We start from the raw sequence: 62,513 nt of genomic DNA, 5'->3' as shown, positions 1-62,513 counted from the left end.
CTGGCGTCTTGACACGATTCGCATTTTCGAACCTTGTTCGTGCAGTCTGACCTTAAGGTCGGCCATTAGTAGCCTGCATGCAAGATTTTTGCTGTCAGGCTTCTGCCTCCGATGTGGTGTCCACAGATACCTTCATGGACTTCGTCGACTGCTGCTCTTGCGCCATCCCCTGCGAGGCATTTAAGAAGTGGTCGGGAGAAACCACGTGTGTATAGATCATCTCCAATTAGGGTGTAATTGGTTGCTTTCCTTTTGATAGATCTCGAATCACCTTCTGGCACTACTCCTGTCTTTAGGTAATGTATTATGGGGGTTCGCCAATCTCCTTCCTGTGACACATATAAAACATATTGCATATCTAGGCTAGATTTCGTTAGTGTGAGGTGTACCATATTTTCGGAGTGTTGATCATCTCTATATGTTGCTAGCTTTGATAGTATATCTGCCCTGCTGTTTTGTTCTCGGGGTATATGTGTTATTTCAAATGTTTGAAAACTTCTTATCATGTTTTTAGTAATATGTAAGTATTTTTCTAAAAAGGGGATCTTTGGTTTGAAAGTTACCGGTTACCTGTTGTACTACGAGTAAGGAATCACAGTATACTTGCAAGCTCGACACTTGAATTTCTTTTGTGAGTCTTAGTCCTGCTAACAACGCCTCATACTCGGCTTGGTTGTTTGTTTCCTGGAATAGAAATTTGATTGATTGTTCAGCAAATACCACTGCTTTGTCTTTTAGCAGTATTCCTGCTCCGCATTCGTTGTCATTGGATGCTCCATCTACATATAATTCCCATGGCTCGGCTTCCTCTACTTCATTGGTGAATTCGGAGATAAAATCGGCCAGGGCTTGGGCCCTGGGGGATCCCCTGGACTGATAAGTAATGTCGAATTCTGAGAGTTCGACCGACTATTTTGTGAGTCTTCATGCTAGGTCAGGTTTTGCTAGGATTTGTCGAAGCGGTTGATTGGTCCGAACTATAATTCGGTATCATTGAAAATAATGTCGTAGCCTCCAAGCTGTGGTAATTAGTCCGAATGCTAATTTCTCTATCATTGAGTATCTCGTTTCAGCACCCTGTAGGAATTCACTTACAAAGTATACTGGGTGTTGTTCTTTTTCGTTATCTGTTACAAGTACCGAACTGATTGTGTTAGTTGAAATTGAAAGGAATAGATGTAATGGCTTACCTTGTTCTGGCTTTTTCAATATAGGTGGCAACCCTAAGGCATTTTTGAATTTTGTGAAAGCTTCTTCACATTCCTCTGTCCAAATGAATTGATCCGACTTTTTTAAGGTGTTGAAGAAGTGATATGATTTTTCTGCTGCTGCTTGCAAGAAGCGGGAAAGAGCTGCTAACCGACCTGTTAGCTGTTGGACTTCTTTCTTATTCCGAGAAGATTGCATGTTGATTACTGCGAGACATTTGTCTGGGTTTGCCTCTATCTCCCTGTTGGTTAATAGGAAGCTGAGGAATTTTCCTCCTTGTACTCCGAAGGCGCACTTTTCTGGGTTCAATCTCATATTATGTTTTCTGAGCTGTTCAAATACCTTGGTTAGGTCGTGCTTGTGCTGTTCCTCCGAGGTTGACTTTACTACCATGTCGTCAACGTATATTTCAATGTTTCTTCCGATCTGTTCTTTGAACACTTTGTCCATTAGCCGTTGATACGTTGCCCCCGCATTTTTTAGCCCAAAGGACATGACCTTGTAACAGAAGTTCCCTTGATCGGTGATGAATGCTGTTTTTTCTTTGTCTCCCGGATGCATGAGAATTTGATTATAACCTGAGTAGGCATCTATGAAGCTAAGTACTGGGAAACCTGAGGTGTTGTCTACCAGCTTGTCTATGTTGGGCAGTGGGTAACCGTCTTTGGAGCATGCTTTGTTTAAGTCGGTAAAGTCTACACACATGCGCCACTTTTCCGAGCTTTTTCGCACCATTACGACGTTTGATAGCCATGCAGCCCATGCTGAAAATCGTAGTTCCCGAATAAATCCTGCTTCCAAGATCTTTTTCGTTTCTGCCTCGGCTGCCTTTCTCCTTTTTTCTCCCAAGTTTCTTTCCTTTTGTCGTATAGGTCGGGCATTGGGGTTGACTGCCAACCTATGGCAAATAAAATTGGGGTCAATACCAGGCATGTCCGCCGGTGTCCATACAAAAAGGTCAGCATTTGTCTTTAGTATTGTGATAATGTCATCCTTCTGTCCTGCAATGAACGCGGATCCTATGTTAGTGAATCGTTCTCCCTGACCTAATTGTACCTTTTCAAGATCATCCGTTGGCTTGGAATGACTGTCGTCACTTCTAGGGTTCAGTTCAGCCAAAGTTGGTATATTTTCCGAGTTGTACACCGTGTGTATCCGAGGTGTTTCTTCCTTCTTGATGCTTTGAGGCTTGCATTGTAGCATTGTCTCACCTCCTTGTGGTCGGCGTATACCGTCCCACTACATTATCCTGCAAAGGAAATTTCACACAAAGATGAATTGTTGAAACAATGGCCCCAAAGGCGTTCAGTGATGGACGCCCTAGGATGATATTATAAGGGCTGGGGCAATCAATCACTAGGAATTGAATGTCTAGTGTTTTATTGTTTGGAGATTCTCCAATTGTTGTTCTCAGCCAAATATACCCTGATACCGATACCTTTTTCCTGGAGAACCCTACCAATTCTCTGGGTGACGGTTGTAGTGCGTTGTCGCTAAAGTACATCTTTTTGAAGGTTGAGTAGAACAAGACATCGGCGCTGCTTTCTGGATCGAGCAAGACCTTTTTATTGTTAACTCTCCCATGTGGACTGAGATGACGACAGGATCGTCTAAGTTCGTACAGGTTGTTTTGAAATTGGCCGCGCTGAAGTCGATGCGGGAGGTCGGAACCGACGTTTGTCGTACCGGACGAGATCCTTCAATCGTCATCATTGCTCGATAGCTTCTTTTCCTTGCTGAAGTGGTATTCCCGCCGCCAGCGAAGCCTCCTGAAATGTAATTTATTATCCCCTTGGATGGGGGTGTTATGACTTGTTTTTGCTTGCTTTCTCTTTCTACTTCTCTTTCTGTGTCGCGTTGCTTTCTTGACGAGATATATTTGTCTAAAAGTTCTTGTCTCGCCAATCTTTCCAGCAGATCTTTTGCCACCACACACTCGTCTGTTGTATGGCCGAACTTTTGGTGGAAAGCACAGTGCTTGCTTCTATCCACATACTTTTGATCTTGGTATGACTCTGCTCTGATAGGTGGTTTGATCAGTTTATTGTGCAGAATTTTCTTGATTATGTCCTCCCTTTTTGTGTTGAATTTTGTGTACGAGTCAAACTTCGGCGCTAGTTTGAATGGTTTTCTGGGGTCTTTACTTATAGGCCGGTGCGGCCTTTCCTCTTCTCTCTTGGTCGGCCTTTCGCTTCTTCTGGCCTCCCTAAGCTCTTCAATTTCAATTTAGCTCTGGGCTTTTTTTGGAACTCCTCCAACGTTTTCGGTTTTGCCACTGCTATTGCTTCCGGAAATTTTCCGGGGCGGAGTCCGCTTTTGATGGCGTGCAGCTGCACTTCGGAGTTAAGATCGTGGATTTGCATAGCTGCTTCTGTGAACCGTGTCATGTACTCCTTTAAGCTTTCATGTTGTCCCTATTTGATCGTGCTGAGATAGTCTGAGTCTCGCACATAGATTTTGGATGCTGCAAAATGATTTATAAATAATTTGGCAAACTCTTCAAAACTTGATATAGATCCTGCAGGTAAGTTAGAAAACCATAATAAAGCAGCTCCATCTAAGAATGTTGGAAAAGATCGGGACAAGATGGGATTGGAGTCACTATTGAGAAACATCATTGATTCAAATTTTGTAACATGGATTTTAGGATCTTCGATCACCTCACTACAAGAAAAAAGGCTTGTCGGCACCCTTTTTTCTTGCCACGCTTTTAAAGCGTGCCCAAAAGTGGTCTATGGGCACGCTTTTGCGAGGGTGGCCACTGATTTGTGATTTGGCCATGCTTGAAAAGCGTGGCCATAGAGAGAAATCGGCACGCTTTTATGAGGGTGGCCACTTATTTAAAATTTGGCCACGCTTTTTTATCGCCACCCTTAAAAAGCGTGACCATAGAGGGAAATTGGCACGCTTTTGAAACGTGGCAAAATGATTTCGTTATCGTTACATTTTAAAGCGTGGCCGTTTCCTCTAAATCTTTTGGCACGCTTTATAAGCGTGGCCACAAAGTTCAAAAAAAAAAAAAAGATTCCACCCCTCTTAGTTCGAAACAAATAGTTTACACAACAAACCCCCTAAGGCCCTGACAACACTTCTTCCTTTCTTCGAAACACACCCTCCTCTTCTTTGAAACAATGCCTTAAAAGCGAAAACCTTAACACAGAGCTCATCACCCTAACGGCGGCGGCGCTCTTCACCTAACATAGAGCTCATCGCCGGTGCTCTCACTCTCTCCCCTAATAACACTCGTTGGTCAACCTCGTTCCAACCCTCTCTAGCAATCCCTCCGTAGGTGCCACCTCTGCCGGTGTTCCCTGCATCGGCGCTCCTTCCGTCTCTCCTGTAAACACCTATCCCTCCTGCGGCGGTGACTCACTCTGGTAAGGCCTCCCTCGGCGCTCACTCTCTGTCGCAAACCCTCCGTCGACGCTCTCTCTCGCAAACCCTCAATCGTCACTCCTCCCTCCATGGTTTGGCACCCGCCGCGTTGCCGTCTCCCTCTCTGAAGTCGTCGCACCGCCGTCTCCACCTCCGTCACTCGTCGCACCTCCGTCAGCCACGTTCAGCGTTCGCAGCACCGTGGTAAATTATCTGTTCAAGATTTTTCTTGATCTGATTATTTGTTTTTGAACTTGATTTTTTGTTTTGATTTTCTTGGTTCTTCATTTTTTTCTGATTTTTCTAAATTTATATTTTTTGCTCTAATCTGATACTTGGTTTAGGGTTTTTTTTCTTCTAAACTTCTTGACATTTGGTTCTGTTCTGGAAGGCTAAAAGATATCAATTATTTCTTCAGGAATTGAAACAACAAGGAATACAAGAAGAAAGGCTGCAGCTGCTTGTTAATGTTATTGGGGCTTTTAGGCCTGGAGTGTTGACAGGATTGGTTGGAGTAAGCAGGGCTGGAAAAACCACGCTAATGGATGTCTTGGCTGGAAGAAAAACTGGAGGTGTTGTAAAGGTAAAGATTTTCTCCCTTCATTTTTTGTTATCGTTATTATTTTAAAAAAAATTGAATGTGGAATATGCTAGAAAAATCGGCATGTTATCTTGATGAATATGCAATGTTTTGCAAGAATTAACATCTTTTTGTTTGAAGTCTAACCCCTGCTATTTTGATTTTTTTTTACTAGGTTCTTCTACAGCTAGATTCGTGATTTTTAAAATTCTGCAGCTTCTAATTTTGTAATTTCTAGTGTTTTTATTTTGGAGAATTTGTTTTTTTAACTATATTCATGTGATTTTTTAACTACCATGGAGAACTGAGACAGTAGCAAAATGCATGTATATATGGATTTTCAATTAGTTCTGTGAATTTTTGGGGGTTCGGGGATTTTATTTTTGGGTTTTCTAATTTTTTGGGTTTCTGTTTCTTGCTTTAGTATGTTTTTTGATTTTACAATTTGTCTATGATTTTGTTTCATTATAATCTTGCTTAGCTATATGAGTAATCATTATGTCATACTAGTATATAAGTCTTGTACTCAATTATTTCACATTTTTAAACTTTTCAATTCTCATCTCTTTTCTCAATTGCAATAAATTTCTCCTTTTGTGTTGTATACTGATCTTATCAATAATACTTTAAACTTGAATTGATGCGTTGCTACTCTTCAAAATTATCTTCTCTTCCAGTTTATTTTTCTGTGAATATAATGTGCCTATATCAGTAAGTAGAATGTTTATCTGAGATATCGAATCGGCTAATTTAGAGAATCATTTTTTTCTGTTACTTTTAGTTTGTTCTTCGATATCTCTTTTCTGGATTTGCTGTGATTCTAATTCTAGTGCAAGTTTCCTACCTTTTTTCACACTACTTTGGGTTACTTTTAGTTTGTTCTTCGATCTAAACCAATTCAATTGTATATTTTTTTTGCAACAATATAAATTGCTTCTGTTATTTAAATAAGTGCAGCTGCTCTGCTGGCCGTGCTGGGAAACCTACTGTTAGATGGACTAAGGTTCACACATTTTCTTAGCTGATGAATTTTTGTTTCTGATATCGTTTCTTTCTTTATTAATCCTTTATTTTTGGGGAGATTTTAGATACAAATCTGGTTTGAGGATAGGCTCGAAGACTTACCAGATGACCCTAATAATGAATTGATGATTCCTGAAGACCCTGAATGTAATAAGGAAGGTGAGCTCTCTTGAATGCCTAAGGTTATTAGCGTAGCTTGTGCTTGTGCTTTGCTCGAGCAGTGCCTATCACTGCTTCTTAAGTATGCTGTAGCCAATGTAGTTTCTGTTAAGATATTTTTTTCACTATTTTATTGCTTTAAAATGTCTCATAAAAACTGAAATTTGGTTAGTTGCAGTGGAAATGGATTGTGACTTAAAGCAAGCTTTAACTAAAATGTTAGTGATTTGAACACTGGATTTATTTGCTTTAGGGAAGACTTTGTCTGATAATTATGGCTATTCAGTTCTGTTCCGTTATGTTCTGTTCTAACATTTGTTGCTTAAGTTTGAAGATATTTTTTGTTTGTTTCTTGATCCTCACTTCTGTTTCCCTTCTTTTTTTGGTTTAATTTAATGTATTTAGTTGCTTTCCTTTGCATACTTTGTCTTTTGAATATATTCTCTGCTCTCTCTTTAACTGAATGGTTCTATTTTAAGTTTTTTGAAACCACAAATTGCTTTGTCATTCTTTGTTATTTTGTGTTCTTTCTAATTGGAATTTAGTTAACTAACTAAGCACCTTTTTCTCTTGTTTAGTTCAAAATGTTCTCTCTTCTATTGTTCAGTTAATCATTACTTTTACTATGCCTTGTTAATCATTACTTTTTCTAGGGTGGTAATTCAATTTGAAGATAAATGTTCTGTTTAAAACAGTAGAGACCAGATTAAAAGCTTTTAAATTGCTAATGCTAACATTATGGGATTGCTAATGCTAATGCTAACATTATGGGATTGCATGTCCCATTTTGTTTCATATCTGGTTCTCCCCTTGGTCTCTTCGTCTCTGTTTCTCTGTCCCTTTTTTTCTTTTTTCTTTTCTGCTTTGCAGCTCTAATTTTCTACAATTGTTGCTTCACATATTCTTGTTTATTGTGGCATTAATGAAAGAAGTTCTCCATCTAATACCTTGCTCTCAATAATACGGGATTTCCTGTTTGACAAAACAAATTTATTCTTTTAATGCACTGTGGTTTTTAGTTTCTAGTTTTTTCTGTTTAGTCAATCTTATTTGTAACTAAAGAGGTTGACCTTTCTGTTCTTCTTTGCAATTCTTATGGCTTGACTTCCTGGATCTTGCATGTCTTCTTTTGGTTGTCTAATCTTTCTTGGTTATTCTTAAGATTCCATATATAAAATTTATCATGTTTTGAACAAAGTGAGCATATCATGGCTGATGTATGTTGCTGGTTATTATGCTCACAAATTATGAAAGTCTCAGTCTTGAAATTGATTACATCTTTTTTATGTTTTGCCCCTTTAAAACCTTTTTTAAAGAGTTGAAAGTAATTTACAAGTTTTAATTATGCAATGTAGGATTCAATCGCAAATGGAATCCCTTTGGAAGATTTTGGACATGGTCATCCTGATCCTAATCTGAGGTGAGTTTAGCTCTTTATTTTATAAAATTGTCTTTTCACCCGAGATAAATATATTTGATGGATTGTTCATTGGATAGATATGCAAAGGATCTTGTCAACATTTTGTATGCTGAAAATGGTCCTGATTTTGGAGCTCCATTACTATAAATATATCTTGAAATTATTAGAATTCTGAAAAACAATGTTGACCATTTAGAATGGTAACATCTATGTGTTCTCCAAGAAAAGAAAAATTATTGTGTATCTTTTGTTTACAGGACTGTTTTAGCTTGGCTTTCTATTATTGCGCACCGCAACAAAGACAAGAAGGCAGGGGAGAAACTGATCTCTTTGGCTGATGTTGTGAAGGAACACTGGGCAACTTATGGATTCTTTTCTAGATATGACTGAGGTAGGTGTCATCATGGTTGCAATTGAAGTTTCATTTGTAACATGATCTTGGCATTTCAGTTTTATCTTTTGATTTTCTTTGTAAAATGAGCATGGTTAAGTGTAATGGTTTATTTTACACATCCATCTCCTTCATGTAGGAATGTGAATCTGAAGGTGCCAATAAAATGGTAGCATATCTACGAGAGACTGCATCAAAGAGCAAGATTGACGATAAGTTCTAATGATAATTTTGATAGTTCTAATGATCTCCTAAGTTCTAACGGTGAACTTATTTTGTCCTAATTCAATTATTAGTTTTGTTAAAGTATTGTAATTTTTTAATTACAATTTTAGCATGTAAATAATTCATGTAAATCAATAAAAAATCAATTTTTTATACATTCTAATTTTCTCTTTTTTATTTAATTTGACAAAGGAATAGGCCACGCTTTGAAAACGTGGCAAAAGATTTTAGCTGGCAAGCCACGCTTTTGAGGTGTGTTATGGGCACCCTTCAAAAGCGTGGTGATATGTACATTTTTTGGTACGCTTTTAAAGCGTAGCTATAGGTTAATAGATATGGCCATGCTTTTTAAGCGTGCCAACAGATGAAAGCGTGCCAATAGAAAAAACGTGCCGATAGATCCATAAAAGCGTGGCGATAGAGCAACCGGCACGCTGGCGGACGTGACCCTTTTAAAAGCGTGCCGATAGCTCAAAAAGCGTGGCGAAAAGCTATCAGCACGCTTTTTTACACTTTTCGGTACGCTTTTAAAGCGTGGCAGAAAGCTTATTTTCTTGTAGTGCCTTGTACGGTATTAGGGTCATTGGAAGTGTAAAATTTTTAGGTATTTTAAAGCTCATTATTTCTTCCGAAAAGGGATTAGTCCATCGTCTTGCTGTTTTGGGGTTAGTTTCCCCGTCTTTGCATTTGATTCCGACTGATGCTCCTCAAGCTTATCAGTATTTGCTTTCTTGTTGGTCTTCTGTTCGTCATTGTTCTGCATTGCCGCCAATAGTTCGGCCATTTGCTGGTTTTCCACGAGCAAGGCGGCATTCGCGGCTAACAGATCAACGTTGGTCGGATTGGTCGAGGGAGTTATTGAATGGTCCGTCATGGTTCAGTTCCTGAAAGGAAAGAAAACACAAGGCCAATGTAATATTGTTAGCTCGAAAAAACTAGAAGGTGAGGCTTTTGGGCCCCACGGTGGGCGCCAGATGTTCGTGCAAGGATACTCGTTTCCGTGCTATACGTCGGGCTCCAGGTGTTACTGGTGAGATAACCGGGTCTGCAACGGGGAACACCTTGCTTGAATACGGACCGAGCGGGGTACCTACAAAAAGCACTCCGACGCTCAAGTTAGTAAAGAATATTTTTCAATATACAAGTTTGGGAATGAAGTGCTAGTGTGTGTAGTCTAGATGCCCTTGGTGATTTCAGCAGTTGCCGTTTTATAGACTTTTTGGTTGAATCCGTTTAATGATTTATTAGAGTAAATCTCGGTTTGAGCCGAGATTCTTGGGTGGTTATTGTTATCGTGTTTATCCGCTGCTTACCTGCTTCTTTAACGTAGCTGACGTGGCCGAGATATAGATATAGGGTGTAGGTTCCGATTTTGTAGAGTGCAGTACATATTCTATATCCAATTAAATTGGTTCATTGGTTGTATCGATTGGCAAAGTGACCAATTTATGAGAAGTTGTTCCGTTATCTTTTTCTTCAAATTATAGTTGCCTAGTTCAACAAAGAAAAAGTAGAGGGCCAATTCTATGGTACTTATCAATTATTGTTTAACTTTTATTTAATTTATTTTTTGTGGTAAGTTTTAATTTGTTTAAAAAAATTATTTTTATATCTTTTAAATTAAATATTAAATTTTAACTTTTTTTTGTAGTAAATAAGCACCACTCTTTATACACCATAACATTTACCAAAATAAAAACTATCTAACATTTAAAATCAGATTATCCTAAGCATCATTCAGAATTTCAGACTCACTTATTATTCTTTAATTTAGTTATTTTAAGGTGAATTCTATAATATTTTTATTATGTTGCTTAAATTGTTTAGTTTCTTTTTTAAAATAAAAAATTAAAATAAAAAATAAATTATATAAAATTTATTAAATATTATTTATTTATTTTTTTAATAACTTAAGTATAAAATAATAGATATCATAACATTTAGCTTATAAAGGTGAGTCAGAAAATTACATCCTTATCAGGTGAGCTCCATTTCAAAATTTACCTTTATTTTAATCTCTTCTTGGTATAACTGATTTTAGGTATTTCAGTTCGCTAATTATATTCGTATAATAAAATTAACTATCAAAATATTTATATGTAAATATATATAATTTAATTTATTTTTATTATATATTTATATTTTAATATTTATTTTATATTAATAACTAATTTTAATGTAGATGTGCTATAATTTCTAACTATATAATACTTATTACTTAGCTAGTAACATGCATATCTCAGCTTACGGAGATAAAAACGAAAAGGATTTAATATTTTTCGTTCACATTTTTCTTTATTTATTCCCAAATGCAAATCGTAGGTAGGAAAAACAGAAGAAAAAAAAAAGAAAAGAAAAAGAAAATCCTAAGTTGAATAGAAAACTTCAAGCATCAACAATGTCTTCAGTATCAGCAGAGGCCAAAACAAATTGGGGTTCTTCAATTTCAAGTCCACAAGTCCCATCGATGGCATTGCTCTTTCCCAATGCTTTCAACGCCAAATGAGCTGCCTTCTGCCCTGATATCATCATTGCTCCGAATGTTGGACCCTGCAAAAGAAATTCATATTCATATTCCATGCATGCATTCTCATTTCTCAATAATAATAATAATAATAATAATAATAATAATAATAATAATAATAATAGTGAAATTACCATTCTGGGGGCACCATCAATCTCAGCAACTTCCATGCCGGTGACAATCATGCCAGGCACAATCTCCCTGGTGAGCCTAACAATGGCATCCTCCGCGGTGTTCATGTCAAGGGCCTTCATTCCGGGCACGCTGTCAATCATGCCGATGCTCTTCAGCCTCTTAACCCCGGTGGCGCCGAAAGGCCCGTCGTGCCCGCACGAGCTCACCACAACCTTGGCCTCCATCACGTTCGGGTCCATGCACGACTGTGTGTCATGGTTCATCGACACCAGAGCCCAGTTTGTGACAACTCCACCAACTCTCCCTCCTTTCACAATCAGATCCTCCGCCGCCACGGCGTTGAACAGCTTCACGTTGGGCCTCGCCAGCAGCTTGCTCATGATGGTGGAAGTGAACAGCGCCGCGTGCTTTATGACAACGTAGTCCTCTTGCTCGTCGTATGCCACCTCCAACTCGTCCAGGAAGCGGTGGGCGGGCTTGCGAACCACCATGGCGGAGAAGAGCTGGCCGCCGAGCCAGGCCCCACCGCCGGGGCTGACGGATTGCTCGATGATGGCGACGCGGATGGAGGGGTTCTTGCTGAGCTCATACGCACAGGAGAGGCCAGCGGAGCCGGCACCAACCACGATGACGTCGGTGTCTGCGTAGGTGATCATGTCGGTCATGTAGCGGCGGGTCATCTCGCGTGCGACGATGGACTCCTTGATGGGTTGGAACTTGAAGGATTGGAGGTCGTAAGGGGGTGTGGCCATGGACATGGAGATTGTTTGGCTCTGCTGCTGTTGGGATTTGATGGGAGTGACTCTGGAAGTGGCGACCGGTGTGCCGTGGAAGGCGGAGGCCTTGATGAGGTTTGAGGAGAGGGCGGTGGTGGTGGCCATGGCTGCCATTGGAAGGGAATTAATTAATTAAGAATAGTGGTAAGAAGAAGACGACGATGGACACTGAGACGAAGGAGTGTTGGGAGCTGGTGGGGTTTATATGGAGAAATGGGAGTGGCGGTGGGGTCAGTGAATGAGTGAAATATCAAATATCTGAATGGAAAAATCTAGCAAGCAGTCTATGCTTTTTGATTTTTGAGTGATCAAGATAGAATTTGAACGGTTGGAAAGCTTCTATGTTTCCGTATCTGCTCTCCCTCTCTACTTTTTTCGGATATTTTCTTATGTTTTTCAAATCAAATTTCATCACTCTTAATTTCGATATTATGTTTCCTGTCTTGCGGATTTTCTTTTTATTTTTTTTTTTGTGACAGGATTTTCTTTTTATTTGTGGAGTGTAAAATTATTTTGTATACTTGATTTTTAAAAAACTTTGTTGTTTGTAGGATTTTTTATTTTAATAAATAAAATAAATATAAAAATCACTGAAATAAATAATTTTAAAAATATTTACCAAAATAAATATCATTCTCTTATTTCGTTTAGACGATAAATGAGATAATTTTGTCCATTAAATAATACGGTTATTTAAATTATATTTTAAATTTTTTATTTATTCTCATGCAACAAATAAAATTTTTATGTATTCTCATATAACAAACAAAATTTCAAATTTTTAAACGAAATAATTAAATATAATTTTTGAAATTTTAAATTTATAAAATTTTGTTTGTTATATAGGAGTAAATAAAAATTTATTTGTTACTTAAAATTGCAGTACATAAAAATTTGAAATATAATTTAAAAAAAATTTAATGGAGATGGATTGATTGGTTTAATGATTCTATTAATAGTTAATATAAAATAACCGTATTAATAGAATACTGAACAGTTTAAAAGTTTAACGGTGCACTTATAAATATGTTAACTTATAAATATATTAATGTATTTTCAAAGTAAACTTGTTAACATAATAAATAGATCGTCCATCTTCTCTCTTATTTAAAATAAATGGTTTATCTTTTTTATTATTTGAAATATTCTATTTTTAAGAATTTAATTAAATTAAAAATATTAATATTTTTATTATTTTTAAAAATTATATTAAATTATTTATAAATATATATATCTTATTTACACAATAACATCTGTATCGTTTACACTATAAACATACATGCAAAATTCATATCTGTGCAGCAATAAGGTTCCCACATAATAAAATCATTATTTATATCTTTATGCAGGGCAAGCTCCAAGCTATAGTGCATGTATACATCTGTATACTTAGTGATTAATTATAATTTTAATTAAGTTTAGTAACTAATTAGTAAGGCTCCTTATATTTATAAAATTCGAATATTCCACACACAATCCCTCTGCTTCCCCTTTGTTTTTTTTTTTTTTCTAATTTTTGGCCGAATGGTTAAAGAACTGTATAGCTCCTTTTGGTATATTCTTAACTGTATATACTTTTCCATTCTTTTATTTTGGTGTTTTTTTCCACTCTTTGTTTGGAGACCCTGGCCCAACATGTGAAGCTAGTAGCCCATAAATATTATTACAAAAATGGATATCAACTATTAAAATCTCATGACAGCTGTGGGATTTGAACCCACGCCCTTTCGGACCAGAGCCTAAATCTGGCGCCTTAGACCACTCGGCCAAACTGTCAGATGACATAAAGTTTCCTACTTAAAAGATTTACCAAAATTTTTATCCTTTTAACCCACTTGGCAATACTCTTGTCCTTGCTTCTCATTTACACGCTTTGAATAACAAAGCCTTTCCACGGGAATCTCATATTCAAAATCAAACAATTAATACAAACTCACTATGAAAGGAAAGCATTGTAATTGCCTGGGTATTGGGTAATTGACAGTTGCATTACAGAGACTAGTACCTTATAGGCTTACACATGCTCGAGTAATTTTTATAGAAAGCATTCTCGTCAAGAGATCCTGCTTTATTATTAGTTTGTGAAAGATACCTAGCATGTTGTCACATGCATCCTCTCGTTTTGAACAAATGCTTATTCCCCATGCCATTTTCTGCATTTTTTTTTTATCGGGCCAGGTGTGTAGGCTGGTAGCATGTTGGTCATCCTTATTTTCGTTGATCAATAATCATTATCATAAACTAAAGTAGGTTTTGTTTCTCACTGCTTTAATTTCCCGTAATAACCGTTGTTTGATGGATTAATTATGCACCGGTTTGGGAAACAATATCCATTTAAAGTTAGTAGCAAATAGCGATTATAGATACGCAATATCTCTTTTGCTTTTGACTCCTATCAATAAAGCATATTGTTATTAACCAAGGCTTAAATATCGCAAAAGTAGATTGAGCGGGACTTTAATTTATAATGTTAGATAAAAACAAAATTTATTTGTATTTAACTTGTGAGTTGTGAATGCAAGAGTTATATTTTGAAGTGTTCTTAGATGATCATTGAAACGATGTTTCAGAATTCAAATGATATCTTATTAACTGCAACACGTTAGAATGGGTATTCTAATTCTAGTAGCAAGGTTAAGTTTGCAAGTAATAACTTTAGACTTACTTAGGACATCACGTTTCATTAGTGTTTGCGTGATCCATTTATAAATTAATTTTCCCTCTGCACCAATTTGCTATTACCTATTAGTATTTAGTATTAGTATATAACATGTTGAAGACCAAAGAAAGTGTGGTCACGTTCTTCCTCGTAATGAAAGGACCCACCTCTACATCCATGGTGGTGCTAGCCTAGAAAAACCACTGCAATGCAGCCTGGCCACTGGTCCCACATTCATTTTAAATTAGCTATTATTCCAGGTTGCATTATTGTATTTTCCACTGACCAATATGCCCTTGTCGGTTATCAATCTCCAGTTACTTAGTTACTCATATTGAGTAACATCAGTTTCTAAAAATTTTGTTTCTAATAATTCAGAGACTAATTGGTTCAGAATTAAAATTTGTTAGGAGATTAGGGTTTCAGTTTCAAACCTTGTTTTTAAATTATAAATAAATTCTCTTCAAATTACCCAAAGAAGGACATGGTATAGTGATAGAGAAGTTCTAGTTTTAACATATGGCATGGTAACGGTATGGGCAGTGGAGGGGTGAGGAAAATGCATGGAGGGGCAGTTTGGTACATTGAGCCCTGGGTCCAAAAAGAGGTGAGGAAGCATATGAGAATACATAATACATAATACATAATACATAATAATACAACTGGATGTGGCCGAAATCATGTTCATATTCTGATCATTAAATGAACATCCCCATCTCGGTTTGAGGGATCAAGCAAGCACGAACCTAAGCTCCATTCATTCTCCTGTGCGTCCAAAATACATGGTGAGAATGGAAGCAAAAGCTTCATCATCATTGGGCGTGATCCTTCTTCTCGTAGTCATAGCTGAAGCAGCTGTGTCCAAAGGATCCTTTGAAGATAATTTCAGCATAATGTGGTCTGAAGACCATTTTAGTACCTCCAAGGATGGGCAGATCTGGTATCTCTCACTTGACAAAGACACAGGTAATACCAAATGCTAATACTATTCAATGCTCTTATTCATTATTATTGTAACTTTGAAGCATTGGGTTTGAATTGGTAGGATGTGGATTTCAAACAAAGCAGCGATACAGATTCGGGTGGTTCAGTATGAAGCTGAAATTGGTGGCAGGTGACTCTGCTGGAGTTGTCACAGCTTACTATGTAAGTGTATGATGAAAGGAGGATAGATAATGTGTTATATTTATTATATGGTATGATATAATATGATTGGTGGCAGATGTGCTCGGAGAACGGGGCAGGGCCAGAAAGAGATGAGCTGGACTTTGAGTTCTTGGGGAACAGAACAGGGCAGCCGTTCTTGATTCAGACAAATGTATACAAGAATGGAACTGGAGGCCGTGAGATGAGGCACATGCTTTGGTTCGATCCAACTGAGGACTACCACACCTATTCGATTCTCTGGAACAACCACCAAATTGTGTAAGTTCATTCTTTGAGTATACAATACAAATTTCAATTGAGAAGAGGTCACTGAGGTTCAAAACGAATTGCAAAACAGGTTTTTCGTGGATAGAGTGCCCATAAGGGTGTTCAAGAACAATGGGAAGGAAAACAATTTCTTCCCGAATGAGAAGCCCATGTACTTGTTCTCGAGCATATGGAACGCAGATGACTGGGCCACAAGAGGAGGACTGGAGAAGACGAACTGGAAACTAGCACCCTTTGTGTCATCATACAAGGACTTCAGCGTCGACGGCTGCCAATGGAAAGATCCATATCCTGCATGTGTATCAACCACCACCGACAATTGGTGGGATCAATACTCTGCCTGGCACCTCTCCGATGATCAGAAGAAGGATTATGCTTGGGTTCGGAGGAACCTCGTCATCTATGACTACTGCAACGATTCTGAACGCTATCCAACCCTTCCAGAAGAGTGTTCTTTGAGCCCCTGGGATTAATTCCTTTTACACTTCCTTTTTTTGCGCGTAATGTATGTGCACCCACTTCGTATGCCATCGGCATTTAAGAGATTATATTCATTCATTCAGTTCGTTATCATAGCTGAATAAGAAAAATGCTAAATCTCTTTTCATCAGCTGGCTCCATAGTTAGAAATAAAGATTAGTCGCTAAATAAACAATTTCAACCCATTTCATTTGCTCAAGTCTGGAAACTAGAACCCGCTTTTTCACCTCTGAAACTAACATGCACCAGAGCACTGTTTGCACATGCAATACTGATTCATAACGCCTATTTTCTTAACATCAATTCTCTAACCCAATCATTGAGCATTGAGAAATGGTAAACTACGACTGTCTTAGCAATCAATCGAAGCATGCCTTCACATGGTTTTATGCAAGTAGTATGACAAAAAATTTAAAGAAAGAAGGGAACAGCAATGCAGCAATGCCTTTCCCAAAATCGATAGGCCTTGTCTTCCCTGAGACGTCAACCAAACCGATGCTCGGCTTAATATCCTAAATGAATTTAAACATCCATAGCCATCAACCATCCATATTTAACATCATCATATGACCAAGTATAATTCAACAATCTACAGCAACAAAAGCCCTTTCGAGCCACAATTCAAATATACAAACACAAACTACATAATAGAATCAACACAGCATAAACCAAGGTACCAACTTTTATAAAGGTAAAACATACAGTGCAATTAAAAACAGTAGTATTTTTTTAATAACAATCAAAAGATAAATAACGAAATTTATTTAAAGGGCCACTGAGGACCCAGACCCATTCAACAAGTTCAGAAATTTAGAAACATAATATTGAGGAAAAACAAATTGCAATTCATCCACTTAAAATCCACCACGGAGACGAAGCACAAGGTGAAGAGTGGACTCCTTCTGAATATTGTAATCAGCAAGGGTCCTTCCATCTTCCAACTGCTTCCCGGCGAAGATCAACCTCTGCTGGTCCGGGGGAATCCCCTCCTTGTCCTGAATCTTGGCTTTGACATTGTCAATGGTGTCGGAGCTCTCCACCTCAAGGGTAATGGTCTTCCCAGTCAAAGTCTTAACAAAAATCTGCATGCCTCCCCTGAGACGGAGGACAAGATGAAGGGTGGACTCCTTCTGGATATTGTAGTCGGCCAAGGTGCGCCCATCTTCAAGCTGCTTTCCAGCAAAGATCAACCTCTGCTGGTCCGGGGGGATACCTTCCTTGTCTTGGATCTTAGCTTTGACATTATCAATGGTGTCAGAGCTCTCCACCTCAAGAGTGATAGTTTTCCCGGTGAGGGTCTTCACGAAAATCTGCATACCACCACGGAGACGCAAGACAAGATGGAGGGTAGACTCCTTTTGGATGTTGTAGTCTGCAAGAGTACGGCCATCCTCGAGCTGCTTACCGGCGAAGATCAATCTCTGCTGGTCCGGGGGAATGCCCTCCTTGTCTTGGATTTTGGCCTTCACATTATCGATTGTGTCAGAGCTCTCCACCTCAAGGGTAATTGTCTTTCCGGTAAGGGTCTTAACAAAGATCTGCATGCCACCACGTAGACGAAGTACAAGATGAAGGGTTGACTCCTTCTGGATGTTGTAGTCTGCCAAGGTGCGGCCGTCCTCAAGCTGCTTCCCGGCGAAGATCAACCTCTGCTGGTCCGGTGGAATACCCTCCTTATCCTGGATTTTAGCCTTGACGTTGTCAATGGTGTCGGAGCTTTCAACCTCGAGGGTGATGGTCTTGCCGGTGAGGGTCTTAACGAAGATCTGCATACCACCACGGAGACGGAGAACGAGGTGGAGGGTGGATTCCTTCTGGATGTTGTAGTCGGCCAAGGTGCGGCCGTCCTCGAGTTGCTTTCCGGCGAAGATCAGACGTTGCTGATCCGGTGGGATCCCTTCCTTATCTTGAATTTTTGCCTTGACGTTATCGATGGTGTCGGAACTCTCGACCTCGAGAGTGATGGTCTTTCCAGTGAGGGTCTTCACGAAGATTTGCATCTGCATCATCGTTAACAACAATTAAATAAGAAACTAGTTAAGGAAACATCCATTAAAATTCGCATCGTCATAAACAGATGAATCAGGATCAACAACGGATAAAAAAAAAAAACCTATAACCAAAATTGGTACAATTGATCTCAGATTTTTTCAGAAAATTTACGATCCGAAACAAAGGCCTTCGATCTTTCAGAGAACAACTAAAAATTGCAGTATAAAAGCGTGATCAAAACCGATCAGATTTAACAATTAAATATCATAAATCATTGCAGTATAAACAGATCTAGAGAAAATTTCCGAGGAACGAGGCAACAAAAGACATAACATAACGAATCTAAAACCGATCATATTGGCGCTTAAGAAGAAATGCCAAAACCCTACAGATGTAACTAAAGGGAACCAGAATCAAAAGCAAAGAGAAAGAGGAGGAAGGTACCTTGAAGGATTTCGGACAAACAGAGAGAGAATGAAAATGAGAATTTGAGAATGAAAATGAGAATTGTGAAGAAACAATAGGGTCTGGACGTTCCTTTATAGCATAAAGAGGTGTCCGCCTTATTCACGCAACAGAAAGAGGGTGACCGATTACCTTATCAGTTTGTGACACGTGTACGGTTGAGGTGTCAATTGACACTATAGACACGGCAATGTTTGGCCAGACGTGAAGGGTTGGAAATTGGAAGGCGTTGGTTGGAGTTAAGGCACCTCAGACCTCCCCATCACAAACAAACAACAAGCCACGCAAACGCTCTTCTCGTATTGACCGCCACGGCGTTATTATCTTTTTTTTTGTGGTAATAGATGTTATTATTATCTTATTATTATAGGTGGATCCTTAACATAATACTTGGGCCCACACAAGTTGTAGTAATTGGCAAGTGGGCTGAGAAAGGGGTATACCAAATCAAAAATCAAAATAAAAAAATAGCAAGTGGGCTTTTATAGATTTTATTATCACGGTGGGATCCACTGTCCATTAATCGGCAGCTGAGGCTGCAAAGAAAGATTCTATTTTTCATTTGGTGCATAATTCTTTTTACAAAATTAAAGATGTTGGCGTGTTGCTCTCTCTACTCTCTATATCTCTCTAGAGGATTATTAATCAGGAACACAAAACCGGCATTTAGTTTTCAAGCTTATCCACAATTGCACATTATTATCTATTATCTTATTACAACAATGCTAGGGAACCAACTCTATATAAGCCAAGAATCAGCCAACTGATAAATCAGAAGCACCGGTGACTTTAATCGGATGTTGCTAATGATAGGCATACGGATGTTTCTTTTTCTTGTAAATTGGATGGTTTTGGATATGATTTTTATGTTTCATGTGTTACGCATTAATAAAACATAATTAATTATATAGAACCAACTAATGAATGATCAAAAGATCTGTTCCGTGATTATCTCCTAACACTAACGTATCTTCCCTCATGTTTTGAACGTGATCAACAATAATTTAACAAACAAATTAAATTATAAATTAATAAAACTAATTATAATTAATTATGTTGTTCCATTCTTGACTGATTATTAGTTGGTTCCATATACTTTTCCATCTTATTATGATCTAACTTGGAAGAAACGGATCGGATAATCAACTGGAAAGAACATTGAGTGAATCCACTTTGTTTCTTTTTTATTTTTAAAGTCGTTTATCACCAAAAAATAATTTGGAGGAAAAAATTGAGAAATACTATATTATAACTCGTGGTATTTCAGCATCTTATATTAACTTTAAAAAAAATTATTTAGAGTAAAAAAAATTGTGTAAATTATAAGTTTTTTTTTTCAAAGTTAAAAATAAAACTCAAACCAAAAACACTTAAATAAAAATAAAAAAAATATATCATTTAAATTATAACTCATTAATAAAAATTATAAACTTTTAATTCAATTGAATGATCAAAATAGAATATTTCAAATTTTACCAACTATTAAAAGGTACTATTAAATTGAAAATTTTCTCCCACAACTATCAAATTGGTAATGCGACTTAGCATTGACTAGTCAAAGTCAACAGAAATGTAAGTTTAATGTTCAATTTTTCACTGACTTATAATGTGAATAGGAATCACTCACATAAAGACACTTAAAAACGTATTTTTTTTTAAAGATATTCTTTTAATAATTAAAATTTAATCTATATAATTGATCAAACTATATTATTTTTGTCAAAATTAGACGAAATAAATCGATTTAACCGAAAAATCGATAAACCAAATCTTGAACCAATTTAAATAATAGTTTTTATAAAAATGACTATAATACCCTTATTAAAAAAATGACTTAAAATATTTCTATTATATATTTTAAAAACTCTAAATCCTAATCTTTCTCTTCTCTCTATGCCATTATTGAATTAGAATTTAAAAATTTTAAAATTAATATATATAATAAAAATATTTTAGTCATTTTTTATAATAAGAATATTATAGTCATTTTCTATAAAAAGAATATTCATTTAGATCGATTCAAGATTTGATTTATCGATTTTTCAGTCAAATCAGTTTGTTTGGTCTAATTTTGACAAAAATAACACAATTTGATCAATTATATAAGTTAAATTTTAATTATTAAAAAATATCTTTAAAAAAATGTTTTAAGCATTTTTATGTAAGTGACTCCCATGTGAACAAATTAAACTTGATAAATATTCACTCTTTTGTACCCCCGGGGAGAGAAACCCGAAGAGAGAAAGAGCTAAGGCGTTATTTTAGCTAAATCATAAATCATTAAGAATATTCCCCTGGCAACTCCCATCGATAAAGTTCCCACATAATTTTCTAGTACTTAGTTATCTAACCTTTGATCACTTTCAAGTAATTACAATTTAAAATTGTATTGAACCCTTTTTTTCTTTTAGGTGATAGATATTGAACAATAAACACTACTAATGAAAAGAGAGAAAAAATGAAAAATGAGAGACCTTTGTCATAGATAACTCAATGCTGGCATGGTGCTAAGGAGGAAAGTGAATGGTACTATGTACATTTAGAGCAGAGCAGCAACAGCAAGTAGCAAGCTCACGTGCGTGGCCAAACTTGGCCATATACATCTTTCTTACTATATCGCCGATCCCAGGACCAGGGAACATCTGCATGAGAGAACAATAATTAGAAGACATACATAACAACTTCTTTTTAACATGTGATGTGAGAAATACTGACCTTGTGAGGAATAAGGTTGGGGAGGGAGCTCGTAAGGAACAGGTAACGGAATGGTCAGTTGAGATGTTGAGTGTGTTTGCTCCCTTCTCAGCCCACTTAGGCTAACTAGTTTTGCTTTCTTCACTTCATATTTATCCTGTAATTCTTAAATGTCAGCATCGGAGTTCTTTTCCCTTCCTAGCACCAAACCATATCAAATAAGCTACCTCAGTTTGTGTAACATTACTGGTACATGAAAATCCACCACCACCCCTTTTAAGCATCGTTGGTAGAAAGAGCACTCCCAACTGAAATGAAACGAGATCAACTATACAAATATTCGGGATTCTTTCTTGTGTCTGACAAATGACAAGGATACGTACCTCGTATGAGCGAATCATGAACTGAGTGTTATTCTTCTGAAGAGTTCCCCAGGCAGCTTTGCTAAGATTTGCTGAAGTCAACAAGAACCAACTATTTGGGAAGAAGGGAGTTTCACAAGTAAGCACGACTTAGCACTGCAGTAAATGATATAAGCATCAACGTATTCAAACAAACAAAAGAGAAATTGAACCGCATAGAGTTGGTCCTGTGAAGCTCTTACGCTAGATTCTGACCACTGTAACGAGTGAAAGTCTTTATATGGGGCATAGCACGGCTGAAACATAGAAAAAGCACAAGAATAACTATTATAATTTGTGAGGCACAAATGTACATCTTCTCGAATAAAAAATTTAGGCATAGTCAGAATCAACAAGTTGGACTTTTTGTGGGGCTTTAAAAACTAGAGCCAAGAGGCTTGGGAGGACGGGGGTTTCTAAATAATACTTTCTATTGAGAAGGAAACAGATCATGCCACAAGCGGTAAAGCAAAATTTTCCATATATAATTGATCACGGTTTTCTTTACAAGGGTTGCAGAGGTAATTATTATAGTCTGAGAGAGTTACATCAATAGGTAAACATTTCAATTAAATTAGAAGGCTACAAGAGCTTTAATACAACAAAAACAACAAAAATTTCATTCCACCAGGTTGAGTCGGTTACAAGGATTAAATGGCAGTATAATGTTTGATCATGAGTCAGGTGTTTATATTAAAGAGCCATGGCCCTATAGTTTTTTCTAGGTCTCCTCCACCAGACCACCACTAGCTATTGAACCACTTCTGGTTGATCTTATTCTTATTGTGGGACCTCCTTGGGTATTCTCTACTTATGTTCATACCATTTAAAGCATGAATCCACTATCTCTACACAATAAGTGTTACTCCGTCTCGTCCTCTAGTGTCTCATTCCTAATCCTATCTTGTCTATGGCTTAGGATCTAAAGTTTAATGAAGAAGAAAAGTTAATATCAACTAGCCCAGGTGTAAATTGCATTGTATGATAAATTATATTTACCTTCGGCCAGTATGGTCTGCTTTCCATTTTGCCCAATACTTTTTGAGAAATGCTTTCTCCACATTTTTAAAAGGACTTGGAATTGCATTTCCAGCAGCATAGCCCTGAGAACAAACAAAAGGCAATGAAGCTGTCTGGAAAGAGCACTTAAAGATTCAATTATGAGACAAACTTAAAATCCACGCATTAAAAATTGAAAATAAAATAAAGCCCTCTGCATTAAAATTTGACTATATTTCAAATCAAATCAACTTGTCACATGACAAATACCCCTACTGAGGTGACAGATTTAGACAGAAAACGATACGGATTATTCTAAGAAACAAAAAGCAATAGTTTAGACAGTTTTAGGCAGTTAGGAATCGGATGAAACAGTTGTTTAGGCTTCCGAAAGTCTGTCTGGGATTTTAGAGTGAAGTTTAAGGGAGAGGAAAAAACACGCTCTAGAATCAATGTGACTCCTAGTCAATTGGACTCTTGATTCACTTGACCAAGAATTCCATTGAATAGATATATTTTCTCAATTATTCTCTGTTTATCTGTTCCACCAAACATTCTATAATAAAACCTTCAAATCACCATGAAAAGAAAATTTATATTTCAGAAAATATAGATTCAGCCTTAAAATTACAGCACCTCTAAAGAACATCTGACATCTTCTACAGTAGGCCAGATTATTTGAGGCTCCCCAAGACCAAGAGGTGTTTTATCTTCTGATAAACCAGCAGACATTGATGATGTCAACTCAGCCATCCATTTCTCATCTAGAGAACCAAGGGAGGAGAACTGCAGTAGATAAGGTTAAGAAAATCAAGAAAACTCTGAAATGTGAATATTAATACTGCAGTTTTCCAAACTCTAACAAAATGAGATATGCTAGATTGAGTGAAAGAAAATAGAATTTAATGCAGCCTACACCCTAATAGTACCTGATAAATGAGTGGAGATTTTTTAAAATCATCGTCAAAAGTACACTCTTGGAGCAAAGAACGCAGTTTCATATGTCCCCACTTTTTCATGCCAGCACCAGAATGATATCCAGGTACAGATGCAATTAACCTAACCTGAAAATGTACCAACATAAATCAGTGTACTTGACTATCTATTCAACTTTATGATATGAGATGATTAGTACTAAGTAATAACCTTTAAAGCTACATCAAATAAATTTAAGAAAAATGAATGGAAAACAAACCATTGCATCACTATAATCAAACTTCTTGAAGAAAGATGGACATATACTGAAGTTTCCAAGGGAAGGAAGCTTAACAGAGAATTCTGGCCACTGCAACACCAAATACATTGCGATACGCACATTATGGATGATATCAAAGAAACAACACTCATGACAATACCAAATTCATTAACAACATCGATGTTTTCTGCTAGTGAATATTTAACTTCCATAAGCCATATAAGTAGTCTGAAAAGCAACGAGTTTTCCAAATAAGCTAAGTTGAAAAACTCCAATGGCTACAGTGAAATTTCTAGAAGACAGTAAATGATAATAATTAATCAAAATCAAAGAGAATTTTTTGTTCTCTTTTTTCCAAAATATGAAGTAAAAATGGCATCGTGGATTTTTTGTAGAACAGAATATGATCAAATAAAATTTTTATCAAAATGTCAAGTAATTTCATGGAGCAACCAAGTGGTTCTTTAATTGCTATGAAATTTTAATTTTTCAGTAAAGGTATCAATTCTACTACATCAATTGATCAGGACAATTTTTCAGATGAGACTATCTTTCAGTAATAGCAGTATAATATAAATAAGTACCTTCAGCATACTGAGATATTCAACCAGGTCATTTTCAAATACAGATCCCTTGCTTAGACTGTTTTGATCTTTCCATGGAAAATCTTGCATCCACAAACCTTGGGTTTTATTATTCCAATCTACATATATTAAGTTCGCTGTATGCACAATCACCCTTATCCCATGAGGATATACAAGAAACATGGCCTTTGAATGATGTGTCCCAAATGAAATTGGCAATGGTGGTTTGTGCAGAATCCAGTTGGTAGGTTTACTTCTCTAAATCACAGACGAGCCAAGTTAATATCTCATTTAAACATTCTTACAGATTCATCTTACAAATGGGTAATATAATTTCGATCTGAGACAAACCTTCAAATAATCAACCCTCCCATCACTCTCGCCATGAATAACTAACACATGGGGGACTTTCAAAAGCGCAGGACATGCTACACAGAGAAAACATAGAAAGCGAGAAACTTACAAAAATGAGATTAACGTGAAACCACTTCATTCAAAACGTACTCATGCGTTCACAAATTTTGGAATTCTGCTCCAGCCAATAGTGGTGCATAATAAAGAGATTATCATAAGTTAATAACTTAATATGCAAAATAAAATAATATAGTTTTCCTTCAAAAGGTATAAAAGAGACAGAGCATACCATGAGCTGAATCATTGGTGCCACACACGCTATAGACTATAAAGAGGCATGGAATTATATATATGCATGCAACGGAGAAAAGTGATGATACAGTTATTACTGGACAAAAAAGGACCAACCTCTCAATGTGTTAAATTTGGAGTGCAGTTTCAAGAACAAATGAAAGTCAGACAGCAAACAAGGCAAATTGGCAACACAAAGGGCAAGGAAAACACAAAGAGGTCCCGCAAATAACTCACCCGGAACCAACCAGTCAAGGTCTACCATGTAGTTGGAAAGGATGGCAACTAGAATATCCCCCTATCAATGGAAAGCATTGAAATTTATCAATAAGTAGTTCCAAATTTTTTGCCAGCTAACTATAATTATGTAATTGTGGTTCAATATATAGGTGTTTTCATGCACAAATACTCTTGAACCAGTGATTGAGAGTGTCAACACTGCCCTGCAGTAGTCAATTCATTATTTTATTACCTGAATAACATCATCTGTTGCAACACAAGAAGTATTTGCCCAAGGTGGTAGCTGCTGCACACGCAAAAGTCGAAAAGTGGAAGGTATTTTTTCAGAAGGGATATGGAAATTGCGAATAGCCTCTGCATTACTGTGTTCACCGGATTGAGAATGACCAGGCTTGCGTGCCGCTGCATTTCTTCCTTGCTCCTGACTGCAAGTCCCGTTCCCATCCTGAAAATCCACTCAACATAAAAGGAATTATTTCAACATCCCTAAAAAGAGAAAACTGATCGATTACTAGTTAATGGAAATCAATATTCTTATATGATCATGAAGAAAGTAGTGAAAACCTGCGAAAGGCTGTGGGAAGCTTCCTTGTTTGTGGTGCCAGTGCCAGCTGAAGGTGTATTATCAGTTTTGGTGGCACCCGAAACTTCATATTTGAAAAGATGGTGTCCGGGAATGAGCTCAAGTATATCACCATCAGAAATGGCAGCTTTCTCCTGAGAATTGAGCTTCCTTCTTTTGTTCCCGGAGTTAACAACGACTGGATTCGTACCCTCCTGCGTCAGCAACACGAACATGAAAAAAAAATGACGAATCCATGAAAGAAAAGTTAGTAGGAATAAGGAATACCACAAGCAGATGAGCAGATCCGTCGGAAGAAGCAGTTAAAGTGATGTGGTTACGGCTAAGCCTCTTGTCGGGAAGAGGAAGAGGAATGTTGGCGCGGCCAATGAGGTTAGTGCCATGGGAGATGGGTAACTTGGGAACTGAAGGGTTTTCCTCCAAATTATGATTCAGGGGAACCAAGTATCCAACCTCAGTCTTAGGGTGAGAAAGAGACATCAACGAAGCTGGCAACAGCATTTGGCCGATAAACCCTCAATCACTCAATAGACTTAGTATTGGCAGTGCAGGGCCGTCGTTGATCCCAACCCAGAACGCCTCGTCGTTCCTGTAAAACACTTTTTTGTAATCAAAAAACATTTTAAAAGTTTGAATGCATTAAGTTGTTAGAATTTTTTATTTCTAAGCATGACAATTTTAATAGTAAAAATAAAAATATTAAAAAAATAAAAAATTTTAAAAAAAATATAATTTATATTATTTTTTATTTAAAAAATATTTTAATATATTAAATAATTAAATAAATATTTTTATATTATTATATTTAAACATAATTGTTAAATAAAAATTATTTTTATATGAAATATTTAAATATAAAATTTAAGATTATAAAAATAAAATTAATTAATAAATCGATTGAATAACTAATTTAGTAATCCAACTGTAGTTAAACCGTGATCAAATTTAATTAAATATAATAAAATTATTAAAAAAAGTAAAATACAATAAAAAATTTAAATATTTATATTCAAAGAGAAGATTTATATAATAATAAAATTCAAAATCTTATAATTGTACGTAATAATTTATCTATATTTTATCGTTATTATTCACAAATTTGAATTCAAATATTAAAATTTATAAATTTTTTTTATTGTTTCAAGTTACAACACTCACAAAGTTAGCGGGTGAGGCGAGCAGCTACAACACAACAACATCCAAATCAAAACAAAACAACATTCCCAAAATAAATTAAACAAACTAATTCAAACTAAGCCATAACAAAACCACCGAAAAGAGAGATGGCATGTAGCCTCATCAATAACACATCATCGTATATACTAGCGTAATCACATATGCAGTTACACGAAATCTATTGTCAAAATTTTTAAATAAAAAATATTAAAATATAACTAAAATATCTTAAATAAAATTATATATTATATTAATATTCAGATAATAAAAAAACTATCACATTAGATGTATAATAATAATTCATAAAATTACATGTTTTTCTAACTATCAAGTGATAGTGATAAAATTTATCATAATGAATGATTTTTAGAGGCCAGCATATAATTTTACAAGAATTAAGACAAAAAATATTTATATGTATACCAAAGATTTTTTCAACCATTTCATTCACTCAAAAACAAAAACTGATTAAAAAAAAAATTTTTAACCCTTAATAAATTTGTCAAAAAATAACAACCATTAAATGCATGAAGTCAACATACTTTTTAATCAGATACAAACAATCAAATAAAAAAACGTCTTAAGCATTCTAATTTATATATGTTTTATTTTTTTGTTCATGTAATATATATTCTTTTATGTTGATTTTCTTAACCACAATGGCTCTTTAAATCTGTTGATAGTATAGACAAAAAAAAAACAAAAAAAATAAAGTAAATATGGCCAAGCTTATAACTGTGTTTTTTTTTTATTAAAATAAACAGTAAGAACTCAAATTAATCTTTAATTGTATAAAAAATTTAAAAATTTTAAATATTACATAATATTAAGTTTATATTTATTTTTATTTTAAATACTTGTATTTTAAATTTCTTGATAAAATATCTATTTAAGTTTATGTTTATTTTTTCTTCATGCATAATAGGAAGAATGAGTTTTTATTAATACTTAAGTAAAAAGAAAAAGTAAGTTCTAAAATTAAAAAATATGATAGGAATACTTCAAAAATAAATTACTATTTAGATTGTGATGTTAATAAAAAAACAATAAAATTTTTTTATGATACGGATTTCATAGTTTTGTTTTATATTATTAATTTATTGATTGATTTAATAAAAAAAATCATTTCTTATTAGTATTTGTAAATATCTTCCATATTTTAATGAAAGGGGATGTTTCTATAAAGTTGTAGAAAATGTCTTTTTTTTAAAGATATTTTGTAATAATCAAAATTTAACACATATAATTACTTAAATTATGTTATTTTTGTCAAAATTAAGTCAGACAAATTAATTTAACTGAAAAATAGTGAATCAAATTTTGAATTTGTCTAAATTAATATTATTCTTTATAAAAAATGACTACAATATTTCTATTATATAAAAAAACTAAAATACTCTTATTATATATATTAATTTTAAAAATCCTAAATTCTAGTCCTTTTCTTTTCTATCGTTATAGACTTAGAATTATATATATATATATATATATATATATATATATATAATATAATATAATAGAGATATTTTAGTTATGTTTTATAATAGAGATATTGTAATAATTTTTTATAAAAAATATTAATTTATACTAGTTTAAAATTTAATTTATTAATTTTTTGTTAAACTAATTTGTTTAGTCTAATTTTAATAAAAATAATATAATTTAATTAATTATATATTAAATTTTAATTTTTTAAAAAAATATCTTTAAAAAAACATTTTTAATATTTTTATCTAAATAACTCCCTAAAACTACAAATAAATAACAACAACAAAATAGAGAGCGGATGGAATGCAAGACTCATTTAGCAAGACTGCAATTTGAATGAAGATACTCGATATATGAATAGAGGTGCCCACGTATATATTTCGTAGGCCCACTAATAAAAATCTTTTGGATCTAATAAAGCTGCCCCAAACCCAAATCCAAATCCCCAAATTCTTCATGAACATCATATATTATATCCTTTTTTCTCACTTAGAAATGAACTTTTACAATATCAATTCTCCTATTATTTATACATAGAAAATGCAATGCACTATTTCCAAAGTAAAAAGTGTTTTATTTCATATCAAATTTCAATGACCGTAAAAGTAATGTACTAAGTAAGTAATTTCCATGACAAGTTGATTTTACAATTTTTTTTTTACATTGTTATCTGAAATTTCTTTAGGTAATTTATTAATGAGACACCGTTTTTGAAATATTACTATGTTTTTTTCCCTTAATTCATAATCTAACATTGAAATATGTATGAACTTGGCTAAAGTCTTTACTTTAAAATTCTGAATCAATCCCTAATTTGAGTAAATCTATTTGTACGATTGCAACAATAATTTAGAAATAAATAACAATAATGGGACTGCAATGCAGATACTGGAAATGTCAATAAAGCACAAAAATTTAGTTCCAATACGTCCAATAACAAATAATGAGTTAACTTACCAGCATATAGAACAAGTCAAGTCGATATCAATTTTGATGAGCTAAATCTTAAAGTGGTCCTTAAAGTTACATTCGTGTTTTATAGTAGTTTTTAAATTTAATAGTTACTCAAAATAGTACCTGAAGTTACACTTCGGGACCCAGTATTATCCTTCCGGTATATTTCCTCCAGCTGGCGTGATCGGAAAGCTGATGTGGCTAAGTTGGTGACACCTGGGCAACGCTAACGGCTAGCTGAGGTGGATGAACGAATTTATTGGCTCAATTTGGTCCCTAATTCGAAGTTTAAAATCCCTAATTCCCAAATCTGAAGATCAATCTCCAGTGCCCTTCTCTTTTCTTTTGGTCTCTTCAGTTGGTTTCTCTTCACCATCTTGATACCCAAACGGCAATGGCTAGCGCAAGCAACGCTGCTGGGAGCTCGAACAACCCACGATCGTTTGGAATCATCATGAGAAGAATGAACAGAAACAGAGACTCGCGTTTGCCAGAATGGTGTAGATGCGGTTTGAGACCAGTGTTGCGATGGTCAACGACGGATTCTAATATAGGAAAACCGTTCGTGGGTTGCCCAAATTACAATGTAAGCGGTTGTTGTTGTTGTTTGCTGTAATTTTGGATATAAATTTGGTTGATTCTTTTACCTTGGTGCAGACTGTAGGCAAGAAGTGGTGTGATTTGTTTCTGTGGATTGATAAAATTCTTGAAGAAGATGTGATCACATGTGATGGTAGAGCAAGCCCTTCAATTGACAATGAAGAATGGAAGCTGAAGTTTCCTTGGAAATTTGGAAGATTAGAGTCTGAAGTTAGGGTTCTATTTATGCTGTTGGTTACAGTAGCTGTTCTTGTCTTAAAGTTAGATAGGCAGTTTGGCCAATTGTATTTGGGAAGAAACAAATGACTTATTCATGTTCTTGCTGTAGTTGTACCTGTTAGTTTGTTTGAAAGAAATGAAAATTAAGTGATTGAGACTAGTGTGCTTGCATATTTTGGAAATTGGAGAAACAAGATGAACTACCAATTTATTCATCCAAAATATAATTGTTGTCAATAAAATAGGAATTGACAGTGTTTGGAATGCATCTTAATTGCATATGAGAGTACAAAATAAAACCAAAAATCTGACATAGATCTCTTCAAGAAAGTCATAATTCATATTTCATATTGTAGTGATTACATCCAAAATAAGGCATTATAAAGCCAAAACAATAGTCACCAACTATATCAGAGTTTTCAAAACATAAGTGTCATAAGTTTTCAATCTTCAACACTGGAATTGTAAGTAAGAAAGCATACACAGTAGATTACTTCAGCCAAATGATGATTTGATTTTTGACGGCTTAGAAATTCACTAATGAATTCTCGTTGCAAGTATAGTTTCTAAACCAACAATAATCCTTTCATACAAAAGATTGTTTGTCACAAGTAACAAACCCCTAAAATTAATAACCGAAGTATTCAAACCTCGGGTCGTTCTCCCTAGGAATTGTAATGAAGCGTCTTGTTATTGGTTGTGAGTTATATTTGGGGTTTTTAAGATTTTAGACAAGAAACATAAATGGCAAAGAAAATAAACTAACAACTAACAAAGCTCTTGGCAAGATATGAGTACTAGAAGTCCTTTCCTAGTTATCCTTCTCAATTGTGATGAGAATTGTTCATTGCTACCACTTAGTTAACCCTTACTAAATAAAGGAAAGTCAAGTGGATGAATTGACTTGAGCCACAAGTCCTAGCCAACTCCCAAGGAAAGACTAGCTTTAGTGCACTCCAAACCAATTAGCAATATCTCCAATTACCAATCAACAAAGGAATTAGATAACTCAAGTGTCACTAATTATTCTACCTAGGCCAAGAGGAACAAAATCTATACTATATCTAGAAGAGGCATTTCAACAAACACATAAAAGGCAATAAAAGTAAACAACATAAATTGCAAGAATTAAAGAGAGATCTAACTACAAAGGCAAGAGATCAACAATAGAAAAGCAAAGAAGAACAATTATTATCAATTACCTCTTATTGAATTGAAAGAAAATGGAAGGAACAATAGTAGATCTACAACAAAGTATAAGAACAACATAAAGGAAATTACAACAAAAGAATAGAAGAAGATGAATGTAGCAACAAAGAATTGAGAAGATAGAAGTAGAAGAAGATGTATTAAAATCTAGATCTAAGAACTAAACCTAATCCTAATCCTAATCCTAGAGAGAAGTGAGAGCTTCTCTCTCTAGAAACTACTTCTAAACTAATCCTAATGTGTGGAAATGAACTAATGGTAACTAACTTCTAAAGTATGAGAGTCTCCCCATTCCCTCTTCAATCCTTGGCTTAAATAGCATCAGAAATGAATTAGATTGGGCCCACAAGACTTCTAAAATCGCTGGCCACGTTTTGCTTTAAGTGAACCAGGTGGCAGCAACGGCGTGTGCACGTACTATGCGCGTGTGCGCCACCATACGTGTAGCAACTATGGCAAATCTTATATCGTTTCGAAGCCCCAGATGTTAGCTTTCTAACCCAATTGGAACCGCATCATTTGGACCTCTGTAGCTCAAGTTATGGTCGTTTAAGTGCGAAGAGGTCGGCTTGACAGCTTTCCGGTTCTTTCATTTCTTCATGAGTTCTCCAACTTTTCATGCTTCTTTCTTCATTTCCTTGATCCAATCTTTGCCTCCTAAACCTTAAATCACTTAACAAACATATCAAGGCATCTAATGGAATCAAGGAGAATTAGATTTAGCTATTTTAAGTCCTAAAAAGCATGTTTTCACTCTTAAGCACAATTAAGGGAGAAGTTATAAAACCATGCTATTTCATTGAATAAATGTGGGTAAAAGGTCATAAAATCCCTTAAATCAAGCACAAGATAAACCCTACAAATGGGGTTTATTACCAAACAGACAAATAAAGACACCATACTGTTCCTAAATATACTAAACTAAGTCAGTAATTCTTGGTTCTGGGTGGCTTGAATCCAGGATTAGGCATAAATCGCATTGTGGTTGCTGGTAGATTCCTTGCTGTTTCAGTGCTTGTAGGCTGACTGCTTGTGGGGAGAGTGCTTGCATATGGAGTACTTGCAGATGGAGCAGAAAGAGTGCTTACAGATGGGGTGCTGGTTAGTTGGGTGGTAACAGTGGATATGGACAACTTTCTCTTCAAAGGCAGTTTGGGGGGCCGAACAAGAGGTGGTTGCACCTATGTATGAAACACCAAAAATTTAATGTGACTAACCAAAATTAAAAGAGTGGAATATACATGTATATATATAGGTACGTAATATTACTAACCTGTTACGAGTCATCAGTTTCTGACAAAATAGGCTGACTAAGATCAAGCTGAATCTCGACCTGATCTTGTGACACAGCTTGGGCATCACCACCATTTACAGCAGCAGTTGGAGCAGAATTGTTGACCTCACCTCCATTAGCATCAGTAGCAGCTGCTTCTTTGTCAACGGCCCTCTTATGATAGTTTCTCTTTGTGTGACCTGATTCACCACAATAGCGACAATGTCCTTTTTTTATAAACTCTTTTATGGAGGTCTTTTGCTTCTTGCCTCTACTTGGCTCCTCGTCAGCATCCTTTCTTCTTTTCTTCTTAACTGGCCCTGGCTTCTTCTTGAACTTTGGTGCTTAAGGTCTATTATGTGATGATTTCTCCCACAGTGCCTGGCCAGGAATTGGATTTATATAGAAGGCATAAGTGTTGTTGTATGCTTCCATAGTCAACCAGTTATGACAGAATTCATCTGGCCTTTTACCAGCCCTAGCCAAAGCGGCACATGCATGCACACATGGCATCCCTAGGAAATGAAAAATAAAAAAAGTAAAAAATAAAAAATTATGCATACATGAATTCATCATAGCCATACATAAACAAAATTCCAACTGCCAATGGTAAATAAAAAAATTAAAAAATATGCATAAAAAAATCATACCACTTAGTTGCCAAAAATCACAGGTGCATAATCTCTTGCCTAAGTCCACAGCCATATTTGTTGCTCACCCATGAACTTCAAATATTTCATAATCTGCATCACCAGACCACATGGGAACCCATTTTTTTTATTCTTTTCTTATCTTTTCCAACCTACTTCTCTGTATTGGAGGTAGAATCCCCTCATTATTCCTCAACTTCACCTTGTTTCTGGATATATATTTCATGGCACCTCACATGCATTATTACAGATGTTGTCCATTTTAGGTGCACTGCTGAAGAATGCCCTGCTCCATGAATTCTTTGGCCATTTGCATAGATAGGTCCAAGTATCCTTATTTAGCTTTTCCAATTTTTTTATCCCTTCAACAAATCCCTCTTAAGTCGTAGATCTTGCACACTCCCATTATTCAATTTATACTACTATTATTTACAACTCAGCAGGTATATCTAAGAATCACTACCATTATTCAAGATATCTAGCAATAAACAAGAACAATACCTTTTGCATGTCTGAAATAAAACACCAACCATGTTGTTTGTAATCACCCAAGTCTTGGTGTAGCAATTCCAGAAACCATCGCCAATTCTCTGTGTTTTCGATGGACACTATTGCATAAGCAATCACATAAATATGATTATTTGCATCTTGACCAATTGCAGAAAGGATTTGACCACCATGTTTTGTTTTTAGAAATGCTCCATCTAACCCTATAAGTAGTCTACAGCCAGCCTTGAACCCTCTTTTACATCCATCAAGGCAAATGTACATCCTATCAAAATTTGGATCTTCATCAGGATTGGGATGAGATCTAACACCAATACTAACAGTGGAGCCAGGATTAGTTTTCATCAATGTCAACCCGTAATCCCTAACCATACCATATTGGGCAGCAACATCTCCATAAACTATGCCTTAGCATCCCCTAGAGCCCTTGTCAGTGAAGACTTGTTGAGGTCCAAGTCGCACTTGCTCTTAAAGTACTGGGTAGCTTCACAATGTCTAAGATTGGGATATTTTCTTAATTTCCTAACCAGTTTGTAACCTAGCCACTTCCTGTTAGCTAGCCTGTTCTTAGTCTCTCTAGAACAAGTGTGATCGTCCATAAATGTCTTGATCTGCCAGCAGTTACCCTCACTGTCCTTGGAAGCATATACTACCTAGCCACAGTCCTCTACCTTACACACAGCCCTCATCCTTAAACTGTCATTCTTCTTCCACCAGATCCGCCATCCCTCCTGAATACAGTACTCACGAACAGCTTCCTTGAATTGTATCTTCGAATTAAATTTCATCCCAACCTCTAATTTCAGCTCACCAAACCTTCCTCCTTTCCTAAATACCGGAAACACCTCATCTGACTCAACATCCTCTAACTCATCCTCAGAGTTCAGTGGAGTCTTCATTTCCTCAGAGTTCCAAGACTCTCCACCATCAGATTCATCATAGGCTCCATCTTGAGCATCATAATATGCTCCCATTTCACCAACCTTAGGAATCGGGCCAAAGAAGAATTCATCATCTTCAGACCCTGAATCTGCACACACAAGACCGTCATCCTCAAGCATAAATGAACTCTTTTTATTAACTTCTTCATTATCAGTTGTAGTCCTCTTTTTAACACCACTCTTCTTTCCAACTGATCTCTTCACAACCACTTCTTCTTCCTCACTAGAGACATCATCACCAGCAGGCCTATACGGTTCGTCCTCTACACTGTCATAACTGTCATGGCTGTCTGAAGATTCTTCCTCACTAGACAAGCTAACAAACACAGTTTCAGGATCCTTTCCCTTACTAGATGCTCTTCCAAAAGTTCCAGTTGCAGCTGATCTTGTTAAAGGTCTCCTAGCATGTAATGCTGCATTTTTTACTTTTTGAGGGCCTTTCTTTAGTATGTCAGACCTCCTTAATTTTTGTGATGCTAATCTTGTTAGAGGTTTTGAAGTGGGCTGGGCCATTGACTTTGGTGGTGGGTTGGGCTTGGAACTAGTAGCAACTGTGGGTTTGGCCATTATTTTGGGTGGTGAGGTGGGTTTAACAGTGGGAGCAGCAGCAGTGGGTGCTGCCATTTTTTTAGGTGGTGATTTGGAGTAACTAACAGCAGATGCAGTAATGTGACTCTTATGCTTTGACCCTGAAATACCTTTACCAGTAGGCATATATGGAGGGATTGTTGTTGGAGTAGGAATTGTGGTGTTTATTAGTTCTGAGGTTGGAATTGGTGGTGATGTGGTGGAGATTGTATTGGCTGTGACATTGATGGGGGGTATGCATGTGGAATAGGGTCTGCTAGCACTATTAACTCCTTGCCTTTGGATGATGCTACTTTTATTTTCTCATCAAACACAGGTTCGGAGACCCCATGTTCATAATATACATGGACAATTCCCTTATTGGTCTGAGCAACATAACACATCTTCATGAGCTCTTTGTCATGTGTCAAAGCTCTAAGACCACTTTGCAATGGCCTATTAGGCACCAGCCACCAACAATGAGTCACATTCTCATACCCAAGTGTCTTATAGTAGTCTCAGACAAAAAATACATCCACTGTGTCTACGTCAAGTCTCGGCAATTCAGAAATCTGTCCACCACTGTAATTCACACTTCTATCACGCTCTGTGACGAATAACCCTCCATGGTGAAATATGATGGTAATCCAAGGATCTCCCATCTGCAATTTAAAAACAAAGTTTCATGATCAACCTCATCATCTTCAACCATATTAACAACTTGAAAACCACATTAACTGTAAATGCAGCAACGCATAACAGAAAAGAAATAGCTTTTCACCATGACAAACAACCCTTATACAGTCAACACTTTCATTAGCCTAACCACTCAGAAAATTAGTTGCGATCAAACCCTAGCTAAATATTGCGAACCACAAACATGCATACCCACAGATTACACTCCAAAAAATTGTTTCTAACTGCTGAAGAGATTAAACTAACAACCTTAACAAAAAACAGAGCATTCCTTATATCACATTATATTTTTTCTTTTTTCCCTTACCTTTTTCAGAGAGACCAGCCTTCGATACAGTCTTCGTTTGAGGCAGATGACGATATCCGATCTTATATAGTAGTCGTGCTCCACAGAAATCACAACGGTTACAGCAATCCATCCACCGCCATTGATGAGTATAGGGGAAGAGGGGTTTCTGTTGTATTTTGAGGGAGGAAAGACAATGCGTTACGTTAACGTTTGATGGGGGATTCTTCAAAACCAACTTTGGACTGAAACGACGTCGTTTTAGGGCATTTATGCGCCACCAACGATACTACATCGTTTCAGCGTTGCCCAGGTGTCACCAATTTAGCCACATCAGCTTTCCGATCATGCCAGCTGGAGGAAATGTGCCGGAAGGATGACACTGGATCCCAGAGTGTAACTTCAGGGACCAATTTGAGTAATTATTAAGTTTAGGGACTACTATGAAGTACGAGTGTAACTTCAGGGACCACTTTGAGGCTTAGCTCCAATTTTGATGGGATCAATTGGTTCAAATATGATTGTTGTTTTTCCTTCCTTAAACTCGAGAGAATATCCATCAAAGAAATCATGTGTTTTTTTAGACTGGACTTTAGTTTCCCACATATTGATGTGGAAGGCCATAAACTCACACAAAGTCATGGACTCTACAGAATTTTTCTGTGTATATTCTAAACATGTGACTTAAAAATCTCACCTTGTCTGAGATAATGAATCTAGATGTACTGACAACTACAATTTAATTAAATAATTACTAATAGAAAAAGTATGAGGAGTCAATATATGTATTGTACAATCTGTACAATGAAGAATAAATTGAAATTAAAAACTAATTAGAATCAAATAATTAATTTTCAATAGTTTTTAATTTGAATTAAAAGAAATAAAAATTTTCGTCAGTTACCTAATCCCACGCAAAAATGGCATCCCTTTTTCCTTCCGTGGTTTCCTCCCGTACACCCTCTCTCTCCCTAGATCACTGCTGCCACTCCAAAACAGACACCAGCTGCCAATCGAGAGAGTTTCGACTGACGCCGACGTCTGCACAGGTGACCGCCCAATAGCACCTTCTGATCGTGTGAGTCGTACTCGCGGCACTACAACAACCCAGACATGCAGTGACTCTGTCGCAGCCGGCGTGTGCCTTCCTCTCGAGATCGACGGGGCAAGATAAAGGGGTCACAAGTGTGTTTCCTTTGATACGTTCATTACCCCCCGGAAGTTTGTAAATGGTGTGCAGTTTCGTTGAACCGCTGTATCGTGTTCCGTCTTCTGTCGGTAATGACAATTCATCAAATCCACATGAAAACATCCCTAACCATTTTGTTGTCGAGGGTGAGCAATCTAATAAGGTGAGCAACGTACGTTGAAACATTGATAATGGATGGTTATTTGCATATGATTTAGATGTTTATATTTAGTGCAAGTAGAGTATTTTATTTTATTTGCTTCCAATCTAAAATGGGTAGGATGATGGAGTTGATTTCTATTTGTCTCGCGTTGTTTGTGTTGTTTAGTGAGGGTTTTGTACATAATATTTACTAAGGGTTTATCTATTTTTTTATTTGGATTTTTGCGTTTATTTTGTGATTGTAGGCCATGTAACTGTCGGATGTTACTGAAGTTGGAAGTGAAGATATGGATCTTGGTTACGAGGTTTGGACTCTAGTTTAATTTTGTGTAGTCATGAACTACATGTTTGATTTGACCATTAATGACATTGATTTTTTTTAATCCGAAAATGTAGTTACCGGATTACGGTTGCCTTCGAGAAGATGAAATACCAAGAGTTGGAATGCAGTTTGCACAATTGCAATTGGCTCATGAATTCTATGTTAGCTACACAAAGAAAATAGGATTTGCAATTAAGATAAGGACGGCAACATGTGACAAGATCACAAAGGAAGCCATTAACCAAGCTATCCACTATAATCAGGACGGGTTCCGCGGGTCTCATGTCAAAGCACCAACACGGAAGAACACGATTTTAGCCGTCGGGTGCAAGGTAAGGATATATGTGAAGTTTGATAGAGAAAAGCAAGAGTGGATTTTCTTCAAGGTTGAGTTGAGGCACTCGCACCCATGTTCAGCAAAAAAGGCTATGCACTACCATGAGTATAGGGAGTTGACCATGCATGCAAAGTGCATGATTGAGGATAATGATGAGGTTGGAATTTGACCAAACAAGACATTCCTAGCATAGGCTAATGAGGTTGGGGGGCCGTCGAACCTGGGCTTCTCAAAAAGGGACTTAAGAAACTATATAACATCAAGACTCTGAACCAGCAACTTGAATGCAGATGTTAGGGAGATGATGAACTACTTCATGTAAATGAAGGACATCAACCCAAACCTCTTTACGTGGTGAATTTGGATGAAGAGTGTAAGTTTAGGAGTGCAGTATGGGTGGATGCAAGGTGCAAGGCGGCGTATGAATATTACGGAGACGTGGTGTCTTTTGATAGCACATACAGTACAAACAGGTATGACGTAGTTATGTCAGTTGTTTTTAATTTTTTTTTTCATATGGTCATGATCAGGTTTTCTTATATGTGGTTGTTTTGCTTGTAGGCATGGATTACCATTTGCGTAGTTTGTCGGTGTCAACCACCATAATAAGTCGATCTTGCTCGGCTGTGCTCTACTGGGAAATGAAGAAACTCCAAGTTATGAATGGGTTTTCACCCAATGGGTGAAGTGTATGAGAACTGCTCCATAAGGGATCATCACCGATCAATGCAGATCCATGTTCGATGCAATTAGAAATGCCCTACCCAATACACGCCACTGTTGGTACATCTGGCACATTATGAAGAAGTTACCGCACAAGTTTAGAGGTTATTACCGGTACAGAGAGTTGTATGCTGACCTCACTGATATTTTGTGGAATTCTTGGACGGTAGAGTCATTTGAGGATAGCTGGTCTGAATATATAGATGAGTACATCTTACATAACAACACATGGCTGTCAAGTTTGTTACTGTGAAGTTACATTACGTGCTTTAATTGATAATTCTTTGGTGCCTGACTTTATCTGTTTTATAGTAATGAGTTCAGTTTAAGGTTTCCGTGCTAAGAATGGTTTCTTTTCTGTAAACCTTTATGACGACTAATGTATATGGGTATCCATATTTTTCAAGGGTGAATTTTGAGCTGCTATGAGGAGTATGCAAAGGAGTGAAAGCATACACACATTCTACGGTGGATTCTTACACAGCAAGACTAGCTTGGTCTAATTTGTTCATGAGTATAACAATGTGCTTGGAATCAAAGAGTAGAGGGAATTAGAGGATGATGCAGCAGACTCGGGGGGGGGGGGGGGTTATCTCGTGTGCAACGAGCTCACCTATGGAGAGACAATTTCAACAAGAGTACACTACCAGCATGTTTAGGAATGTACAAAATGAGTTTGTGCAGAAGGTCGATTGCAGAGTTTCTATTGTTGCTGAAGAAGGTGAATCAATATGCATGAAGGTGGAAGAGGAAAAACTAGTCAATGATACTATTATTTGCGTTCCATACGACGTCTACTTTGACCGTTCAACAGAAGGTCCCTGTTAGTGCAATTTTTATAAGAGTTCATGTGTGTTATGCTGTCACTGTCTTGCAATTTTTTATTCGTACAAAGTATATAAAGTACCTACCTACTATGTTCTCCCTCGTTGGAGCAAAAACATAAAGCACAAGCATACTTATGTCAAGAGTAGTTACGATGTGAGTCGGTCGGATGAGAGTCATACTGCATTCAGGGGATTATGTGCATACTTCTTCAACATTCCTCAGGAATTTGTTAATGAAGACGATGAAACAGTCTTGCTGCATGCTGCTCTGGAAGAAATAAGGGCCAAGCTGACCAAGCACTGTGCCAAAAAGAGGTCCAAAGGGGTCGCGGCAACCTACGATAGCATTGGCTCACAGAGTTCAAGTGTGGTGGGTCTAGACAACATTCAAGAACCATCAAAGGTCACCACAAAGGACCAGCCAAAGAGTAAGAGGCTTGATGCTGCCTTGGAGAAGTCCTTTAAGAAATCTGCTTGGAGGAAGAACAAGAATGCCGCCCTGGTATATATTTGTCTTAATCTGACCTTCCATGATTATTTGGTATAATACTATGCAAGTCGTTAACTGTTGTCATCTTTGTGTTGTTTAGCAGGTTGTTCATTCGGAGGGATCTGGAAATATAGAGTTCAGTGCTCCCGTTTGCCGAAATGAGCCCCAACAATTTAGTGGGTTCATGTCTTTGTTAAGCTCCTTCGGCAATAGTTAATATCTGTTGGACATGGCTTTCAGTACATAATTCATGTATTAGATACTATAGACAAAAATGGTATTTTTCCGATATGCAAATGATATCTGTCATGCTATTGTTGTACAGGCAGAGTGGGTTTATTTTCTAAAAATATCGGTTTCATGTTTCTTTATAGTTGTTGCAAGAAATTTTGGGTTGATTACATGATCATTTTTAAGCACAAATTTTGGATATTCATGGCTATATATAACAGGATGTTCACTATTATTGTACACATAGATGGTTGGTTTGGGGATTCACCCCGTGTTTACTCTAGCACGTATTTAAAACATATTACTGGATCTTGGCCCAAGGTTAATGATCATGACTTTGACACTTAAAAAATTCAAGTTAGTCCACTTTGAAATACGAAATAGAAATCTCTGAATCAAGATATAATTAGCCAGATATTCGTTTTAATATATATCTAGATGGTTAATTTCTCAAATAAAATGGATGGTCATTTTGATTATATAATCCCATCTATTGTAATGGTTATATGATTATCCTTACACACAAATGTAGGATGTTCGTGTCTATATATAACTGGATGTTCACTATTATTGTACATGTGAATGGTTGGTTTTGGGGATTCACCGCGTATTCACTCTAGCACGTATTCAAAACAAATCACAGGATCTTGGCTCAAGGTCAATGATCATGACTTCGACACTTAACAAATTCAAGTCATTCCACTTTGAAATGCGAAACTGAAATTCCTGAATCAAGACATAATTATCCGGATGCTCGTTACAATATGTATCTAGATGGTTGCTTTCATAAACAAAATGAATGGTTATTTTGATTCACTGGTAAGTATGTCATCCTTGAGTGATTGTAGATCGATAAATTCATATAATTTCAACAAGTAAAAGAACGACCACAACTACGTCCTCCTACTGTCCTATAAATAAATTTCCAAGACTATAACTAGTGCATAAGCCAAACAAGCATATCCGATGTTACACTTAAACATAAGAATGCTACTTTTTCCTGACCTTGACCTTGCCCGTAGTTAGTAATCCTTCGGCACGTCGTGTCAACGTCCTCGTGCTAGGTGCTGTGAATGATCTCACTTCTTTCGCTTGTTTCGTGGTTGATTGTGGCGTATGGGTTCAACTTTGTCCTCCAATAATGAAAGAATCTGATCAACCAATGCATTTTGTGGCCCACAGACAATGTCTAACATCAACTCCATCCTGATTGATCTAAGGATATTCTGGATGAAGATTTCTATAATGAGTTAGATGATATAACCGTGACAGTAATTTGTGCTCTAATTTAGACTAGGTATAAGATGAAAAGTTTGTTAAAGTCACCTTGTCCCATTCATCAAACTCACGCCCATCAATCCAATTCTCCATGAACTTAATAACGTAGGTGCCACAATCATAGCTACATACAACAAAAATATTGGTTCAATCGAAAACACATGAATGTTACAGAAAGTACGCCATATTTAAAAAAAACCATGCTGTAAAATTTAACTCACTTGTTTGGCTGCCTTGGAACATTGGCATACGAACGAGGCGGACCATTTGTAGTTCGCACATATGTGGGAATGGCAACTCTCGCCATGTGCTCAATTAGTCTCCCCTGGAAAACAGGCAAATATGAAGTGGGATAATGCGTTATACAACTAAGTATTACAAATCTTTAGAGGGCACAGGTAAGATGTCATTTTACCACATATACATTGAGTTTATCCCGTTCAGCACCAAGCACAATGGAATGCAAACTGTCAATTATCACAAGTTGTTTTGCTTGCACATCAAACACATACATCTACCAATGGTCATCCCAGCAGAAAGAAATCAACCACTGCAGCAAACAATACACAAGATTGAATATACCTCCAAACAAAAAACTAAACTAAATCAACCATGGAAGACCGAGAACATCATCTACTCAAATAACAGTTGCCTAACCATTTTCTAAAAACACAATGCATTGCAACACCTCCTATACAACTGCAATCAAATATAAAACCCAGTAAAGAAGATTTGAATCAAACAACGCAACAACATGGCAACCCCAAACAGTAACCTATACAATAAAAACAACCATCCTGATAGTTATATAAGTAATCATCCATTTCTTGTCAATTCAGGAATGAATATTTGAGTTCGAATCCCACTTTGTGAACCTATTTATACATTTTTCACTCAAATAACACACGCATATAACAACACCTGATTAAAACAAGCTATCAATATAGTAAAACCAAATAGGAGTCACTGCGGTAAAAACTAACCATCCAATCCATAGTAAAATAACCATCCGATTTGAGAGGATACTCATCATGTATTCATAAACAATACATGGAACATAACCAGGTAAAACATACAAGGAGGTACATCTTTTACAAGGTGTCTAGTAGATGCAGAAATGCAAACTAGTTAAATATGATTCTAACTAACCCATTTTCTCTTTCCTACTTTGACCTTGTCAAAGAACCTATTATCCTCACTAAAGCTTGGACCAAACCCCACATACACCGGATTTACACCGTCTTTGAATGACTTCAGATTATGCACTCGTGTGACCATTTCCTGGAAAGCCAAATGCAGCTACAATCCAAATACATTTTGGAACATATTGTAAGCAACAGAGAATAAATACTAATATTCATGAACACATGCAATAGAAATCACGATTGAATCTTGATGACAGGAATTCATTGAAAGTGTAGCACATCCATTGAATGATCTACACGGTAGAGTATACAATAAGAAATTTAGTAGCGGTTACGATGTATTCAATTAAAATGCATGATTCAGCTCAGATACATACCGTGCTATTGACCTAGCTACGGGCTTTCAGAGTCCATAGGTCCTTCCTTCGTAGAACTAGGTGCTCTCGACCTTCGTAGGCTGCCAAGGATTCCTCTTTGTCTAGGGACGAGTTCAGTATCCAACCTCTGATTTGTTTCTCCTTTCACTCGCCCTTCTTTATATTCCTAAGCCTCGGATGAATCAAAGGGGTCAGGGGTGGGGTTGGTGTCTTCTCAAGTTGTGTCAACCCTAGTGAGAAGTTGGGTTTTTCCAGACTCGGAGTATGGTGGCGTAGCTTCTTTGGCATTATTATTTGAAGGGGCTTTATGCTTATGGACCTTGTGTTTTGCCTTTGTTCAATAGTTGCCAATATTTTTTCGAACTCCGGACATTGCATTATAGAGATGTCAAATTCACTGCAACGAATGGAAACTATCGTTAGCTAAAACAATCGGCTATGCTTGGTAGGACAACTGGTCAAGCCATGTGTAAAAGAGACTGAGACAACATAGTAAATCATACATAACTTTCCTGTCAAAGTTGTACTCGGTAAATTGGACAAGTGCCGAGGATGGGGTACATGGAGCTGATTCCTTGTGGCCAGGGTGATATTCGTAAGCCCCTTTATGTTCGACATTGTTCTTGGTCTCTGCTAGGCAGTCATCATGTGGCTAACCCTTTTGTCGGAATAGTCGGTTCCTTCTTTTGGCAAGTGGCTCGTTCTCTTCATCATTAGAGTCGAGGGCAATCAAAGGTGTACCCTTGCTTTGAGGGATAGTTTCTGCTGGACATGCATTTTTGTTGCCTCGGCAGGATCGACTTTTGCAAATGGGCAACTTTCTCCTTGTACCAGGTCTGCCTTCCTGTGGTGTACAAAATTTACATGACAATAAACATAATCAAACCAGCACACTAGGAATAACAAAAAATATAAAATAGTTTATCATGCTGGAGAGAAATAACATGTATGACTACAACAGTCGCAGCTATAAGCCTAAGATGGTCATTTGCATAAAAAAAGATCAAACTATTCGCATACATACTAAAGCAAACATCCAGAAAATTGCTGGAATGATCCAAGAAATAACAGTTATATGAACATCACACCACATTGCCAAGCCCACCAGGAAGATTGAAATAACAAAGTATCAACCCTAATTAAAGCAATCATACTGTATCTTTCACAAACTCAAGTAGGAAAAAACAATATATAAAGCAGTTTATCTTGCTAGAGAGGAGTAAAATGAATAACTACACAAGTCGCGGCTATAGTTCCAATGTGGTTGTTTGCATAATAAGTACGCAAACCAGTCACATACTTACTAAAATGAAAATCCAGCATAATAGTAGGAGTAGTTTTAATGAACAAAGATCATCTTTTGCGCATCTATATCTCTCTGCAGAAGTTCAGTCTTGTTCCGGGTAGATGGCGATTATTTTGAGCCTTTGTGGGGCTGTTTAGTTCCATCACTGGCCTTGCCAAAATTGTGGAATGACGTAAGAAATAACAGCCACATTAACATCACACCATGTTGCTAACCCCACAAGGAAGAGTGGAATAACAAAATATTAACCATAATTAAAGTAATTATACCCTATCTATCACCAACGCAAGTAGGTAAATACCTTGGGTGGTGTGGGAATTCTCCGCGTTCGCTTTCCGTTTTGTTTTGTGGAAGTTGGTTGTGAACGTCTACGCCTCGCTTGGTCATTACTTCTTTGCTACTTGCTGCTTCCTTAGGTTTTTACCTTTCCTGGACTTGTCCATGATGCATCCCTATGTGTTTAATGGGGGATAAAGAAGATAGCAAAAATCAACTTAAACCACTTATACCATTTGTATTCAACTTGACACTAAACATGAAAGCATTACGGATTGTACCTGGAAAATAACATGGCTGGCCTTGTTATCAAGTTCATCAGCAGTCCATTCAATGACCCATGGCTCACATGCTTGACATGCATCTAACAGACCATGCTTTAATTGCTGAAAGTACAGAACCTGGATACAAGAAATTCACATGTTAGGAGTTATAACCTAAGTCGTACATGCAGGACAAAATTATGTGAACTATTTGCGATACCAGCAAGACGAACATGCATCTGCCGCATGTTTCATGGTTCTCGGTTTGGAATTTTCTGATTGCATCTTGCAACCACTTCAATATCTTCTATGACCAGTGGAATCTTCTGGGGTTTGAGACATCCTGAATCGGGAGGATGTGCCTTGGGGAGATAGTCTGTTGGTTTGTTGGGCAAAAAACATCTTTAACACCACTAAGATGAAGTGTCATTTAAACGTCATCCGTTGTTCCTCGGTTTCTATTGGACAGCTGTTCCGAGGGTTACCTAAAACTGTAGGTCGATCTCGGTCGAGATCTTCTGTATTGGTCGGAGCCGACGTGTCCGGCAGGTGTATAGCGGCTGGAACTGGTGTGTCCGACTTGTGGAACTGAAAGTGCTGCTGATCCTTCATCCCCGGAGGGTGGGGGGTACCTGCAAGGGATTCCGATGCTTAAGTTAGCAAGGGTATTAAGCAGGTATTGAATAGGATTAGAATATGAGTTATACCTGGGTGCTCCAGTGTATTTATAATGGTGAGATGTGGCCTCCTGTGGATAAGATAAGTTAGTTATCTTATCTTATCTTTATCTTATCTTCAAGTGAGGTCATCTTATCTTCAAGGGAACCACCCTTCTCTTGTAGGCTTGGGCTGCCTTAGGATCTGGGGCGTGTTCCTCTATTTGGGCCCTTTGTTTGGGCTTTCTTGTGACTTTGGCCGAGCTCTTTGAGAAGAGGTCGGATTGTCCTGACCTGAAGAGGTCGGTCGCTTTGTCTGTAGAACATCCCGGGTCGGACAACTTGACCCAGGATATGAACAGTGCCCCTGCTTGAGTTCGGTCTTCTTTTTGAGGTCGAGTCCTTGACTTCGGTATTTCTTTGGTGAAGCCAAACTCAGGCATTTTGTTGATTCCTTTTGTAGCAGCTTTGAATGTAGAACGTTTCTTCTAAAAGACGCGCGCTTTTATATTGGAGCTTTTTTGGGAACGTGCGAGGGTTTAATGCCTTCTTTAATTTGAGCATTAATTGCCCCGTTTCCCTTTGGCTCTTTACTTTGATTTTGAAAACCCAGAAACGGTTTCTCTCCTTTAGCCTTTTCGTAACTTCTTTTCTTTGCTCTCTTTGCTTTCTGTTCTTTCGTTTGCGCTTCTGCTTTCTTTTGGAGTTTTTGTAGTTTTTGTGTTTTCTCTTCTGTGACATTGCTCTTGTTCGCATTTTTTCTTGTGAGAGGGTGTCCCAGATTTCTTCTTCCATCTTCAATTTCTTTGAAGCTTGCTGTTCTTTCCAGGTTAGTACTGGCTTTCTTGTAGCTTCGTTTTCAATTTTTGGTGAAGTTTTGATTTTGCATGTTTGAAAGTTTGAATCTTTTCGTGGTCTTGTATTTGCTTGACATGTTTTTCCCATCTTTCCTTTATGCATTCTCTTGGCTTTTCCGTTGAGGCTTTCTAGGGTTTTATTGTCGCTTATGGTTTTTTCCTGCCTGATACTTGATAGAAATCTGCGTCTGTTCCTCGCTTTGTTTGGAGATTTACTTTTTGTCTGTTCTTGAAAAATGTTGCATCTTTAATGGTCTCTGCTTGGCGTGTTTGGTAGAATGTAACGATTTTTTGTGTTTCTCCTTGAAGAAAGGTGTTTGCTGTTTTTTGAATTTCTTTTTGTGACATGCTGGGATGTAAGCTTGTAGATTGATTTCTGGAAATCTTGCTTTGTTATTGCCTCCAAAGGATGCCCCAGGACTTTGGTTTGAGTCTTGGGGTTTTCCTTTTCTTTGTTTCATCGCCTGAGAAGTATTGACCGAGTTGTTTTCTCCCTTTGTCCGAGATATTTGTAGTAACCCCATCTTCTTTTCTTACTTGTAGGATTAGTTGGCCTCATGTCTTCTCGCAATAACGTTGTAGAGATGTCTTCCAGAGTTCCCGAGGGGATGTCCGATTGGCTGGACTCCCTTGTTTTGTTGTGTGTTTCTGTTGTGTATGCTGAGTTTTGCACAGAGCTGAGGAAGCGCCATAAGATTTGTGGTAACAATGCCCATGAGGAGGATTATGAGCTTGTTGCTCCTGATTCTGACGAGAGAGTTTGTTTTCCGACTTCCGTTAAGGGAGAGCGTCCCTTCTTTTATGCTTATGAATACTTCTTCAGTCAGTTGAACGTTACTTTTCCTTTTACTACTTTCGAGACCGACCTGTTGTGGTCGTGTAACATTGCCCCATCCCAGCTTCACCCAAATTCCTGGGATTTTATTAAAATTTTTCAGCTTCTCTGCCGAGAATTAGATGTAACACCCTCTCAAACTCTTTTCCTTTACTTGTTTGTTTCCACCAAGCCTGGCGGTTCTTCAAAAAAGAAAGCTTCCTGGGTTTCCTTCAGGTCCGCCCAGGGCCATAAAGTTTTTGCTATGTATGACGAGTCCTTTAAGGACTTTAAGAATTACTTCTTTAAGGTTCGTGCTGTCGAGGGGGCCTGCCCCTTTTTTCTTGATGAAAATGATGAGCTTTCTTTCCCTCTAGAGTGGCAAAAGGATGTAAGAGTGTCTCGCTATACCTGGGAGATGCTTGATGATGTTGAGCGCGCCTTTATTGTTGTTCTTGAGGATCTCTGAGGGAAACCACCCCATCTTGATACAAAAAGGTTTTTGAATGACCCGTCCTTGGTTCGGACTGTTTTGGGTACTTGTCTGACTTGTTTCTATACTTGTTTCCCCCTTTTTTTATTGGATTTGTAACTCTTTGTTGTGGCTGATTTTGTATTTGCAGAGATGTCAAAAAACAATGACCCTATGAAGGCCTTTAAAAAGGCGAAGAAGGCCACTGCTGCTCTGAACATCTCGGCCAAGGTGGCCGGGGAGGGATCTTTTCAGGTCCCATTAAAGCCTCCTATGCCAATTTCTCCTGGGCCAAGGAAAGCAATTCCTACTCCTCAGTTTCGTCAGGTCGATCCACTACAGACCTCGGCCGTTGCTTCTGGCGCTCCTCCTAGTAAGAAGCAGAAAGTAACTGAGCCTTTCAACCTTGATGCTCCTGACTTTGATCTGATCGAGTTTGTAGATCAACAAATCGGTCCTTATGGCGCCCTTTCTATGGATGACGTCTCCCTTCTTCAGCATTTTGATTATGTAGCTCGAAGTGGTATTAAGTTGGCACACTTGGGAGCGGCCCTGTATCGAACTGCTCAAAGTCTTCCTCTCCATGCAACCAAAGCCTTTATGGAGGAGGCCAAACGGGAGTTTGATCGGATAAAGGGCTTGAAGGAGGAGCTCGAGGTGAAGATGGCCAAGTTGGAAAAAGATCTGAAGAATGAGAAGGCGAGTTCCCTTTCTTTGGCTGACTCTGTAAGGCTGGCTGAGGATACGGCCCTGAGACATAAGGATAGTTATGTCACATCTTATCGGGAGGGGATGCGTCTGAAGGAGGAGTTGGAAAATGCCCGAGCTGATTACGCCGAGCTCCAGGGTCATCTTGTTGGCAGTGTAACTGCTGCCTATGAGAACTTGAAGGAGCAGGTTCGGATTATTGCTCCTGAGGGTGACCTTACTCTCTTCAGCCTGGACAACGTTGTGAGGGATGGTAAGATTGTCCCTGATGACCAGGATGATGATGATGCTGATCCTCCCCCTGTGCCTTCTGTCAAAGTGTCGACCTCCTCGGTTCCTCCCGTTATGTCTGATCTGGATTGCCAGATTCTGAACCGGGATGATGGAACTGTAGATGCTGTGCCTATTCAGACTCGCCCTCCTTCTTCCCGTACTGATGCTGCTAGGAAGGCTCCTGATCTTAGCTGATCTTCTTTCTAAGTATTTGTGTAAATAGCCCGGTTTGTGGGCTTTTGAACTGTTTATTGTTTTGTTTAACTGCTGACGCTTTTTAGTTGCCTGCCTGGCAACTTTTCATTTTGAAAAACAAAAGTAGCTTTCTGAGGCTGATTTCGGTGGCCTCTTGAAGCTTTATCATACTTATGCTTTTATTGTGCTTTAACATGGTATCTGTTGGAATCTTGCTGCTTGGCCTCTTTAGATTGCTTTCGTACTTATTTTTTGTAGCTTGGATCCTTTTGAGGCCGTGACTGTGGGGGGTCCGACTTGTTTCTCGGTTTTCTCGCTTTTGTTTGTATTTTTAGCGCCTCATAACCGATTTCTTTATGTTGGTCCCCTTCTAAGTTATTTTTGTAATCCTCTTTTCCGGACCTTTGTCAGGTCTCTTTAAGGGATTACTTTTATAACTTATCTTTGTAGGAGACCGACTTCGCTAGGTCGATCTCTTCCTAGTTGTTTTTGTAATCCTCTTTCTTGGACCATTGTTAGGTCTCTTTCAGGGATTACTTTTACAACTTGTCTTGTAGGAGACCGACTTCGTTAGGTCGATTTCTTCTAAGTTATTTTTGTAATCCTCTTTCTTGGACCTTTGTTAGGTCTCTTTCAGGGATTACTTTTACAACTTGTCTTGTAAGAGACCGACTTCGTTAGGTCAATCTCTTCTAAGTTGTTTTTGTAATCCTCTTTCTTGGACCTTTGTTAGGTCTCTTTCAGGGATTACTTTTACAACTTGTCTTGTAGGAGACCGGCTTCGTTAGGTCGATCTCTTCTAAGTTGTTTTTGTAATCCTCTTTCTTGGACCTTTGTTAGGTCTCTTTCAGGGATTATTTTTACAACTTGTCTTGTAGGAGACCGACTTCGTTAGGTCGATCTCTTCTAAGTTATTTTTGTAATCCTCTTTCTTGGACCTTTGTTAGGTCTCTTTCAGGGATTACTTTTACAACTTGTCTTGTAAGAGACCGACTTCGTTAGGTCGATCTCTTCTAAGTTGTTTTTGTAATCCTCTTTCTTGGACCTTTGTTAGGTCTCTTTCAGGGATTACTTTTACAACCTGTCTTGTAGGAGACCGACTTCGTTAGGTCGATCTCTTCTAAGTTATAGCAATTCCTCTTTAATAGGGTTGGCCAGACCTCTTTCCAGGGATTTGCTGATAACTTGGTTTGACTTGGTCCGACTTTTTAGTATCAGCCAGTCTTTTTTAAGTTATTATATAGCAATCCATAAGACCTCGTCAGGTTCTTTTTGGGATCACTTTCAATAACTTCTTGCATTACTCTGTGTTCATCTTTGTCGGTTTGTAGATGGTGGTTTTTTGTCCCGGTTTGATCGATCTTTTAGGTGAATCGCGTTTTCACCTTTGTCGGTCGATCATTCCTATCGAGATCGTACAATGAATCTGTTCTTCACTTTCTGTCGATCTGTTGCTTTATAATCGGACGATGAAGGCTTCAGATTAATGCGTCTTAGGAATTTGTAGAATATCTGAAATGTATTTTATTTAAAGGAAGTGCAAATATATATATATATATATATATATATATATAGGCGGGAGTTTTTCGTACCCTTAAGTCTCAATCTTGACGCTTCATTAAAAAACATTTTCAGGAAAAAGAGTGCATCTTGAGATCTTTTACCTTTCCTAGCTATAGTACCTTTTTAGGTTACAGGCGTGCCATGATCTGGGGAGTTCCCGTCCCTCGAGTTCGGACAGTCTGTAGTAGCCCTTCCCAAGTACTTCTGTGACTCGGTAGGGTCCTTTCCAGTTAGCTGCCAACTTTCCTTCTACGGTTCGAGTTGTTCCAATATAATTTCGGATTAAGATGAGATCATTCTCCGTGAAATCTCTTGGCACTACCTTTTGATTATACCTGGAAGCCATTCGTCGTTTTAGTGCTTCTTCTCTGATCCGAGCTCTTTCTTGGATTTCTGGAAGTAGGTCGAGCTCTTCTCTTTGGAGTTGAGAATTGGTTTGTTCATTTTAGTGGATTACTCGGGGAGATCCTTCCTCGACCTCTATTGGAATCATTGCCTCCACTCCGTATGTTAATCGAAATGGTGATTCGTTTGTGGTAGAATGGGGGGTTGTTCGATACGCCCATAGGACTTGTGGAAGTTCCTCGGCCCAAGCCCCTTTTGCTTCTTACAGTCTCCGTTTCAGTCCGGCCAATATGACTTTGTTGGCCGCTTCGGCTTGTCCATTGGCTTGGGGATGTTCGACGGAGGTAAACTGGTGTTTTATATTCAAGTCGGCCACTAGTTTTCTGAAGCCTGCATCTGTGAATTGGGTGCCGTTGTCTGTGGTGATGGAGTATGGTACCCCGAACCTAGTAATAATGTTCCTATATAGGAATTTCTGGCTTCTTTGGGCAGTGGCGTTGGCTAAGGGTTCTGCCTCGATCCATTTTGTGAAATAGTCTACTCCTACTATGAGGAATTTTACTTGTCCCGATCCCTGTGGGAAGGGTCCGAGAAGGTTGAGTCCCCATTTTGCAAGAAGGCCGTGACCAGCTTATCCCAGGAGTCCAGGCTATCTTTAGGTTGTGAGTCCAACCATGTTCTAGCTCTGTCTCTTACAGCAAAAGGGAAAAGCATGAGCCTGTAGACTTCAGGATCTACTCCATTTGTCTTAACAGTCTCACATATCTGCAAGAACTCAGTTAAAAACTGGTAAGAATTTTCAGATGGAAGTCCATAAAACTTGCAGTTCTGTTGCATTAAAGCAACTAGTTGAGGCTTAAGCTCAAAATTGTTGGCTCCAATGGCAGAAATGGAGATGCTTCTTCCATCAAATTTGGACGTTGGTTTTACGAAGTCACCAAGCATTCTCCTTGCATTATTGTTGTTGGGTTCGGCTGCCATCTCCTTCTCTTGTTTGAAAATTTCAGAAAGGTTGCCTCTGGATTGTTGTAGTTTAGCTTCTCTTAGTTTCCTCTTCAGAGTCCTTTCAGGTTCTGGATCAGCTTCAACAAGAGTGTCTTTTTCCTTGTTCCTGCTCATATAGGGAAGAAGAGAACAAGAAAAGAAAGAGGAATCCTCTATGTCAAAGTATAGAGATTCCTTTATGTTAGTAGAAGAAGAAAAAAAAGGGCAGAGTAGTGAAGAAGAATGGGTAAGGATAGAGGTGGTGATCTGAGATGAAGAGAGATGAAGAGAAGTGTTAGTGAATAAATAAATAAATAGATAGAAGGAGAGATAGAGAATTTTGAAAATAATTTTGAAAAAGCGGTTAGTGATTATCGAAAATTAAAGATAAGATATGATTAAAATTAAAATTTAAACAATTAAAAAGAATTTTTTAAAAAAAGAGAGAGGTATTTTCGAAAATTAGAGGGGGAAAAGTAGTTAGGTGGTTTTGAAAAAGATAAGAAACAAATAAAAAGTCAAATAGTTAGTTGAAAAAGATATTAAAATCAAATTTGAAAAGATAAGAAGATAAGAAGTTAGATAAGATATTTTGAAATCAAATTTTTGAAAAAGATAAAATTTTGAAAAAGATAAGATATAAAAGATATGATAAGATATGTTTGAAAAAGATTTAATTTTTAAAATTAAAATTAATTACTTTACTAACAAGAAACTACAAGATAAGATTCTAGAATTTAAAGATTGAACCTTTCTTAACAAGAAAGTAACAAACTTCAAATTTTTGAATCAATTACATTAATTGTTAGTGTAATTTCGAAATTTTTGAAATAAAGATAAGGAAGAGATTTTGAAAATATTTTGAAAAAGATTTTTTAAAATTTACGAAAAAAAAGAAAAAAATGAAAAAGATATGATTTTTGAAAAAAAAAAGATTTTTGAAAAGATAAGATTTTTAAAATTTGAAAATTTGACTTGACTTGTAAGAAACAACTAATTTTGAAAATTTTTGACTAAGTCAACTTCAAATTTTTGAAATTTTGAGAGAAAAAAGGAAAAGATATTTTTTTATTTTTGAATTTTTAATGATGAGAGAGAAAAATTAAAAACGTCATTTTTGTGTTTTTCTCTTTTCTTTATGGATCAAAACAAAGAATGCATGCAAGAACACTATGAATGTCAAGATGAACACCAAGAACACTATGAAGATCATGATGAACATCAAGAACATAATTTTGAAAGATTTTTTATGCAAAGAAAACATGCAAGACACCAAACTTAGAAATCTTTAATGCATGGACTCTAACAAACAAAAAATGCATATGAAAAACAACAAACAACACAAAATAAGAAAACATCAAGATCAAACAAGAAGACTTGCCAAGAACAACTTGAAGATCATGAAGAACACCATGAATGCATGAATTTTCAAAAAATGCAAGAAAAATTTTTTTAGAGCATGCAATTGACACCAAACTTAAAAGTTGACTCAAGACTTGAACAAGAAACACAAAATATTTTTTATTTTTATGATTTTATGATTTTTTTTGAAAATTATATTTTAAGAAAACGACAATAAAGAAAAATTTTTGAAAGATTTTTGAAAACTTTTTTTGAAAAGAAAATAAAAAGAAAATTACCTAATCTGAGCAACGAGATGAACCGTCAGTTGTCCATACTCGAACAATCCCCGGCAACAGCGCCAAAAACTTGGTGGACGAAATTGTGATCATCAATGTTGTACTCTTTATTGTTGTATGGAATAATTATAATGGCTCTTTGCTATGTGTGGACACAACTCCGTTCAACTAACCAGCAAGTGTACTGGGTCGTCCAAGTAATAAACCTTACGTGAGTAAGGGTTGATTCCACAGAGATTGTTGGTATGAAGCAAGCTATGGTCATCTTGTAAATCTCAGTCAGGCGGATAGTAATTGATTATGGATTTTCGAAAATTAATAAATAATAAACATAAAATAAAGATAAAGTTACTCATGTAATCCAATGATGGGGATTTCAGATAGGCGTATGGAGATGCTATGCTCCTCCTGAATCTCTGCTTTCCTACTGCTTTTATCCAATTTTATCACTCCCTTCTATGGCAAGCTGTATGTAGGGCATCACCGTTGTCAATGGCTACATCCCATCCTCTCAGTGAAAAAGGTCCAAATGCTCTGTCACAGCACGGCTAATCATCTGTCGGTTCTCAATCAGGTTGGAGTAGAATCCCTTGATTCTTTTGCGTCTGTCACTAACGCCCAGCCTTCAGGAGTTTGAAGCTCGTCACTGTCATTCAATTCCGGAATCCTACTCAGAATACCACAGACAAGGTTAGGCCTTCTGGATTCCCATGAATGCCGCCATCAATTCTGGCTTATACCACGAAGATTCTGTTTAAGGAATCCAAGAGATATGCGCCCGGTCTAGGGTAGAACGGAAGTGGTTGTCAATCACGCGCGTTCTTAGGTGAGAATGATGATAAGTGTCACGGATCATCACATTCATCAAGTTGAAGTGCAACAAATATCTTAGAATAGGAATAATTCGAATTGGATAGAAAATAATAGTAATTGCATTGAAACTTGAGGTACAGCAGAGCTCCACACCCTTAATCTATGGTGTGTAGAAACTCCACCGTTGAAAATACATAAGTGAAAGGTTCAGGCATGGCCGAATGGCCAGCCCCCCCCCCCCCCCCCCCCCCAAAAACATGATCAATAGTCTCCTCAGATGAAGAATAAACTAAAACTGAGACCAAAGATGTCTAATACAATAGTAAATTATCCTATTTATACTAGACTAGCTACTAGGGTTTACATGAGTAAGTAATTGATGCATAAATCCACTTCCGGGGCCCACTTGGTGTGTGTTTGGGCTGAGCTTGATCTATCCACGAGTTGAGGCTTCTTTTGAAGTTGAACGCCAAGTTGTAACGTGTTTTGGGCGTTCAACTCCGGGTTGTGATGTGTTTCTGGCGTTTTACTCCAGACAGCAACATGGAACTGGAGTTGAGCGCCAGTTTACGTCATCAATTCCCGAATAAAGTATGGACTATTATATATTGCTGGAAAGCTCTGGATGTCTACTTTCCAACGCAGTTAAGAGCGCGCCATTTGGAGTTCTGTATCTCCAGAAAATCCATTTCGAGTGCAGGGAGGTCTGATTCCAACACCATCAGCAGTCTTTTGTCAGCCTCCTATCAGAGTTTTGCTCAAGTCCCTCAATTTCAGCCAGAAATTACCTGAAATCACAGAAAAACACACAAACTCATAGTAAAGTCCAGAAATATGAATTTAACATAAAAACTAATGAAAACATCCCTAAAAGTAGCTAGAACTTACTAAAAACTACCTAAAAACAATGGCAAAAAGCGTATAAATTATCCGCTCATCACAACACCAAACTTAAATTGTTGCTTGTCCCCAAGCAACTGAAAATCAAATAGGATAAAAAGAAGAGAATATACTATAAATTCCAAAATATCAATGAATATTAATTCTAATTAGATGAGCGGGACTTGTAGCTTTTTGCTTCTGAACAGTTTTGGCATCTCACTTTTTCCTTTGAAGTTCAGAATGATCGGCTTCTCTAGGAACTTTTTCGGATGGTGTTATTGATTCTCCTAGTTAAGTATGTTGATTCTTGAACACAGCTACTTATGAGTCTTGGCCGTGGCCCTAAGCACTTTGTTTTCCAGTATTACCACCGGATACATAAATGCCACAGACACATGACTGGGTGAACCTTTTCAGATTGTGACTCAGCTTTGCTAGAGTCTCCAGTTAGAGGTGTCCAGGGCTCTTAAGCACACTCTTTTGCTTTGGATCACGACTTTAACCACTCGGTCTCAAGTTTTTCACTTGGGCATTCATGACACAAGCACATGGTTAGGGACAACTTGGTTTAGCTGCTTAGGCCTGGATTTTATTTCCTTGGGCCCTCCTATCCATTGATGCTCAAAGCCTTGGATCCTTTTTACCCTTGCCTTTTGGTTTTAAGGGCTATTGGCTTTTTCTGCTTGCTTTTTCTTTTTCTTTCTATTTTATATATATATATATATATATATATATATATATATATATATATTTTTTTTTTTTTCGCAAGCTTTTGTTTTTCACTGCTTTTTCTTGCTTCAAGAATCAATTTCATGATTTTTCAGATTGTCAATAACATTTCTCTTCGTTCATCATTCTTTCAAGAGCCAACAGTTTTAACATTCATAAACAACAAGATAAAAAATATGCACTGTTTAAGCATTCATTCATAAAATAAAAAGTATTGTCACCACATCAATATAATTAACCTAAATTCAAGGATAAATTCAGAATTCATGTACTTCTTTGTTCTTTTGAATTAAAAACATTTTTCATTTAAGAGAGGTGAAGGATTAATGGAATTATTCATAACTTTAAGACATAGTTACTAAACACTAATGATCATGAAGTAGAGACACAAAACATAGATAAACATATAATATAAAAACCGAACAGCAGAAAAGTAAGAACAAGGAATGAATCCACCTTAGTGGCATCTTCTTCTTGAAGGACCAACAATGTCCTTAAGCTCTTCTATGTCCCTTCCTTGCCTTTGTTGCTCCTCCCTCATTGCTCTTTGATCTTCTCTTATTTCATGGAGAATGATGGAGTGCTCATGATGTTCCACCCTTAATTGTTCCACATTGTAGCTCAAATCTTCTAGGGAAGTGTTGAGTTGTTCCCAATAGTTGTTGGGAGGAAAGTGCATCCCTTGAGACATCTCAGGGATTTCTTGATGATGAGCTTCCTCGTGCATCTCTTGAGATCTGTGGAGGGTCTCTCTTGCTTGCTCCATCCTCTTCTTGGTGATGGGCTTATCCTCTTCAATGAGGATGTCTCCTTCTATGATAACTCTAGCTGAGTAACATAGATGAAAAATAAGATGAGGAAAAGCTAGCCTTGCCATGGTGGAGGATTTTTCGGCTATTTTGTAGAATTCATGGGAGATGACTTCATGAACTTCTACTTCCTCTCCAATCATGATGCTATGAATCATGATGGCCCGATCCACAGTAACTTCAGATCGGTTGCTAGTGGGGATGATGGAGTGTTGAATGAACTCTAACCACCCTCTAGCCACAAGCTTGAGGTCCAGTCTTCTTAGTTGAACCGGCTTGCCTTTGGAGTCTCTTTTCCATTGAGCTCCTTCCACACATATGTCCATAAGGACTTGGTCCAACCTTTGATTAAAGTTGACCCTTCTAGTGTAGGGGCGTTCATCTCCTTGCATCATGGGCAAGTGGAATGCCAACCTCACATTTTCCGGACTAAAATCTAAGTATTTCCCCTGAACCATTGTGAGATAATTCTTTGGACTCGGATTCACACTTTGATCATGGTTCCTAGTGATCCATGCATTGGTATAGAACTCTTGAACCATTAAGATTCCGACTTGTTGCATGGGGTTGGTTAGGACTTCCCAACCTCTTCTTCGGATTTCATGTCAGATCTTCGGATACTCATTTTTCTTGAGTTTGAAAGGGACCTCAAGGATCACCTTCTTCTTTGCCACAACATCATAGAAGTGGTCTTGATGGCTTTTGGAGATGAATCTTTCCATCTCCCATAACTCGGAGGTGGAAGCTTTTGTCTTCCCTTTTCCTTTTCTAGAGGATTCTCCGGCCTTAGGTGCCATTGATGGTAATGGAAAAAGAAAAAGATTATGCTTTGACCACACCAAACTTAAAATATTACTCGCCCTCGAGCAAGAGAAGAAAGAAGAGAAGAAGAAGAAGAAGAAAATATGGAGGAGAGTGAGAGAAGGTGTTTCGGTCAAGGTGTAGAAGAGGGGGTTTGTGTTGTGTGAAAATGAAGTAGAATGGAAGGGTATATATAGGGAGGGGAGTGGGTGTAGTTTCGGTCATTTAGGGTGGGTTTGGGTGGGAAAGGTTTTTGAATTTTGAAGGTGGGTGGGGTTTATGGGGAAAAGTGGGTGGATGTGAGTGGTGAAGGGGGTAATTGGGAAGAGAGGTTTGAGGTGATTGGTGAAGGGTTTTTGGGGAAGTGTGTTTATTGGAAAGAGAGAATGAATGTTGAGAAGAGGGGAGAATATGTTACGTGGGGATCCTGTGGGGTCCATAGATCCTGAGATGATCCTGTGGGGTCCACAAATCTTGAGGTGTCAAGGATTTACATCCCTGCACCAATTAGGCATGTAAAATGCCTTTGCACACCATTCTGGCGTTTAAACGCCGAAGTGATGCACACTCTGGGTGTTCAACGCCCATGTGTAGCATGTTTCTGGCGTTGAACGCTAGTTCCATGCTTGTTACTGGCGTTCAGCGCCAGCTTTCCTCAAGGCATATTCCTGGCGTTCAAACGCCAGGATGTTGCTTGTTTCTGGTGTTCAGCGCCAAAAACATGCTCTGTTCTGGCGTTGAACGCCAGCCAGATGCACCTTACTGGCGTTTAAACGCCAGTAAGTCCTTCTTCCATGGTGTGATTTTTCTTCTGCTATTTTTGATTCTGTTTTTAATTTTAGTATTTTTTTTCATGACTCCACATGATCATGAACCTAATAAAACACAAAATAACAATAAAATAAAATTAAAATTAGATATATAAAAATTGGGTTGCCTCCCAACAAGCGCTTCTTTAGTGTCATTAGCTTGACAGTGGGCTCTCATGGAGCCTCACAGATATTCAGAGCATGATGAGGGCTTCCCAACACCAAACTTAGAGTTTGAATGAGGGGGCTTCTCAACACCAAACTTAGAGTTTGGTTGTGGCCTCCCAACACCAAACTTAGAGTTTGACTGTGGGGGCTCTTTTTGACTCTATACTGAGAGAAGCTTTTCATACTTCCTCTCCATGGTTGCAGAGGAAGGTCCTTGAGCTTTAAACACAAGGTAGTCCCCATTCAATTGAAGGACTAATTCTCCTCTGCTAACATCAATCACAGCTTCTGCTGTGGCTAGGAAGGGTCTTCCAAGGATGATGCATTCATCTTCTTCCTTCCTAGTGTCTAAGATTATGAAATCAGCAGGGATGTAAAGGCCTTCAACCTTTACTAACACGTCCTCTACTAATCCATAAGCTTGTCTTACTGACTTGTCTGCCAATTGAAGTGAGAATAAGGCAGGCTGTACCTCAATGATCCCCAGTTTCTCCATTACAGAGAGTGGCATAAGATTTATGCCTAACCCCAGGTCACACAGAGCCTTGTTAAAGGTCATGGTGCCCATGGTACAGGGTATTAAGAATTTACCAGGATCTTGTCTCTTTTGAGGTAGAGTTTTCTGAATCCATGTATCTAGTTCACTAATGAGCAAGGGGGATTCACCTTCCCAAGTCTCATTACCAAACAACTTGGCATTCAGCTTCATGATAGCTCCTAGATATTGAGCAACTTGCTCTCCAGTTATATCTTCATCCTCTTCTGAGGAGGAATAGTTTTCAGAGCTCATGAATGGCAGAAGGAGATTTAGTGGAATCTCTATGGTCTCTATATGAGCCTCAGATTCCTTTAGGTCCTCAATGGGGAACTCCTTCTTGTTTGAGAGACGTCCCAGGAGGTCTTTCTCACTAGGATTTTCGTCCTTCTCCTCCCTTGTGCATTCGGCCATATTGATTACTTAATGGCCTTGCAATCTCCTTTTGGATTCTCTTCTGTATTGCTTGGGAGAATACTGGGAGGAGTTTCAATGACTTTCTTACTCAGCTGGCCCACTTGTGTCTCCAGATTTCTAATGGAGGACCTTGTTTTACTCATGAAACTTAAATTGGCTTTTGATAGATCAGAGACTAAGTTTGCTAAATTAGAGGGGCTCTGTTCAGAATTTTCTGTCTGTTGCTGAGAAGATGATGGAAAAGGCTTGTTATTACTGAGCCTATTTCTTCCACCATTGTTAAAGCCTTGTTGAGGCTTTTGTTGATCCTTCCATGAGAAATTTGGATGATTTCTCCATGATGAGTTATATGTGTTTCCATAAGGTTCACCCATGTAATTAACCTCTGCCATTGCAGGGTTCTCAGGATCATAAGATTCTTCAGAAGCTGCCTCTTTAGTACTGTTCGATGCATTTTGCCATCCATTCAGACTTTAAGAGATCATGTTGACTTGCTGAGTCAACACTTTGTTCTGAGCCAATATGGTATTCAGAGTATCAATTTCAAGAACTCCCTTCCTCCGAGGTGTCCTACTATTCACGGAATTCCTCTCAGAAGTGTACATGAATTGGTTATTTGCAACCATGTCAATAAGTTCTTGAGCCTCTTCAGGCGTTTTCTTTAGGTGAATCGATCCACCTGTAGAATGGTCCAATGACATCTTGGAAAATTCAGATAGACCATAATAGAATATATCTAATATGGTTCATTCTGAAAACATGTCAGAAGGACACTTTTTGGTCATCTGCTTGTATATTTCCCAAGCTTCATAGAGGGATTCACCATCTTTTTGCTTGAAGGTCAGAGCATCCACTCTAAGCTTGCTCAGCTTTTGAGGAGGAAAAAATTTATCCAAGAAGGCTGTGACCAGCTTATCCCAGGAGTCCAGGCTATCTTTAGGTTGTGAGTCCAACCATGTTCTAGCTCTGTCTCTTACAGCAAAAGGGAAAAGCATGAGCCTGTAGACTTCAAGATCTACTCCATTTGTCTTAACAGTCTCACAAATCTGCAAGAACTCAATTAAAAACTGGTAAGGATTTTCAGATGGAAGTCCATAAAACTTGCAGTTCTGTTGCATTAAAGCAATTAGTTGAGGCTTAAGCTCAAAATTGTTGGCTCCAATGGCAGGAATGGAGATGCTTCTTCCATCAAATTTGGACGTTGGTTTTGTGAAGTCACCAAGCATTCTCCTTGCATTATTGTTGTTGGGTTCGGCTGCCATCTCATTCTCTTGTTCGAAAATTTCAGAAAGGTTGCCTCTGGATTGTTGTAGTTTAGCTTCTCTTAGTTTCCTCTTCAGAGTCCTTTCAGGTTCTGGATCAGCTTCAACAAGAGTGTCTTTTTCCTTGTTCCTGCTCATATAGGGAAGAAGAGAACAAGAAAAGAAAGAGGAATCCTCTATGTCAAAGTATAGAGATTCCTTTATGTTAGTAGAAGAAGAAAAAAAAGGGCAGAGTAGTGAAGAAGAATGGGTAAGGATATAGGTGGTGATCTGAGATGAAGAGAGATGAAGAGAAGTGTTAGTGAATAAATAAATAAATAGATAGAAGGAGAGATAGAGAATTTTGAAAATAATTTTGAAAAAGTGGTTAGTGATTTTCTAAAATTAAAGATAAGATATGATTAAAATTAAAATTTAAACAATTAAAAAGAATTTTTTTAAAAAAGAGAGAGGTATTTTCGAAAATTAGAGGGGGAAAAGTAGTTAGATGGTTTTGAAAAAGATAAGAAACAAATAAAAAGTCAAATAGTTAGTTGAAAAAGATATTAAAATCAAATTTGAAAAGATAAGAAGATAAGAAGTTAGATAAGATATTTTGAAATCAAATTTTTGAAAAAGATAAAATTTTGAAAAAGATATGATAAAAAGATAAGATATAAAAGATATGATAAGATATGTTTGAAAAAGATTTAATTTTTAAAATTAAAATTAATTACTTTACTAACAAGAAACTATAAGATAAGATTCTAGAATTTAAAGATTGAACCTTTCTTAACAAGAAAGTAACAAACTTCAAATTTTTGAATCAATCACATTAACTGTTAGTGTAATTTCGAAATTTTTGAAATAAAGATAATGAAGAGATTTTGAAAATATTTTGAAAAGTATTTTTTAAAATTTTCGAAAAAAAGAAAAAAATGAAAAAGATATAATTTTTGAAAAAAAAAGATTTTTGAAAAGATAAGATTTTTAAAATTTGAAAATTTGACTTGACTTGTAAGAAACAACTAATTTTGAAAATTTTTGACTAAGTCAACTTCAAATTTTCGAAATTTTGAGAGAAAAAAGGAAAAGATATTTTTTTTATTTTTGAATTTTTAA

The 62,513-nt window shown here is 37.2% G+C and overlaps 4 protein-coding genes and 1 non-coding gene across 8 annotated transcripts; 1 reads left to right on the top strand and 4 right to left on the bottom strand.

Moving 5' to 3' along the window:
* Positions 1–10,657: 10,657 nt before the first annotated feature.
* Positions 10,658–12,236, bottom strand: LOC112801227 (thiamine thiazole synthase 2, chloroplastic). The gene is made up of 2 exons (XM_025843848.3): positions 11,041–12,236; positions 10,658–10,932 (listed from the first exon to the last, which is right to left on the bottom strand). Exons 1-2 carry the CDS (start codon positions 11,929–11,931, stop codon positions 10,768–10,770), a joined length of 1,056 nt encoding a protein of 351 aa, XP_025699633.1. The 5' UTR covers positions 11,932–12,236; the 3' UTR covers positions 10,658–10,767.
* Positions 12,237–13,513: 1,277 nt separating this feature from the next.
* TRNAL-UAG (transfer RNA leucine (anticodon UAG)) lies at positions 13,514–13,593 on the bottom strand. Its single transcript has one exon. It is a non-coding gene; the product is annotated as a tRNA-Leu (tRNA).
* A 994-nt stretch (positions 13,594–14,587) lies between these two features.
* On the top strand, positions 14,588–16,520 carry LOC112801226 (probable xyloglucan endotransglucosylase/hydrolase protein 8). Its single transcript, XM_025843846.3, has 4 exons — positions 14,588–15,442; positions 15,522–15,622; positions 15,699–15,901; positions 15,981–16,520. The coding sequence occupies exons 1-4, from the start codon at positions 15,259–15,261 to the stop codon at positions 16,381–16,383; spliced, it is 891 nt and encodes a 296-aa protein (XP_025699631.1). The 5' UTR covers positions 14,588–15,258; the 3' UTR covers positions 16,384–16,520.
* Positions 16,521–17,054: 534 nt separating this feature from the next.
* LOC112801225 (polyubiquitin) lies at positions 17,055–20,158 on the bottom strand. Of its 2 annotated transcripts, XM_025843845.3 has the most exons (2): positions 18,827–20,158; positions 17,055–18,390 (listed from the first exon to the last, which is right to left on the bottom strand). In XM_025843845.3, the coding sequence occupies exon 2, from the start codon at positions 18,388–18,390 to the stop codon at positions 17,245–17,247; it is 1,146 nt and encodes a 381-aa protein (XP_025699630.1). In that variant the 5' UTR covers positions 18,827–20,158; the 3' UTR covers positions 17,055–17,244. The 2 variants fall into 2 exon arrangements, with proteins under 2 accessions (XP_025699630.1, XP_072092425.1); XM_072236324.1 differs by lacking the exon at positions 18,827–20,158 and having other exon boundaries at positions 17,055–18,396.
* Positions 20,159–21,106: 948 nt separating this feature from the next.
* On the bottom strand, positions 21,107–26,839 carry LOC112801224 (tyrosyl-DNA phosphodiesterase 1). Of its 3 annotated transcripts, none has more exons than XR_003201802.3 (15): positions 26,456–26,839; positions 26,170–26,382; positions 25,838–26,050; positions 25,603–25,663; positions 25,072–25,148; positions 24,721–24,978; positions 24,137–24,226; positions 23,871–24,005; positions 23,578–23,727; positions 22,942–23,045; positions 22,146–22,199; positions 21,925–22,059; positions 21,769–21,849; positions 21,563–21,698; positions 21,107–21,489 (listed from the first exon to the last, which is right to left on the bottom strand). XR_003201802.3 is itself a non-coding variant. In XM_025843843.3 (15 exons), exons 1-15 carry the CDS (start codon positions 26,687–26,689, stop codon positions 21,419–21,421), a joined length of 1,968 nt encoding a protein of 655 aa, XP_025699628.1. In that variant the 5' UTR covers positions 26,690–26,839; the 3' UTR covers positions 21,107–21,418. The 3 variants fall into 3 exon arrangements, 2 of the variants coding, with proteins under 2 accessions (XP_025699628.1, XP_025699629.1); XM_025843843.3 differs by having other exon boundaries at positions 21,925–22,015; XM_025843844.3 differs by lacking the exons at positions 21,107–21,489; positions 21,563–21,698; positions 21,769–21,849 and having other exon boundaries at positions 21,925–22,015; positions 22,116–22,199.
* Between the last annotated feature and the right edge of the window lie 35,674 nt (positions 26,840–62,513).

This window comes from Arachis hypogaea, chromosome 5, assembly GCF_003086295.3.
Source record: "Arachis hypogaea cultivar Tifrunner chromosome 5, arahy.Tifrunner.gnm2.J5K5, whole genome shotgun sequence".
In the NCBI taxonomy this organism is placed as follows: Eukaryota; Viridiplantae; Streptophyta; class Magnoliopsida; order Fabales; family Fabaceae; genus Arachis; species Arachis hypogaea.
This window is presented reverse-complemented; position numbering and strand designations above follow the sequence as displayed.

Excerpts from the sequence above, each read along its gene's own strand:
- LOC112801227 (XM_025843848.3), bottom strand. The coding sequence starts at position 11,931 with ATGGCAGCCATGGCCACCACCACCGCCCTCTCCTCAAACCTCATCAAG. Across the intron at positions 10,933-11,040 it reads TTGATGGTGCCCCCAGAATG|GGTCCAACATTCGGAGCAAT; the intron begins GTAATTTCACTA and ends TTTCTTTTGCAG.
- LOC112801226 (XM_025843846.3), top strand. The coding sequence starts at position 15,259 with ATGGTGAGAATGGAAGCAAAAGCTTCATCATCATTGGGCGTGATCCTT. Across the intron at positions 15,443-15,521 it reads CTCACTTGACAAAGACACAG|GATGTGGATTTCAAACAAAG; the intron begins GTAATACCAAAT and ends TTGAATTGGTAG. Across the intron at positions 15,623-15,698 it reads GAGTTGTCACAGCTTACTAT|ATGTGCTCGGAGAACGGGGC; the intron begins GTAAGTGTATGA and ends GATTGGTGGCAG.
- LOC112801225 (XM_072236324.1), bottom strand. The coding sequence starts at position 18,396 with ATGCAGATGCAAATCTTCGTGAAGACCCTCACTGGAAAGACCATCACT.
- LOC112801224 (XM_025843843.3), bottom strand. The coding sequence starts at position 26,689 with ATGCTGTTGCCAGCTTCGTTGATGTCTCTTTCTCACCCTAAGACTGAG. Across the intron at positions 21,699-21,768 it reads GTAATGTTACACAAACTGAG|GATAAATATGAAGTGAAGAA; the intron begins GTAGCTTATTTG and ends TAAGAATTACAG. Across the intron at positions 21,490-21,562 it reads CCAACCTTATTCCTCACAAG|ATGTTCCCTGGTCCTGGGAT; the intron begins GTCAGTATTTCT and ends TCTCTCATGCAG.